This window comes from Polypterus senegalus, chromosome 10 (assembly GCF_016835505.1).
Source record: "Polypterus senegalus isolate Bchr_013 chromosome 10, ASM1683550v1, whole genome shotgun sequence".
Classification (NCBI taxonomy): Eukaryota; Metazoa; Chordata; class Cladistia; order Polypteriformes; family Polypteridae; genus Polypterus; species Polypterus senegalus.
The window spans coordinates 46909133-46981221 of NC_053163.1; the positions used below are offsets into that span (position 1 = coordinate 46909133).

Genomic DNA, 72089 nt, shown 5'->3' on the forward strand with positions numbered 1-72089 from the left:
CACTCCCAGATATTTATAGGTCTGCACCCTCTGCACACAGTCACCTCTGATGATCACAGGGTCCATGAGGGGCCTGGGCCTCCTAAAATCCACCACCAGCTCCTTGGTCTTGCTGGTGTTAAGGTGTAAGTGGTTTGAGTCGCACCATTTAACAAAGTCTTTGATTAGCTTCCTGTACTCCTCCTCCTGCCCACTCCTGATGCAGCCCACAATAGCAGTGTCATCAGCGAACTTTTGCACGTGGCAGGACTCCGAGTCATATTGGAAGTCTGATGTATATAGGCTGAACAGGACCGGAGAAAGTACAGTCCCCTGCGGTGTTCCTGTGTTGCTGACCACAATGTCAGACCTGCAGTTCCCAAGACGCACATATTGAGGTCTGTCTGTAAGATAGTCCACGATCCATGCCACCAGATGTGAGTCTACTCCCATCTCAGTCAGCTTTTCTCTAAGTAGCAGAGGTGGGATGGTGTTGAAGGCGCTAGAGAAGTCCAAAACATAATTCTTAAAGCACCACTGCCTCTGTCCAAGTGGGAGAGGGATCGGTGTAGCATATAAATGATAGCATCCTCAGCTCCCACCTTCTCCTGGTATGCAAACTGCAGAGGGTCGAGGGCGTGGCGGACCTGTGGCCTCAGGTGGTGAAGCAGCAGCCGCTCCATGGTCTTCATCAGATGTGACGTCAGAGCAACAGGCCGGAAGTCATTCAGCTCACTAGGACATGATACCTTTGGGACTTTGGGTGATACAAGATGTTTTCCAAAGCCTTGGGACTCTCCCCTGTTCCAGGCTCAGGTTGAAGATGCGCTGTAGAGGACTCCCCAGTTCCAACGCACAGGCCTTCAGCAGTCGTGGTGATACACCATCTGGACCCGCTGCTTTGCTGGCACGAAGTCTTCTCAGCTCTCTGCTCACATGGGCTGCTGTAATTGTGGGTGGGGATGTCTCACCTATGCTGGTATCAGCAGAAGGATGGTTGGAGGATGCAGTACTCCGAGGTGAGAGTGGGTTAGGGTGATCAAACCTATTAAAGAAGTTGTTCATTTGGTTTGCTCTCTCCATGTCTGTCTTGATGGTGGCACCCCGCTTCGAACTGCAACCAGTGATAATCTTCATCCCATCCCACACTTCCTTCATGCTGTTATTTTGCAGCTTCTGCTCCAGCTTTCTCCTGTACTGCTCTTTCGCCGCCCTGAGCTGGACTCGAGTTCCTTCTGCACGTGCTTGAGCTCATGCTGATCACCGCCTTTAAAAGCCCTTTTCTTCTGGTTCAAAAGGCCTTTGATGTCACTTGTAATCCATGGCTTGTTGTTAGCATAGCAGCATACTGTTCTTACTGGAACTACAATGTCCATACAGAAGTTGATGTAATCAGTTGTGCAGTCAACAGCCTCTTCAATGTTCTCACTATGTGACCCCAGCAGGATATCTCAGTCTGTAGTTCCAAAGCAGTCTCTCAGAGGCTGCTCTGCCTCAGGGGACCACTTCCTGAATGATCGTGTGGTTGTAGGTAGCGCCTTCACTCCTACGGGGTGGCGCTGTATGCGTCTTTAACGATTGCATACAGTAGGTCGATAGCCCTATTTCCCCAGGTGTTACAATCCACATACTGGGAGAAGGCAGGTAATGTTTTGTTCAGCGTCACATGGTTAAAGTCTCCAGAGATTAGCACAAGTGCCTCAGGGTGCTGCGTTTGTAACTTAGCAACTGTGGAATGGATGATGTCACTGTCTCCGCGTTCGCTTGAGGGGGGATGTAAACAATAACAACAATCACATGTCCAAACTCTCTGGGCAAGTAATAGGGACGCAGACTTATGACCAACAGTTCGATGTCCCTACAGCAAGTGGAGATTAATGCTGAACACTTTTGATCCAGATCCTGCTTTGGCAGATTCTGTGATAGGGGATTGAAAATCTGCATGACTTAAAAAAATTAAATTGTTTTTTGAAGCTACAAAAAGAAATTAAACATGTTATTTGTGCATGTGATAATACATGAATTAATTTTTGTTTTCTTCCTGAACAAATTATAAAATTACGAGTATTCTAGTATGACATACAGTTTGAAGATAAACTACACACACACATTTATATACACATAATCAAAGTATTTAACATTTGCACCAACAATTTTTAGTAATAATTTATATCTTAACCTTGTATTTTATCATTGAATATTAAACACATAACAGATAAGCCCTTATACACATTCTCTAATACAATTTTTGATGTGTTCTGTTGTGTAAATTGTGAGACATTTGAAGTTTAGATAAGATAAACACTTTTAGTTAAACTTAATAATACATTTGTTAAGTTTTAAGGGCTGCCTTTTGGGTTCACTTATGATTATACAACAAGACTTGACATTAGGTGTACACCCACAAACATACCCTTGCACAGTGGAGTATATGATATAAATTGCTTATGTTATGCAAAAACGAAGGGCTTTCACATACAAAAGTTAATCATTTTGAAGCTAAAAATTATATCTTGAATAAGACACATTTATCTTTCATATATAGTTTAAAGGAGCCTGCTCAAATCTAGTGTTAGGGCTTCATTGATTTTTTAAAATTATTTTAGTGATGTTGAAGGTTTCATTACAATGAATAGACTAGAGAGTTGTAGGACTTACAATACTATATCGTATTCCTAGCAAATGAACCACTCCCATGTGGTCTGTATAATTACCTCAAATAAATAAAAACTATAGGTATTTAAATACACATAGTTTATGAACCATCTACTCTTTTAATTCACACTCACTATTAACAAAGCTATAGGAGAAATGTAATTTGAACTTTAGAAAAGTTAGAGGTGAATGTCATCTGCAAATGAGTGAATGTGAATGCTGTGTTTTCTACGGATAGGTCCTAGATGAAGTATGTAAAGTGAAAACAGTAAAGGATTGAGCACTTTGCTCTGCGGAGCACCATGTTTGACTTAAGAATATAATGACAGAGTACTGTCAGAACATTTCAGTATGAACTGAAGTCAGTTTGGTAAATATGAAAATGAAGGTGCCCAAAGGTGTCAAAGGATGTGCTTAAACCTAACAGCATAATTACTGTGGAATTTTCTTCACCTAAAGATATTTACAATATCATTCAAAACAAAAGTTAGTGCTATTTTGTACTGTGATGGGTGCAAAAGGCAGACTGTAACATACTCTATTATGATTACACATCTTTGAGTCTAGTTCTGATTTTTTCCACAAAACAATTGGTCTGATAACTACTACCTAAGTGCATTAGGAACTGTGCTACTTAATAATGATTTGTTTATAATAGGTGCTGCCAGCACAGTGCTTGAGCTTTTCATTAGTTTAGCTGAGGTTGGGACTTAAGTTCAGGTGGTAAACTTAATTTTAATCTTTTTTAAAAAGATAATTTTGTGTTCAAGTATCAAGTTGACATTACTATGGCGGTGTGCAGAAGGAGTGATATGGTTTAGATTCAATCTACTGGTAGTGTGAAGGACACGTTTGTTGGACCAGTGAGAAATACAAGAATACTAGAAAATATCCAAAAGTTTGAGACAAGTAGACATTCAGGACAATGTCAGCGAGTAGCATTAAACATTTTAAAGCTATCATATAAAATTCAAATTATGCATACATTTTTTGGAATAATTTAGCTGCTTTTCTACTTAGTTTATTAAATTGTTATATGAAACATGGTATATGTTGTTCCCTGTGGTGGGCTGGCACCCTGCCTGGGGTTTGTTTCCTGCCTTGCGCCCAGTGTTGGCTGGGATTAGCTCCAGCAGACCCCCGTGACCCTGTAGTTAGGATATAGCTGGTTGGATAATGGATAGATGAATGGATGGGATATGTTAAACTATTTGCAAACTCATTTAGAAAAATGTATTGTTAATAGCAGAGCTCATATAAAAAAAAAAGTTTTGTTTTTCTTTTAAATAATGTTGCAGTAGCGCTGTTACCAATTTCTTTTGCTACTTCAATGACGTTTAATTTAAAACCAGCTTCATATTTTCTTCTGATCGAATGCTATATCGTAGATAAGGGATGCTCTTACAATAAAGGTGTATGAGGGTGTGAGATGTAAAAAGCACAAATCAGTGCAAACGTTGCATTGGAATAGTTTGGGTATTATCGTGTGGTCAATAGGCACAATACATAGGGAAAAAAAAGGCAGTGTGCTCCGTAGTTCTCTCTCAGGTGGGCGTTAGCATATCATAATTTCTTGGACCAATAGGGTGAGTTATCCACATTCGACTCATACAATCGACATTATAAAATACCAGAAATGATACGGTAAAATCAAGTCTCGACTTAACTGCGATAAGAGAAGTTATCTTTGTTTAAAAAAACTTTAAATAAAAAACACATTGCTTGTTTTTTGACTACTTAATTCCTTACTCAGTGCCAAGAATTTCGTGAGTAAGTTAGGAGATCATCCATCCAGCTATATCCTAACTACAGGGACATGACGGTCTGCTGGAGCCAATCCCAGCCAACTAAGGGGGCAAAGCAGGAAATAAACCCTGGGCAGGGCGCGCACACACACACACACACACACCAAGCACACACAAGAAACAATTTAGGATCACCAATGCACCTAACCTTCATGTCTTTGGACTGTGGGAGGAAACCGGAGCACCTGCAGACACGGGGAGAACATGCAAACTCCACGCAGAGTAGACCCAGGAAGCAAACCCGGGTTTCCTAACTGCAAGGCAGCAGAACTACCCACTGCGCCACCGTGCTGCCCTGTTAGGTGATCATCCTTTCAAAAATCACACCCCAACAATTTTTGAGATTTTACAATAGAATATGCTAGAAAGGGAACAAAATTGTTTACTGTATTTTATTACAGTATATGGCCATTATTTACCTATTTGTTTCCTTATGATAATAATCTTTTTGGGTCCCAATATGGTATCAGTTTTCTTACTTGAATCCTCAAATTAACACTGGAATTACCAGAGCCTACGAAAAAAATTGTAGATCTGTCCCACCTTAAATCGCTTTGCACCTCTCCGTCAGTGTCTTTTGTGCTGTAAATGTGTGGATAAGCAGCAAGCAGCCTGCTATCACATCCCCCCACCCCGCACAGTTTTCTCAGCTCAAGTTTGTTTAGCTGCGTGCCAGTTGCTTAGAGTTGTATAGAATGAGAGGTCAAGCAAAATGACACCTTTTATAAATACTATAACGTTATTTGGAACAAATGCATTTCATCTGTGTTCCGTGTCTACAACGATCTATGTAAACACATCGTTAAAACAGAAACGTTTTTCATGTTTTAGTAATAATTGACAAAATGTAGACATGAAGTGTATAATGTGTGAAGCCTGAAGTCCAAATGTCAAAGAAACTCTTTCACAAAACGTACAAATATAACAGAACAAGTGTGCTTCTATTCAAAAATAACTGCAGAAAAAGAACCCGCGTTAGGGTGCGGCATTGACACGCATTTGCTATGACTGCTTCGGTGGCAGGTGATAGGACATTTGCTGTGAACTGCTAGAAGAGGCTGCTGTTAAAAAGATACCACAGGTTCCTCTTTCGGCAAGCACCGTCACTCGGCGAATTGAGGATATAGCAGAGGACATTGAGACACAGTTGTTGGAGAGGATTAATAAGTCACCTTGGTATGCAATTCAGGTTGATGAGTCTACTGATATTAACAACAAGGCAATACTACTTGTTTATGTGCGATATATACAGTATACTGTATATCAGGAGGATGTGCATGAGTACATGTTATGTGCACTGTCACTGTCAAGCACCACCACTGGTGCAGAGCTATTCAGATCTTTAAATGATTACATATCAGGAAAGCTGAATTGGTCCTTTTGTGTCAGCATATGCGTGGACAGAGCTGCTGCCATGACTGGACATATTTCTGGTTTAATTGCTCGGGTTAAGGAGGTTGCACATAATTGTGAGTCTACGCACTGTATTATTCATAGGGAAATGTTGGCTTGTCAAAAAATGTTACCTGAACTTAACAGCATACTGAACGATGTCATTAAAGTCATTAACTACATCAAAGCAAATGCCCTAAACTTGTGTCTGTTCGAGCAGCTTTGTGATGAGATGGATGCAGAGCACAAACGCCTTCTCTTACACACAGAAGTAAGATGGCTATCTAAAGGGAGATCATTGGCCAGAGTTAAGAGAGCCAATGAGGAGATTTCTTTCAGAAAAACAGCCACAGCTGGCAGAACATTTCAGTGACATGAACTGGGTCGCAAAACTCACTTACTTGTGAGATATATTCAATCTGCTTAATGAACTGAATCTATCACTTCAGGGGAAAATGACAACTGTCTTCAAGTTGGCAGACAAAGTAGCTGCATTAAAAGCCAAACTTGAATTGTGGGGAGGCCGAGTGAACAGAAAGATATCTGACATGTTTCAAACATTAGCAGGGGTTTTGGAAGAAACTGAGACCTATTCAAAATTATCACAGCTCATGCACAACCACCTGTCTCTGCTTTTAAAAGAGTTCGAGCGGTACTTTCCAACCACAAAAGACCCCTGAACTTCAAAAGAATGGATATGTGACCCATTTGTGAACAAATCAGATGAATTGACCCTGTCCGTGCAAGAAGAAAGTCAACTGCTAGAGATTGCAAATGACAGTGGCCTTAAAAGCATGTTTCAAACAACAACTGCCGGCATTCTGGATTAAGATCAAGGCAGAATTTCCAGAGATCGCCAAAAAAGCACTGAATGCCTTGCTTCCGTTTCCAACAACCTATCTTTGTGAAGCGGGATTTTCTGAAGTGACAGCGACCAAAACCAAATTACGGAGTAGACTAGACATAAGTAACACACTTCGGGTAACATTGTCTCCCATTACCCTCAGATGGGACCAGCTCATAAGAGGGAAACAAACTCAGGGCTCCCACTAATTCTGTGGGATGGTGAGTTGTATTTTTATGCACTTTGTTTTTAGTTGTTTCAATACCAGTCCGTGAAAATATTGTTTTACATGAAACTGGTTCATGGCGCAAAAAAGGTTGGGGACCGCTGCACAACAGCACACACTTCAATGTGTTTTGTTACACATATATCATCCATCCCCCCGGTTTGGTCCAGTCCGCGGAACTGTGTATGAAATGAAACCAGTCCATGGTCACGACAAGTTTGGGGACCACTGATTTAATGTATTTAAATATTTTAAGTTCTTTCTGTGCCTAAGTATCTATTTTCAAATATTTTTTCTCTAGTGCATAGTTGAAAGGAGTTGAATACCACCTGAATACAAGTACAAGATATAAAAATGTAACTGCACTATGGTAAATGTATTGACAATTTTTGGATTATAAGAGATAGATCTGCACAAACCATTACTCTGAAGGAAACACATGTTCTGAAATATGTACATGTTAGATGGTTGTAATCAGGATAAAAAAAAATTCCTACACTTCTTTCAATACATTGCTTTGGGCTTTTGAGTGCAAGTGCAGATATATTCAAAAGTGTTTACAGTAATGGACTGTACTGATTGGTCTCTTGTATGGTGCTGGTTCACTTCCTTGTGATGGTATGCAGGTTAGGCTCTAGTTTCTTAAGGGAATTAGGAGATGTTACAGCACACCATTACAAAATGGAATAAATATTGTAGAATATGTAAATGAAAATATTGTTTTGTTACTCTGTATTCACAGAGCTGAAGTATTATTGGTACTGGTACCCGTATTTAACTGTCAATCCACATCTGTAAAACTGTTAAATGTGTGAGTAATTTTTAAAAAGGAACAGTATGTCACATTGCATTTTATTCTTTATATCCAATATAACCTCAAACCTTAAAGCTTTCTGTTGACTTCCTTCTAGCTCCAATTTGTCTGCACTGCTACAATGCTTTTTTGGCTGAGATATCATACAGAACGGGAAATTTCACAGTCACTGTTAATTATGTCATTTTCCAACGAGCCTGCCTTGAAAACGTAAGTGAGTTTGTGATTGTTTTGGCTCTAGGTAATTGTGTTTACAGGTTATTGTCCATTTCAGTGATTTTTACACTTAGAATGTTATGCCCAAAAATATCATATGTCAGAAAATATAAAAATTAAATGCAGTGCTGTTGTGAAAGTGAGGTATACAGAGATTATTAGGAAACATTTCAATTTTTGTATTCTGTTTGACATAGGACTTTCCAAGTGCTGCCCGCATCCAGCCATTTACAGTTCCATTATGCACATTGGTAAGGAGGTGCTGTAATTAACATGCTCAGGTTTGTAGAAAAGTTTATCTTCAGGGTGCTGAGCCTCTGCCCCATGATGCTTGATTTTGTAAGGTTTGTTTAAAAAAAAAAGGTGAAGTTACAGTTGGTGCTGCTTTGAATTTAAGCTTTGATTTTCCATATTAATGGAAGGCTAAACACTGCTATATACTTTTCCAATTAGAGTTTCAATTATTCTAATGTAAAAACAGACATTAATAAAGAAGCACATGCAGTAGTGACTACTTATATGCTTGGCCTCCTGGCCTCCTCCTCATTTTGCTGTCTGTTTTCTCAGACAGACAGATGCCACCTATTGCTCCGATTTCATCCAGAGAGGCCTTGTTTTCTTTGCTAGAAGTAGAAATTGATAAATGCCAAAACAAAAAAAAAAGAGGAGAATTCACCAAGGTGATAGAAGAATAAAGAACCCATCTTGTTTACTTGAAGAACTTCAACTCCTGTATCACCCTCTATTCTATCATGATATAAGATCACCTAACATGAAAGCTACCAAATAATAACATCTTAGGTTATTTTCTATATGGCAGATTGGAAGAAATGTTAAAACCATTCATACAACTGTTACCTGTAACCTCTTACCTGTCTCACTGTCCATGCTTGACCCTGTGTAATTAATCCAAGGGACCTCAAAGGCAGTTGCTTCTTTGACTAAGGCTGTCTTTACTTTCACTACTTTATGTCAACCTGGTTTAACACTAAAACACGCCTTCATAATTGCATACTTGTGTGCCCTTAAGGGGCTGCAGTTAGACAACGAATGAACAATCAAAACCTCTTGGTGACACTAGTAGCAGTTGCCACCAACACTTAAAACTGATACTTATTTGCACCAAAACTAATAGTAAATATAAAGCTATAAAGTATTATATTCCTTGGGTGGGTTAAGTTTTCATTCAGTTTAATTAGCAACAGCAAGATGCAGATGAAACTTTCATAGATGGTTCAGTTCTGTGGTCCCAAATTATATATCTATAATAGAAATATGAAAGGAAAAAGAGGGAGCTCTTCAAAATGTCTAGCAGTTGAGAGAGAGCTTCATTAACTGTACTTTTTAGTTTTTAAAAGTAATAGCAGATAAAGGCTCTTTGCAAGTATCCATTTTTACCAGGCAGTAACTGAATTCTTTGCAAAAAAAGTGTCAGAAAAATAGCAACTGAGAGGAAACTCAATGAAAGTCTCCATAGCAAAGAGAACTCTTGAAAAAAGATGTAATAAAATGGTAGACACTCTCTCCCTTCTTTCTTGCCCAAAATTAACACAAATAAAATACATGCCTTACTTGTTTTAACACTAGAATTCCTGAAGTAAGTAAACTCGTAATCCTGGCCAACCTTAAATCCCTCTGCACCTCTCCATCAGTGTCTTTTGTTTTGTAAATGCGTCAATCAGCATAAGCAGAAAGCAGCCTGCTGCCCCATCTCAAGTGTCTGCTTTACAGGTGCCGGTCATAAAATTAGAATATCATGAAAAAGCTGATTTATTTCAGTAATTCCATTCAAAAAGTGAAACTTGTATATTAGATTCATTCATTACACACAGACTTATGTATTTCAAATGTTTATTTCTTTTAATTTTCATACTTTTAACTGACAACTAATGAAAGTCCCAAATTCAGTATCTCAGAAAATTGGAATATTGTGAAAAGGTTCAATATTGAAGACACCTGGGGCCTCATGTATAACGCCGTGCGTAGAACTCGCACTATAACATGGCGTAAGCACAAAAGCCGAAATGTGCTTACGCACAGAAAAATCCAGATGCAGGAATCTGTGCGTACTCCAACTTCCATGTTCTTCCGCTACATAAATCCCGATCAGCGTGAAAACTAACGCTCGTGCACGCGCATTATTTAACGCCCCAAATCCTCCCAGAATTACGCCTATTTGAATATGCAAATCAATATAAATCGCCCTTAAGCGCAGCCTTCTGTGAAAAGACAGTGGGAAAAGCACGGGGAAAATATAAGAATTTCAGCGAATACCAAGTGGAGGCAAAGGAAAAACATACTATTTGTTCAAATAAACCGTGGTATAATCAACAAAATGAAGTTGATTGAGTGACATAGCGTGTTGGAGAAACTTGAAAGCTCACATTCACAAAATCGCACAGTGCCGGAAATAAAAAAGAAGTCACATATCAAAGTTGCCGTGAAAAGAAGAGTTGTAAGCCCACTGTCTGAGTGTCATATGAAAGTTTATTAGGGTACAGAGAAAAAAGGCACACAGTGGGGAAAAAGCACGAAATGTCAACTTTAATCTCGAATTTTCCACTTTAATCACGTAGTTTATTTTGTCAATTAGTAGAACATTATAAACTTCATCTTAAAATCGTTTAATTAACCAGTTTCTCAAAATTACATCGTAATTAAAGTAGCACGTTAAATGCTTTGTTTTGTATTTGATCTTCTACTGTATGTGATCTATGTGTGTGAATCACTACTTGCTTCTTAAACTGGCTCTCTTCCTCCAACTGGACACAGAGTCCATTACATTTGTGATATTACAGCTCTCTGAATAACTAAAATACTGAGATGTATACGTGATGTCATTTTCATGATGATAGGAGCTAAAGCACATTATTAAACATGTGTTTCATGAGCCTCGTGCTCATGACAAGCATTTATCTTTTGTCGAAATTTGTCGCTGCGCTTTTAGCTGTGTTGTTATTTTCTCTTTCTGTTTTATATTCAATATATATTGGCGTAGCGCCCAAGAGTCCTTGCTTTTCTTTCCCCAAGTAACCGATCGCCATACAATCAGCTCTGTAATAGCGTTAAGCCATCTGTAAGCTTAGCCGATTCTTCAAAACGCTTAAAGAACATTGAAATATCTTCGTAGTACATGTTTAATTATTCTATCCTTCACGACACTCCCAGTGAAGAATATAGATTATTTAAATGAAGTTAAAGTTTTATGTGTATAATTTAACAAACATATTTTGCTGCATTTCACCTTAAAAATGATATCGTCATCATATGTAAATACGCTTTATAAAGTGGCTCAGGTTGTGAGATATTATAACTGTAGTGCAAGTTTACAGTGGGGTGATTGTACTTATAAGTACAAACTGTTCTACAAGGAGCAATTGATTGAGTGCATTTAAAGTTCTTGGGATTAAACTGTTTTGAACCGCGAGGTCCGTACAGGAAAGGCTTTAAAACATTTTGCAGTGGCTGAGACAGCGTGTCCTTAAAGCTGTATACCGATAATTCTCTTTCCGATCAGCTGCTGCTGTGATTCACACTCAGATACAGTGATATAAATATTCCGAGTCGTGCAGTGAGAGAAATATGGAAAAAGATGATCCGCTGTGGCAACTCCTAACGGGAGGAGCTAAAAGAAGAAGAAGAAGAAGAAGAAAAAGAAGTGAGAGTAACAACGCTAAAGCAGTTATGGTATTTGGAATACTATGGCTGTTCCCTGGACCATTATATTGTTACGAGTTAATTACAATCAGATGCATTACACTAATAAACAATATGCGGCTAGTTTCTGTGTATTTATAAAGCCACGTCATGAAAATAATGAGTAATCACACAAGAACAGTACCATTGCTTTGACGCTGGGTGCCGCCAGTTTGCAAAACCGCGGAGAACTTGCGTACGACAAGGCATGAGGTACCATGGAAAAGTGCGTGGCTTTACGCCAAGTGTAGGTTTTATACATCGCGATTTGAACGTGGAAAAGTTCTTACGCAACATTTCTGTGCGTACACACCGTTTATACATGAGGCCCCTGGTGCCACACTCTAATCAGCTAATTAACTCAAAACACCTGCAAAAGCCTTTAAATGGTCTCTCAGTCTAGTTCTGTAGGGTACACAATCATGGGGAAGACTGCTGAATTGACAGTTGTCCAAAAGATGACCATTGACACCCTGCACGAGGAGGGCAAGGCACAAAAGGTCATTGCTAAAGAGGCTGACTGTTCACAGAGCTCTGTGTCCAAGCACATTAATAGAGAAGCAAAGGAAAGGACAAGATGTGGTAGAAAAAAAGTGTACAAGCAATAGGGATAACCGCACCCTGGAGAGGATTGTGAAACAAAACCCATTCAAAACTGTGGGGGAGATTCACAAAGAGTGGACTGCAGCTGGAGTCAGTGCTTCAAGAACCACCATGCACAGATGTATGCAAGAAATGGGTTTCAGCTGTCACATTCCTTGTGTCAAGCCACTCTTGAACAAGAGACAGCATCAGAAGCGTCTTGCCTGGGCTAAAGACAAAAAGGACTGGACTGCTGCTGAGTGGTCCAAAGTTATGTTCTCTGATGAAAGTAAATTTTGTATTTCCTTTGGAAATCAAGGTCCCAGAATCTGGAGGAAGAGTGGAGAGGCACAGAATCCACGTTGATTGAGGTCCAGTGTAAAGTTTCCACAGTCAGTGATGGCTTGGGGTGCCATGTTCAGGTGCTGGTGTTTGTCCATTGTTTTCTGAGGTTCAAGGTCAACGCAGCCGTCTACCAGGAAGTTTTAGAGCACTTCATGCTTCCTGCTGCTGACAAACTTTATGGAGATGCAGATTTCATTTTCCAACAGGACCTGGCACCTGCACAAAGTGCCAAAACTACCAGTACCTGGTTTAAGGACCATGGTATCCTTGTTTTTGATTGGCCAGCAAACTCGCCTGACCTTAACCCCATAGAAAATCTATGGGGTATTGTGAAAAGGAAGATGCAATACACCAGACCCAACAATTCAGAAGCGCTAAAGGCCACTATCAGAGCAACATGGGCTCTCATAACACCTGAGCAGTGCCACAGACTGATCGACTCCATGCCACGCCGCATTGCTGCAGTAATCCAAGCCAAAGGAGCACCAACTAAATATTGAGTGCTGCACATGCTCATACTTTTCATGTTCATACCTTTCAGTTGGCCAGCATTTCTAAAAATCCTTTTTTTGCATTGGTCTTAATTTATATTCTAATTTTCGAGATACTGAATTTGGGACTTTCATTAGTTGTCAGTTATAATCATCAAAATTAAAAGAAATAAACATTTGAAATACATCAGTCTGTGTGTAATGAATGAATCTAATATACAAGTTTCACTTTTTGAATAGAATTACTCAAATAAATCAACTTTGTCATAACATTCTAATTTTATGACAGGCACCTGTAGGTATGTGTTCAGCATTTCTTGCATTTCTCGCATTTCTCGCATTTCCTTTCATCTTACATTTACCCAGATCTTTGTAGACAGTGAACACACATGAAATGCATGTATTACGAATAACGATATACTGTATTATTTACCCTATACATCTCCAGATCTCACACACAGATAAGGAGTCCTGGATTGAGTTCGGAGAACTTTTTGCCTGAGCTGAGCTCTATCAAGGTGGGAGATGGGACAGCAGGCTGCTTTCTGCTTGTGTTGATCGACGCATTTACAAAACAAAAGCCGCTGATGGAGAGGTGCAAAGGGATTTAAGGATGGGTCGGGATTAAGAGTTTTTTCGTAGGCTTCAAGAATTCTAGTGTTAATCTCTGTTAATGGAGTGCTCAGGTATTTTACAGTTTCTCAAAACACACAAAAATGATACTAAATCATTATCAATAAGCTCAAGCTTGTTTTCTATGTGAGTTAAAAATTACACAATCTATGCCCTGCTTCACCTTTTAGCTTTCCTAGAATACACTCCCTTCCTCTTCAGCTTGTTTAGACTTTCAGGATAAGGCATGTTGTCTCTGATCAGTCAGCCAAATACTGTATGTTAAAGTATCTTCTAAACATCCACAGTCAAACAGACCAGATAGTAAATATATATTGAAATAACTGACACAAATGCATTATTACCATTAGCAATTGATATAAACACATTTGTTTTTTTTTTTTTTTTTTTTAGCAAAAAGGAATTGTATTTTTAAACAGTTTGAGACAAACCACTATTCATAGTACACAAGTGTGGGCATTCAGGCCAGAGAGTAAGAAGAGCCATGGTGGATTGAAGGCTAAACATATGATTTTATCCTTAGAAAGTAGGAAGACAGCAAGATAAGGCCACTGCTGTTTTTTATTTATTTATTTATTTATTTATGGGAGGAAACTGGAGTAGTTGGAGGAAACCCACTCAGCCACTGAGAGAACATACAAACACTATCTGGGATGTGAACCTCTGTCTCCTGCAAGGCAGCATTATTTTCAGTGCTGTATCATGCTACTCGTGATTCATTTATAGCAGGTCAAAATCTAAAGAACATTTGTGTTGACAATAACCACCACCTATGCGTAAGAGGCAATGTCCTCTTAAGGGCTATCATATAACTCTATTTGTAGTCAGAAGATTTGTTATGGTATGTGACAAGAGTGAAGGGTTAATTAAATATGCATGATTCAAATAAAAATGCAGAAGTGTCATTTTGTAAGTACAATAAGAAAGCAGTGCACTGTCCAATTTCACAGCTTGCATAATGCGAGTTTTTAGTTACCTTTCACAACAAATTCAATTAGGAAGAACAGAGAATGAATTAGAAGTTTTGCTTTGTTACAATAAACCAATGAAATCATTTCCTTATTATGTGAATTTATTTCTGAATTTTTTTTTTTTTTTTAATTTGCTGTGTATTCCAAGGTCTTCATTTATCCTTAAATATAAGCAACTTGCTAAAGCAAATAAAGCCTAAGGAAATTGTGCAAAAAGGCTTGAGGGCAGAGACAGGCCCAGCAGCTAATAGCACCAGTAGGGAATGAATGAAATAGATTTTCATCAAGTTTACCAGAACTTTTGATCCACTCACAATCCCTTCATGCAATTTTCAAAATGTATACCTTATAGCTGAGATTATATAATATCAAAGTTTGAGTCCTAGCTGTTTTCATATTAGGTTTGTGACCCTTGATACTACTTTATTCAAGATGTATTTCAGAACAGATCGCCAGGGGTTCCAGGTTTTTTTTTTTTTACTCTGTATACCTCATTTCAAACGACAGATAGATTTTCATTTATTACTTTCATATTTACAGCAATAAAAGTGAAAATGTGCCACAGTCAAAAACATGTGTAAAGTTAAACAGTACAAATAAATTCTTTCCCCTGGGTAATGACAATACCTATATTTAAAAAAAAATAAAAACAGCATTTATTTGTGTACTCTTTTTATTAAGTAACTAACATGAATGGAAAAAATTAATAGCATATTGATATGCACCTACATTTTATGTAATACCTTTCATAGCGAACTTTATTGCTAAGCAGTAAATTCATTTTAAAAAGAAAATGAATGAAACAATGCTTTACAAGTAGATGATAGCAGCTAAAGACCAGTCTGGGTATTTCTGCAGAACAGCATTAATTTTTGCCACATGCAGTATCAGTGACTCCTGCACTTAGGGACTGAATGCTATTAAATGCCTGGCATATACTGTATACATACTTGTACATATATATGTATTAAAAAAGTGACATAGTTTAAGCTATGGGGACTCCTGCATTACAAAATCAAGTGACAAGATCTGAACAAATGTCATAAGCATCCATTTTGCTTATCCAGGGCAGGGTCATGGTACAGCTGTATATAGCCTATACCAGCAAACATTGGATGGATGCAGAAAGGAGGAACAAGCCATGGAACGGACACCAGTACATCAAAAGGCAAATACATCCACACACACTCACAAACTATTGGTCCAGTTTAGCAATGGCAATCCACCAAAGTTTAGTTAGGTTGAAGTTGTATTGTGATACAGTACAGATGTTTTAACACAGGGAGGAAGGCTGTCATTCCTGCATCATAGCCACATTCTACATGTTCTCCCCCTGTATTTGTGGATTGATTGCCATTACAGTCTGAGAATTTAATAACTCAGAAATATTTTGCTCAGTTCTTTTATTACCATATCAGCAGTAAGAGTGACTATTCATGCATTAAAATAACAATAATAAATAATAACAAAAATAAATAAATAATAATAACAACAACAATAAGAATAGGTTTGTGGTGCTTCAGTCTGTTGTATTGCAGGCTCCCTGCCAATCATCACTTTTTGAGTTTTGTTTTTTTTGATAATACATCTGCAAGACAAGCCATTAAAAGGATGCTTGGCTCTTTCAAAAGAATCTAAGCCATTTATTAATTATACAATGCAGTGTTCAGATGTATTGTTATTGCCATAACTCGGCCCACAATGGCCTCTGAAAGCAAAGATCAGCAAGCATACCCTTACCTCAAGAAAACAGTACCAATAATCTGTGATAAAAAAATATATACAGTATATTTCTAGTTTCCTTCAATTGTTACAACATTCGGAAGGCATGTTTTCTTAAACTGAAACCTTTGCTGCTTCAGAATGGTAGTATTTGGTAAGCTTTAAGGCTTTTTTAGTCATCTATGGATCTGAGTACTCTTCAGTCCCAGTATAAGTGGCAAATTAATATATACCATGACTGTGAAGAAATAAGTTTAACTTGAAAAATGCCAAACTTATCCTTTGATGTGGCTCTATGCACTGAAACAGATTAATCTTAACTTTCCTAAATTGCTTATACTGTGAAGTTTATGTGGCCAGGAAATACCTAGTCCAGAGAGCTACCCTGTCATTTTCGTAAGTTTTATTTTTTTTTTACCATAACCTAACAGGGTTTATTAACAACATATCGAGTAATAAAATATATACCGGTTACCTCATCATCACCATTATAGCACCCATATGTATTATTTAACTCTGCAAGAAAAAAAATCCATATGTTAGAGCTCAGTTGGACAATTTATTTTCAAACAGTTAAGATTCAAATATGGCCTAATAATCAAATTATCGATAAAATGAGGCTATTTTCATCATTATATTACTTACTCTTCACTAGTTTCACTAAGTGATATCCAATTTAAAAACAAGTTTGATAAACCATTAATATGCAATCCTAATTCTATGTGCTATATCTATATAAACTCTACATTTCTAATATTTCTATAATGCGAACATGAAAAGCACAACATACAGTGGATTTAGAAAGTATTCAGACCCTTTCATGTCTTTCATAATTTGCTGTCTTGCAGCCTTGAGCTAAAATCATTTAAAATCATTTTTACACCCACATCAAGCAACACTCAATATTCCAGAATGACAAAGAAAAAAACTTAGTTTTAGCACTTTTGACTTTGGGAATGACACAACAAGCTTCACTTATCTAAATCTGGAGATGTTCTACCTTTTTCTCTGAAGATCCTCACAAGTTCTGTCAGGCTGGATGGAGATCATCAGTGGGCAGCTATTTTCAGGTCTCCCAAGAGAAGATTGAAAGGGTTTGAGTCCATGTTTCACTGGGCAACTCAAGCATATTCCCAGAGTTGTCCCTAAGCTTCTCCTGTGTTGTCTTTGCTTTACACTTAGGGTCATTGTCCTGTTGGGCGGTGAACCTTCAGCCCAGTCCTTCTCCCACTATTACTCACTTTAAGTGGGCAGCAAACTTTAGAGAAAAAGTCGTGGTTGTTCCAAATTTCTTCCATGTCTTCTTAGAAACCTTGAATGCTGAAGAAGCTTTATGTGGCCTTTCCCAGATCTGCACCTCGACACAATCATGATTGTAAGATCTGCAGGAAATTCTTTTGACCTCATGACTAGGTTTTTGGTTTCATTCACATTGTCAGCTGTAGGATCATATTTATACAGGTGTGTGTCTTTACTAACATGTCCAGTCAATTGAATTGACCATAGGTGGACACCAAACAAGGTGTAGAATCAACTGAATGATGATCAATAGGATGGGATGAACCCCAGCTGGATTTCAAGTGTCACTGCAAAGGTTCTGAATACTTTTGCAAAGATTTCTAAAAAATATTTTCACTCTGTTGTTCTAGGGTATTGAGTGTTGCTTGATGTGGGAAAAAAAATATATGATTTTAACAAAAGGCTGCAATATAAGACAATGTGAACAAAATAAAGGGGTCTGAATAATTTCTGAAACTACTTTATATATTAAAAGAACGTAATTGTTAGGAGTATTGTTTTTAATATAACTGTCAGAAACATAAATAAAATGTCTTGATGTTTCATGGTTTTCAACTAATTGTATTAATTACAAATAAAAAGACAGAAACTCACTTAATAAAACTTCTGAAAAGTAAACAGCCTACAAGTTCTATAACTAAAATAAATATAGGCAGCTTGCAATCATAATTTATTTTATTGTGAGTTAAAATTACTTAAATGCCAGAAATCTATTGGCATTAGGTATTTATAAATCAGCACCAATTTAACATTCAAAGAATTTATGTTGCAGAGAAAGCTTTGTATTGAAGTGTCACTTTGCTTCTTTTCTTTATATTCTGCCACCCCAATAGCTTTATAGGTTGCTTTCTAACAATCAAAATTCCTCATCCAACACCAATCTACAGCACATTCTGCCTGACAGTGCTTTTATATCTCCTTGTAAACATTAAATGACCTAACATTCACAATTACCAACAATTTTCTAACCCACAATAAGATATTGTCTTCCATTGAATCCCATTCTTACTGTGCCTTTAACCTTCAGCATTTCAGTAAATTGAACAATTTTGCAGATCTTTCATCACCCTGCACCTTTACCATAATTGCCATATACGATTGCAGACTTTATCATATTCAATGATTTTCTCACTGCCGTTTTTGAAAAACCTTTTAAGCACCAACTCTTTAAGAGTTCATTTAAATAGTGTATGTTTCGAATGCACCAAAATTGAAATATCTGTCTTTAGCATATAGCAGAAGGTTTCAGTTGGATTCATGCCATTTTAGAGAAAGAATCTGTTGTCTTTTTGTCTTCCATTTGATGAATACAATATGCCAAACTCCACACACATTTGGCAGGTATTAATGATATCATTGATAATAGTGGACTTTATTTCAATAGAGTCTTTCATTAAAAAAAAATGTTAAAGCAGTTAGTGCAGCAAAACAAAAAAACTGAGAAAAACGGAACTTGAATTAAAGCAGAATGGGGTCAAAATAAATTGAAAGTTAAAATCATACAGAAAAATGGATTATATTTTTAAAATAAACACGTAGTTTAAGATAATATAAAGAAGATTGAGTAATTTTATTAAAATTACTGAATATGATATCTTTATTTTCCACAACATAACAAGGTGCTACAAAAAGCAATATTACTTTTCAACTATTTGTTTGTACAAGCCACCAAATATAAAAAGTTACATTACAGTCAATGATCTTGCTTTATACATCTCTTACAATGCAATTACTATTAAACATTTAATTTGTGAATCTCTAAATAATACTTTTTAGCATAGGAAGTACTGCTAAAAAGTGCTTCACAAATAACTCAACTAGTGTAGATGAACAGCTACATTGTTTCAAATATGAATAAAAATGAATGTGTTTTTTTAGAAAATATTCTTAGTGTCATAACTTTGCAGGTCTTGATGTGAGCACTATACATATTTACTTGTTGTCTATTATGTGGACACCTTACTCTTCTTTAAAAATATCTAAAATGCCCGGACATCTTCATATTGGGATGTGAAGAAGTACTTGATTGCACCTTACTTGACAGGTGAGCTTTGTATTAAGTGACTGCATCAATTATTTCTCATAATTACACAAACAGCACATAAAAGTTAAATTCACATTTGCTATATTGCAAGTAAAGAGACATTTTCTGGCACTTAGGTTATGAATCATGTTGTTTTTAAGAAGCTAATAAAAAGATGTTGGGAAGTGATGTTTAGTATTATGATTTTGTTTGTCACTTTGAACATTTTTACTTAGTTTTACCTAACAGTCAAAAAATGAAACATGCTGACCCAGCTCCATTTCAGTTCATAAGGGTTTCTTAGGGTTAATGCGATGTTTGTGACATCTGACCTTGAAGAAACATTTCACAGTTAGAAAATTTTAAAAAATAGCTTTATTCATGGACTCAAATGCAATCCCAGTATCATTTTCCATTTTTTGAGCATGCAACAGAAATTTACAGGAGTTCCAGATTTGTCACCTTTTCTTTTTTTTTTTTTGTTACTGAACTTTTTTTTACTAGTTTCTAATCTTATTTATGATTAGAATTAATCTGGCTTCTGGGAAGTCACTAATAGTAGCCACTAGAAAATGGGTATATGGATTTAAAAATTTTAAAGTGGCGAGGCTGAAATCACTCAGAATGACTGTTTCAAAATGAAAGAGAGAGACACAGAGAGACAGAGTGAGAGAGAGAGACAGAGAGAGAGAGAGAGAGCCAGAGAAAAAGAGAGACAGACGGAGAGACACAGGTTGGGAGTATGTGCTGATAGTGCATTGCCACACCCACCACACAATGAACCACCTGGTTTGGCTTTCAAATGAGAGAACAGGGAAATTTGTCACAATGGGATGATATCAAGATGAATGGAATTGATATTCACCGCATTACGGATTATACAAACTTTTATGTTGACACTATAGTAACCTTAGAGACAGTTTGTTGCTTTCCAAACAACAAACCCTGGATTACTAAGGAGCTGAAAGGTCTCCTGAATAAGATAAAGAGAGCATTCAAATCCAGTGACAAATAAACTCTGAACGATGCACAGCAGAGTGAAGGAAGGAATTGTACAAAGCTAAAACAGAAAACAAACTTACACTATATAGCATGAACGATGTCTCAAATGAACTGGGCAAAATTACTGGACTCAAGCAATCCTTGGCTCAGGTGCTAGAAGGGGATGTGGGCAAAGCTAACACCATGAACCACTTTTTTTTTTAATAGATTTTCCCTCCCACTGCCACCTTCTTCTAAAGGCTTCCTTACTATATCGACAGCTTCTGCCACATCTACTGGAATGTCTAGTGACAAGTCCACCTTTGACCATCAGGATGGGCTGTCCATAACTTAAGACCAAGTAAGGAACTGGGAAAGCTACACACAGGAAATGCTGCAGGACCAAATGGAGTCAGTACTTGTGTTCTTGAGGCCTGTGCTGACTAACTTTTGTGATGCCCTCTGTCACCTGATCATTTTGCCCCTAAGACTTCTGGAAAGTGCTGATACTGTGGAAAACATCCTTATTGCTCCTATTTCAAAGAAGGCAGGTGCCTCTTCATCTAATGATTACAGACCAGTGGCCTTTATTTCTCACATCATGAAGACCTTTGACAAACTGGTCCTGGATTAAGAGTTCTCTTGTGGTAGATCACCTGGACGTACTGCAGTTTGCCTATTGGACAAAGATTGGAAAGGAAGAGAAAGATCTATCTGCTCAACTAGGCATATTCTCCCTTGGACAAAGCTGGCAGCACTGTGAGGATTGTGTTTTTTTGATTTCTCTAGTGCCTTCAATAACATTCAGCCATCCCTGTCAAGGAGTAAGCTCAGAGGTGCATGAGCTTCTGGTGTCCTGACTGCAGTTTGTGAGACTCAAGGACTGTGTTTCTGATAAGGATGTGAGCAACACTGGAGCACCACAAGGAATAGTCCTTTCTCCTTTTCTCTTCATTCTGTACACTTCAAACTATAAATATAACACCAGGTCATGTCACTTACAGAACTTCTCCAATGATTTTGCACGTATTTGGTTAAAAGAGAGAATAGGAGTCAGGTGGAGAACTTTGTTTCTTGGTGTAAAGAGAATAGTCTGCACTTTAATATCAGCAAAACCAAGGAACTGGTTATAGACTTTCACTGCACCAAACAGCGTGTATGTCTGGTCACTGTTCAGGGAGTAGATGTAGAGGTGGTGCACTTCTACAACTACTTGGTGGTCCACATCAATGACAGGTTGGGCTGGTCTCGAAACACAGACAAACTATATAATAAGGGGCAGAGCAGGCACTTCTTACTTAGGGGACTGTGTTCCTTTAATGCAGCAAGTGGCATCCTACACATCTTCTATAACTCTGTGATTGCCCGCGCAATTTTCTATGCTGGGGTGTGCTGGACTGGTAACATCACTTCAAGAGAGGCTCATCGAATTAACAAGCTAATTAAAAGGTCATGCACTCTGGACACCATGGAGGTAATAGCAAAGGAGAAAAATAAAACAAAATTGAGTGCCATTATGAACAATGCTGCTCATCCTCTCTCTGAATAGCTAATACTGTGTACTTTCAACCAATGAATTATTCGGCAGGGGTGTGTCAAGGAATGCTACGGGGCTCCTTTAAACCTTCAGCAATGCACCTGTTTAATGCCACACTGTGACTCTGACAGCCAAGTCAGACGTTTTCCTTTCTTTATTTTCAGTCATTCTTGTGTGTGGTCAGATGATAGTGTGTATGTACATATATTTATTTATCTCTATATTTATGTATTTATTAATTTAAAGAGCTTCTGTTGAAAGCCACATTTCCCCCTTGGGACAAAAAAGCTCTATCTGTCTATTAAGAATTTTACAGTAGTACAATGTAATTACAGCATGGTACTCTGACCACACCTCTGAGAACAGGAAGGCCCTCATCAAAATCTCTCAGAGAAATATTGGCGCTCAGCTACCATCATTGGAAGATATCTTCACTACACGCTGCAGCAGAAAATCATATAACATCTGTATAGATCCAACCCACCCAGCCATAGCATTTTTACTCCTCTGTTCTCTGGAAGGTGCCTCAGAGCCCTGCATGCCCACACTACCAAGCTGAAGAACAACATTTACCCCAAAGAAATTGGTCTATTAAATGCACAGTGATCACTGCTCCTTCCTATCACAGGAACATCACTGATTGAACTGAACTTCTGCATCAACCACACAGTCACACACGTACATGACCGATGTAGAACTCATGACCATTATATTGACTGTAATCCTCACTGTGACATAATTTATTATTCATCTATTTACTGTATACTTACATGCTTACCTTTACTCTTTATATTTGAAACAGCTAATAGTAACTGTACTTCTCACAGTTTAATATTTACTTAATTTATTGTCTACTCCTATACACTTTTATCCAATGCATCTATAGGCTTGCTCCAAAATTTAAATTTTTTAATTTTTTTAATTATTTTTAATTATTTTTTTAGCTTTATTGGATCTAGGCTAAGTGACTTGTTTTTCTCGTCATACACATTTCATTGTATATTGACCCTGTGTTAACCTATATATGACAAATAAACCTAAACCAAACCAAACCACACAATTTCATTGTATTGTACAGTGACAATAAAGGTATCTTGCATCATGCATCTTACTTTCCAGAATATACCAAAATGAATTTATACATTTCTTGCAAAATGAATTAGTATTTAGAAATTAGGCTGAGAACATATGCACATTGTAAATGATTGATTGGATAGTTAAATCTAACAGAGACTATGTAATATTACTTGTGCCCATCAGATTTAATAGCTACAGTTTTGTACATTTTAGTGTACAGTGTAACATGAAGGCACTACATTGGCTTTTTTTCTATCATGTTTTGCGATGGAGTGCACTGCGAAACTGTTTTTTTCATCCATGCTTTAACTTTGTGTGTGTTGTATATGAAAACAATGCACTGTTCAGAAGCTGTCTGTCACTAGTTGCATTTACTACTGTAGATAATAAGAATTGCAGATTCCTCCATTTCACTACCACTCTAAGCTGATGTCATATTTTTACCTATGAAATGCTGGGGTTGAGGGATGCAACAACAAAAAAAAATAATAAAGCAAGTTTTATCTTCTCAACATAAAAGTGCCGTTAACTACTTTTAACTCCAGGGTGCAATGATCCAGCAGGGTGAATAAATGGCTTTCTTTAATGCCTACTAGATCATTCATGTCATGTTTGAGTGGCACAATTTACAGACCCAATGGCTACATAAAATCTTGATCAGAAACAAAACTGGGCTTATAACAAGGTAGTCTTATTCAACATATTAATTTTAAATACCTACAGATAAATCAGAATATAGAATCAAAGAAAACAGTACTCATAATCCACAGTGACAAAGTGTATATGTGCCATTGTCATTGCAGGCTACAACAGAAAACACTTTTGTCTGCAATGATCAGCAAGCTTACAGAACAGACAAAAGGCCATTGAGCATTAAATGGGTTGACATCTGTACAGACAAAAAGAATCAAGTTCCAGTGGCAGTGAAGCACACACCTGTATAGAAAGGATGGAGACAAAGCAGATTTCCACAGACACATGAATTCTTCAGCACCTCATTAAGTTAGCTTTATATGTTAGGATTAAAGAAACTACTGTTTTTACCGTTTCGTTAAATTCCATTCTTCTGCTATTTTTGAGAAAAAAGCATCTCAAATGCCCTGCTCCAGAGAGAGTCTCTGTCTATTTGCAACCAGTAAATACGTTCAGTAACAAAAAGAAAAATGGTGACAAATGTGGAACTCCTGATATTATTATACATTGATTCACTGAGACAAAGCCTTGCAGTTGTATACAATAAAAGACCATAAGGAATGATTATGCTTAGCTGATAGAGAACTGCAAGCTGGAAAAGTTAATTTATAAAATAATAAAAAAAATACCCAGTTTGGGACAGTGAGAAAATACACGTTTTTCACAATGGCAGTATGATGCCTGATGCTTTGGAGGCCACCGCAACTGCGGCATAAGGCTTCTCCTTCAGTCTCTTAAGAGAAGAAATCAGTGACATGAGGAAAAGGGCCATTTATAGAGTGTACTGTAGACTGGGATGAGCAGGCAGGATTCAAGTAATCGGAAAAAAGTAAAATGAAATATATTGCATTAATGTCCAAAATCAGGTAGAGCTATCAAAAGCGCTAAAATCAGGTAGAGCTATCAAAAGCGCTAAAGAGAGCAGAGTACAAGTAAACAGCCAAAATGCTTACACATACATTTTTGGAACCTCAAAGAGGTTTAGCAAGATCAAATGTGCACATTGCTAGACTAAAGACCTCTAGATACACTCACTCTGGGTTTCAGTGCCCTTCCTATCATGTGACTAAAACAAAAATAATCAAAATGAGGGACTAAGGGTGAAACCAAACCTACTTGTGACTAATTTGTAATTTTAAGACAAAGGTTCCTAAAAGCCTTGACACCTGCAAGACCTTCAAAGTAAATTAAAATAATTATGTTAGGCATTTTAGCATTTCATTCTACATACGTCTTAAAAAAAAACAGAGCATCAGAATATGCTGTCATACAATCTGCAAGAGTTAAATATAAAGTAAGAGTGTACAGTATTTGCACAAATAGATGAATTATTTCATGGTCTGTACCACACTTTACTCTTCAATAGCACAGGAATGCTGAACTGGTCTCAAATGGAAATATTAAACAAGTGTCACTTCGAGTTGCTACAGAGTGAAATGGAGTTGATATTAACCTGAATCTGTGCCCTGGTCGTGATAAGGAAGCAACTTGCAATGAAGGCATAGACAGTACAAGATGATCTACCACTGTTACAAATGCACTTGATAGTGGTGGGAGGAAAGTCATTATTACTGGATGAACAGGAAAACCGTTATCAGTTACAGAGAACACAAAAGAAAAATGAATGTTCACAATTCTAAAAGTTTTATACCATTTTGACTTAATTTGAAATATAGGAAAGTGATAGCACAGACAATGCTGACAGAAACTGCTTTTATTAAAAAAAAGGAAAAATACAAAATAGCATTTCCAAAGCAATTTTAGCATATTAGGTGCAAATTCTCAGCTAACTTACTTTGCAACTTTTTCACCATGACTTCTCTTCCATACTACAAAGATGATTCTAATATGTCTATACACAGCTCTATAGGTGAATGTGGATGTGGATGTGTGCTCAAGTGTGTCCTTTTCAGATTTGGTCTGTTTCTGTTCTTATACCAGTAGGGAAAGGACAGACTGCAATATCCAATATCCTGTAACACTCTATTGGAGTCAGTGGGTTCAAAAAGTGCTGAGATCATTTAATAATTCAATCATTTTTATGTGAAGTCATAAAAAGTAATCAAAAAACATAAGAGAATTAATTGATATGCCCTTAACATACAGCAAATAAGAGAATTAATATAACTGTTGCACATTTGAATAAATGGAAACATGCAGGATTTCACCACGCCTACAGAGTGAAAGCATTTTATTGCATGCTGCTTTAAAAATGATTTATGTAAATAGTTATTTATCATTTTAGCTCTTTGTGGAGCATAAAAATTTATATTCTCTGTTCTTTGTCACTTTGGCCAACTAGAATGTGCAGCAGTCAACTCACAGGACAAACACATAATGGATACTGATGTTAAACAATTATTATCTGTTTATTAAATAAGCATGATTTAAATCCATAGTCATGTTTCCTTTAAATAAGAATACTCCAAAGGATTGTTATGTTTCTCTAATGGGATAGTGTTGTTGTTATTGTCACTCAAAACTTGGCACATCAACCCACTTTAAGAAGTAACTAATGAACACTGAATAAATCATTTGCACATGGTATTCCTTCTGTATGGGAAAATGGCCTGCATGTTGTCACATACCAGTGTATATGTTCAATGCCACCATGATGTGCTTATGCTCATTTGCCGCAACATGAAATAACAACACAATAAACAAGATGAAATCATGATGTCAAAAAAAAACAAAAAAAAAAAAAACACCTACACACACACAACAAAATGAAAAAGTACACAGTAAAAAGGAGTTCAAGGGCATATTACTATGTTTAATAACACTGGTCTTGGAGTTTCTAATGAGTTTGCACTCAGTTTGTGTGAGGAACTTTCAGATTTGGGTATGACTGCTGATCCTAATGTGATGTGGGAGACCTTATGTGACAAGACTCTGAAGGTTGCTGAGGGTTGTGTTGGTATTACCGAAGGATGTGTTTCATCTCACAGGGGACCCTAAATATAATTGAGAGGAGTGCACAGCTCAATGGCAACTCTGGTCTGTACCGGGAACTGAGAAGGACGGCTGTGGGAGATCTGAGGGCAGATAAAGAGGAGTTTGTTAGAGGAATCTGTGAGCAAGTGACAAACCATTTGTAGGCTAGAGACCCGCGCCCTGCTTACAGAGGAATTGAAGCATTACGCACATTTGAATCTGTTCCTCAGAGAGTCGCAGTCAGGGCAGCTGATGGAATGGTCCTTACGGGTGACACTGCAGCTGTGACCCGCTGGGCTGGCTACTTTGAGCAGTTGTTCAAAGCCGATCCTCTGGCTAGGACGTTGGATATCTCTTAGTCCACGGTTCTTGAGGCTGATCCTCCAATTAGCTGTGAACCACCCAATCTCGCTGAGATTGCACAGATGATGAACCAGCTGAGGGGAGGAAAGGCTGCAGGGATCTGTGGTATCCGGGGTGAACTTCTCCAGGCTGGTGGTAATGCTGTCCTCCTGGCATTGCAAGCAATCTTTGTTTCCATTTGGGAGACTGCCATCATCCCAACTGACTGGAAAATGGGACTTGTTGTCCCTATCTGTAAAGGGAAGGGTGGTCGCCTGGATTGCAGCAACTACAGGGGAATAACACTGCTCTCGGTGTCGGCTAAGGTCCTTGCTAGGGTCATCCTCAATAGGATCCATGATCACTTGTTCAACTACCAGTGACCAGAACAGTCTGGTTTTACGCCTAAGAAGTCTACCATTGACCGCATCCTGGCATGGAGGGTTCCTATGGAGCGCAAACACGAATATTTTTTTGTTTGTTTGCGACCTTTGTCGATTTTCTCAAAGCGTTTGACTCAGTTAATCAAGCTGCCCTGTGGGATATACTGAGGATTTGCGAGATCCCCTCGAGGTTGCTGGATATCATGGCCGGCCTGTATGCTGGTACTGTGAATGCTGTGCAGAGTGGAGGCAGGACCACTGCATTTTTCCCAGTTGATCTGGGGTTCGTCAGGGGTGTGTTCTTGCTCCTGCTCTGTTCAATGCTTGTATAAAATGGGTGTTGGGCAAGGTCGTGGGGTCCAGTGGCTGTGGGGCATCTGTTTGTGAAGAAAGGTTCACGGATCTTGACTTTGCTGACGATGCTGTGATCTTTGCTGAGTCAACAGAGGCTCTAATCATAGTGCTCGAGAGACTGAGCAAGGAGTCTGAGTGTCTGAGCTTGTGAATGTCCTGGGAAAAAAAAATAAGATCCAGGCCTTTAATGACCTCTTGGGCACAGCAATCAGCAATGTGTCTGTTTACGGAGAGAGTGTTGACCTTGTTGAGAGATTTACTTACCTTGGCAGTGACATTCATGTCTCTGGTGACTCTTCCTATGAAGTCAGTAGACGGATTGGGAGAGCATGGGGGCGTCATGAGGTCTCTGCACCTGTGTGGTGCCCCCGATAGCTATGCAAAAGGACGAAGGTCTGAGTCTTTAGAGTCCTGGTGCTTCCTGTCTTGCTATATGGTTGTGAGACATGGACGCTATCCAGTGACCTGAGACGAAGACTGGACACCTTTGGTACTGTGTCTCTCCGGAAAATCCTTGGGTACCATTGGTTTGACTTTGTTTCGAATGAGCGGTTGCTCATGGAGTCCCAAATGAGGCTCATTACCTGCATTGTGAGGGAGCGTCAGTTACAGCACTACGGCCATGTGGTGCATTTCCAGGAGGGTGATCTGACCAAAGAGTCGCCCAGATAACACCTGGCTGAGGCAGATAGAGGGTCACTTCCGGAGGGTGGGACTGGACCGCGTGTCTGCCTGGGGGGTTGCAAACCGGGGTCCCAAGTTGTTTCATTGTGTAGTGGGTGCGGCAATGCACTGTACCAGTGTATGCTCCCCAACTTGACTTGACTTGACTTGTGACCATTCAGAGAGTGTTGTGCTCTTCGGGGCCATTTCCACCACAGGAACACTCTCTTTCAAACTGCTGTTTAATTTGGAGGAAGCACACTCTCTATTTGCTTTAAGGTTTCTCTGTGGGGTCAACTGCTTATTAAATGTTCATTTAAAACCACCTACTCACTTGTTCTTGTGTTCTTCCTCCATCCTGTGTCCAGCTCCATCCCAGCCAGTGCACCTGTTTTTCTACTGCTGAATCACACCAAGCAAGATGTCTTTGAGTTCTTTTAATATCAGGAATAAATCTAGAGCAAGACATGCAACAAGGAAGTTGTCTGGATTGCTTAGTGTTCAAATAGAAGCTCCAATACAGAATAAAGCCTTAATACTTGTTCCTCTGAAGGCCGTAATAATAAATAAATTAGGCATAAAACATTAAGGGGTTTTGGGCTGCTTGGTAACTTCCTGATAACTGTGGCTGCTCTTTAGTAAGTCGTTGCACAAAGTTGATGGCCTGTTGTCAGGCAATAGGCCATTTTACAAGGAATAATGCCCAGTATGCTGAAAGCTGTGTTGTGTGATGGTGAATGTGCTGATAGTCACGTACAATGCTGTATTACAGACCCAATCATATTAAATGCAAATACTCTGAAGTAAATTAAGTAAATGAAAGGAGAAGCGAGTCTTGACACAAGCTGCAGTATGAAAGGATCCCTCTTCAAAGAGTAATAAAGATTTCTGTGATGTAGCTTCCTCCTGCCTGGTTTCTGAGGTAGGTAAAAGTTCTGGGTCTCATCTTCCACATGGGCCAATGGAAATGAGTGTGAGTATATGAGTGTTGTAAGAAACATAAACATGGCAAAAAAAAGGCTTGAGGCCTTCACAATTGAGCATAAAGCAGACCAGGACATTTACTACCCAGCTCCAAAGAGGCTTATCACAGATCAGTTAGTCTCAAAAATCTATCTGCAGGCTTCAACGTGACTAAGCCCAATGTGGGGAAAACTGGTTTAACAGTTCAATATAAATCTAAACAGCCTCAAAATGCCTTATAAGGAGAAGAAACCATAAAAACTCCAGCATGTGGTCAAAAGGCAGCAAGGAATAATAATAAAAATTGATATTTTATAAAAGAGCAAAAGCTGGCCAGAAAAGGCCTACAAAAGAGAAATAAGGAGCTGCAAAAAAAGCAATCCTTGAGAAAACAAATCACAAACACAATCCAGAAAACAGAATCCAATAAACTGAGCAAAAAGATCAAAAAACAATATTTAGAAAGCTGCATACTTTAACTCTTTCCAGCAACTTCAGCTGCTAGAGCTCCTGTTTCTCTTGCTTAAATAGTTAGAGTGAGACTCTGGAGTGGTGATGTCAGAGTGGCCCCACCTCTTGGAGACCACCCACATAGAACTGGGAACACTTTAAAGGGCAGTACATAATAATAGACAAAATACATAAAATATGACTCATAATAACACAAACACAAAAAAATAAAATGCATACATTTAGACTTATGCATAACAATAAGGAATCTCTAGGATTGCAGGGCATTCAGTATGGAGTCTGTGCCAGAGTAAAGTGTAATCGCTGATGATCCTGTACTAAATAGTTTCTAAAAATAGGCATATACATAAATAGGCAGCCTAGGCACATACAGTATGGGAATCACATTGAATATAGAGGAAAATATACTTTCATCCTAAATTTCAAATCTTTTCTGTCAAACATGTATACTCTACCACTATCGTTCAATTTTAATACACAGTATCTAAATAAATATTAAGCTCTTAAATAAGAAGACATGACTAAAAAGGGGATAAGAAATAAACCAATCAATAAATGGAGTAATAGTCAAATTTCTTGTTTACTTTCAGCTTTATCTTCACTCACATAATTCAAAACCTTCAAATATGTAAAACATGCAGCAATAATATTTACTGTATGCAGAGTTTTACTGTATGTGTAATTAAATATGATACTATATGATAAATTATTTAATTGCTTTAATTGACACACACTAAGAATTACATTAATTCTAAAACTAAATTACCTTAGATGCTTCATATTTTATCTAACATACTGTGCGCGTTATCAACATTACAAAAAATAAGTCAAAATTTAAAATACAGAAGTTAGCAGAAGAAGTAAACAGTAAATACATACTAAAAAAGGTAAAATGAAACAAATGATATGCAAGAATTCAGTCCACAATGCATGTCTTTCAGAGTTAGAATTAATCAGGTTACACTGATTTATATTCAAAAGGTAAAATGGATACTGTCTGTTTTCCATGTTGTCTAAAATTTGACACAGTTCAGCTTTTTTCTCATGTCACATTATTTCTGGTTCATTACGCCTGATGCAAAGTTGAACAATTGAAAGTTTTAAATTAAAATGATAAGTCTCAGCAAAATCTAGTGGGAACAATGAGACTGTGTTTGACCTGACATAATAGATAGATGGAGAAGTTTTGGTTGACACAGATGCCCATCAAAGGGCCAAATCAAGTGCAACTAAGATTAAAATTGATGCATTGGTTGAGTTGTTGCAACTGAAAACGATCATCTTTATAACCCATAAAACAGAAAGATGAGGCAACAAAACATAAGAAATTAGATGTGAGGTGGGCATCAGCCATATAACACTCTTCAGCATTTTCTGCTCACAAGACGTCCAAAAAATCCAGAAAAAGTTAGTGACTGTCTTTGTGAAGGGTCTTTGTTCTTGTTTTGAACCAGTAACGTATGATTTTTTTATTCCAGTAGTCAAGGCATAACTTTTAAACTTCCAGAAATAAAACTTTGAACAATGTATCTTGTTTATAACCTTCATAAACGTAAATACCCTTTTATCTTCCTATTTTCCAGGGCTGGAGAAATTTAGGTATTCCCAGTGATCAGTTCCACAGCAGTCCAGATATCAATGAATGGTTTAAATATGTTGTCATTGTATGAGAACTCTAGTTTAGATTTTGCTTGTACAACTTTAATGCTTTCTCCTCTCATATAGAGGATTCAGAGTTATAATTTAGCATCGTATGGACTTATAACCACCAAACAGTGTTTGAAAACAGATACTGTAAATCCACCATTCTCCTTTCATATGGGAAAGCTGTAAACTATCATCTTTTCACTTTATATTTTAGTAAAACCTTATGCTTCTTTGCCTCATGTCCATGACATTCTTCTGACATTCAGTTGTATCTCCTTTTTACATTTGGCATATAGATTTCTTCAAACTGCAGTGGCTGCTTTATCTGCTTTTAGCAATGTAACTTGCCTGAATGATTTATTTATGTACAAATTTCACTTTGGTTGTTATTATAACCTGGTTCATCTCAATAACTTGGGAAGGGACAAAAAGGGACTATTTCATCATAGCTGTTCTCCAGCTCAAGGTTGCACACCTAGCAATCATTCCCTATTTCTTTCTTTCAGCTAATCATTTATCCATCTTTTGTGCTTCTGTTTTCAGCTTGCAGTCTTTCATGAGCACTAAATCAAATATAATCTTCAAATCAAGGCAAACATTTTTGCACACTTTCTGTTAGACCACCATATCCATTCTTTCTATAAATAAATCAGGTAAGTCTGACAGGAGCAATCTTCCCAAATGTAACAGTTTCACACAGCACTTGTCACGAGTCTTTCCCTTCTGTGACTGAAATGTCCCAGCCCTCCAGCACAATGGAAAAACAAATGACTTTACTTGCTGAGCTTAAAGATATACCAGTAGCCTAGGAGGCATTATTGATAATCCTAGACACTCAACTATTTAACATATAACTTCAAAGTGACTAACTAAATTGGTAAAATAAAAAATAAAAATAATGGTTTAAGAAACTAAATATATACCTAAAAGATAGAGAGTAATTTACTGTGGAAACTGAGGCATTTTTGAAGCAAGAGAAGGAAAGTTATAAATATTTGGAGAATAGAATATCATCACAGAATACATGTTAAATGGCTAATGCAAGATGAGCAGTTTTGGAGAGCAAGAGAATGGAAATTATTTTTCAAAACTGATTTATATGTTTCAATGTATGGAGAACCCTGCATTCCTGTGTGTAGGATACATCTTCTAGATGCTCAAGGACGCATCATCATGGATGTTCCTGGGGTCGTGGGATGCTTCAGGTCTTTCAGCCTCACCCAGGTCACCCAGCCGGGGTTGATAAAGTCCTGACTTGCATCCCAGCAACAGGAACCCATGAATCAGCCCTGCACTTTGCTTCTCCTGTAATTCCTAGTTGATTGAGGATTTTGCAGAATGAATGTTCTGCAAAACCTCTACAGCCAACCTCTATGGTCACGTAGCACCTTCCAGCCTCTGTCCTGGCACATCTCCACCAGTTTCTGGTATTTTGCCTGTTTTTTCTTGTTTGTTTCTTCCATACGTTCTTCCCAGGGCCCTGTGAGATCCAGCTTAATCAGGTGTTTTGTTGCCTCAGAGATGATAACCACGCCTGGCCTGAGTGATGTCATAACAATACATTGCAGAAACTTCAGCTGTTTATCCAGGTCAACATGTAGCTGCCACACAGGGGCCACAGAGAGAAGACCTGTCCTAATTTTTGGTTGTGGGCAGGTTTTCTCTCCAGTGATAGCAACCTGCCCCAAGGGCCTTTGCTGAGGAGATGTTCTAAGGATGAGGATCACAAAGGACAGAAAGGTGTCTTACATTTGACTCAGATGTGTAAGCTTGTTGGGCTAGGTAGAGCATTGTAAACAGCTTGCTCAAGGACCTGGACATGATAAAAGTCTTCCTGCATGATGTTAGTCCAGGTAATCCTGTGCTGCAGTCCATGATCCCTGTTATCTAAGCCCCACTGTCCTGCTCACCCACTCTTCCTCCATGTCTGCTCGAACCTCTTCCTGGATAACATACCGTCTCTCCTTGCACTGGGCCTTGCCAACCTGCATCTTTGGGAAGTATCCAACGCATGCTCTGCCAACTGTTATGCTGCCCTCCAGCATTTTGCATTAGGCATGATTCTGCCACCTCCACTGCTTTCTCTACCCTATTTTCACCCTGTCCTTACTTCAGTGCCTGCTGATGACACCTGGTCATTGGAGTCCCTACACTGTACAATTTCTTTTGTGTGCGCAGCCATAAACTCTTCTATGAGGCCACCAAATAGAAGCTGCAAGATGTTACTGGTCCCATATAAAGCTGTACTGCTGAGGCTGTGGTGGAAGCCCAGCCACATGCAGAGAAAACCATTGATCTACCTTTCCAGGGAATCAGCTGTTGTTAGTGGAACCACGTAAAATCTAAACTTTGAATCAGCCAGGCAGGTCTGACTTGTTGACCCTGGTGAGCCAGGCTTCGATGTCTCTGTTGACCCTCTGATCAGCGGATGTCTTTTAAACCTGAGTCAAAGAAAAAACTGTATTACGCAGGTTTGCTCATGTATGGATGGATGAGACCTAATTATTGTGTTACATTGAGCAGTAACCATAGACCTAAAAATGATCAATTAGTAAAAGTTGGATGGCAAAACTTTGGCACAATCACAAAACTAGTGCAAAAAGGTGATAGTTTTCTGACTCTTTCATAGAAGATATACAGTTAACATTATCAGCTTTCTAAGTTAATACAGTTTTTGAAACTTGAGTGATCTGAGCTATAATGTAATCTCAGATTTAAATCCATAACCAAAGTCCAGCAGTTGTGTTTTGAACTTGCAGTCCATTGACATTTCAGGAAGGAAGGCAACTGAATTAAAAAAATGCTAAAAAATACACAATACACAGGCAAAGCGAAAAAAAAAAAAAAAAAGAAATCTTAGAATCTAGGTTGATTGTTAAATAGTCTTTTATCATACTTCTTGGCCTTCCTCTTCTAAAGGCTTTGCAATATTGACCAATGCATTTTAAGAGAACACTAGGTTATTATGATGCAATCAATTGTTCATTAGATCTGTCTTTTTGTCTCCCTTTCAAGTGCAGCTTTCAATCTTTTACTTCTGTAAAGGAAGTCTTTTTAATCCCACATTCCAGTATCTTCTGAGTAAAATGGAAAGAGAATATATTTATGTGATTATGTACATCTTGACCTTGCCTGAATGTTCTACCTAATGATGAATTCATTTCTGTTGTCCTTATATGCTAGAACAGCACCACATACAAGAAGAAAGAACAGGAGCTGGTTTCTTCAAAGCCTGACAATGGTGAGAAGGTACTATCGATGAGATGAGCTTGCAAGATTCGTGTGTACAGTATACCTTCACACCACCTAAGGAGCTATTTCTCACTTGCTGCATGTACTGAGATCCCGGAGAAAACAAGAAAGATATAAATAAAGTGTCAACAAAGAGGGTGAAAAAAAGAGGTGCAAGGTGGAGAGTGAACTATACTCAACATAATATGAGTGGGAAATGGATGAGTTTTTAAAGCTGTTTGCTCCAAAGCTAACAAATCCTAAATGATAAAGGTGAAGGTAAATTAATTGTTCAGTTTGTTTCCTTATAGGCTCGTTTCTGCTGTTGCTTATCTAAGAGTGTATAAGCTCAGCATTAAAAAAAGCTACAGTAAGTACATAGTTTCATACATTTAACTTTATTTTATCAGGTGACAAAATAAAGAACATTTTCAAAATGATTTAAATGTACAATTAATTGATAAAACATAATCATGACGGAGCTATACAGCTTTAAGGCCCTAAATGTCAGTTTTTAGTAATTAAAGAAAAACAAATAAACTTATGCTTTTGTGTATAAGTTGTTTTTGAGATCTAGAATGTATCCCATTTGCATTTTGCCATTCATGTGTACTGTCAGAGGTCATTGTACCAGGGCATACCTGACACTCAAGTGGAACTTTGACCTCCTAGTAGTCTGTTTACAGAGGATGGGCCAACAATAAGGGAGAGATACAGAAAACAAATTTAAAGTGCGTATTTATTTACATTAGAAATAAAGAAAAGTGCCCAAATTGTAGTTTAATAAATATTCAATAAATAAACGTTCATAAAATTAGTGCATCACAAATAAACCAGTAAAAATCTATCAGCAGCATGTTTAACAATATCCTGTCTGTTGTTGGAGCATACTTTTGGACCTAGATCAGCAAACAGTGACTGCATCACTTGACTTGCCTCCTTCCCAATGATCAATGAATCAATGAATTGCTCACTCAACTAACCACTGACTACATCCTTGCATTGCATCCCCAAAGGCCTCGCAGACCACAGTTCTCTCCTACCTTCATTGCTCTGCTTCAGCATTCCTCATGCACTTTACTCCGAATTCGGCCTTGTCAACTGCTCTAAAACTGCTACCTCCAGACTGTTTGCAGGGAGCTCTCTCTGCCACATCCAATCGGTACCCTTTCAGATTGTTCTGGCACAGTCGTCTCTCCTGCCCCTTCATTCATATCGCAGGTATGACGCTTCATTCAAAACTGGGAACTTCTTGCTGCTTCAGATCATTTAGACCAGTCTTACAGTCTCTTGCTCTTCCCATGGTCGCCTGTAACTGTTCTTGCAAGTGGACATCCTTAACTAACCAAACAAAGTCATCTCCCTATTTTTCCCTCTGCCTTTGCACAGCTCACACTTATCCTAGGTGAAACAGGTACTCCATTAATTTGCACGTTTGCTCCTAATGAGGAAAGGCATTTAGTTTGGAACTCTCATGCGATTACTAAATTGATATTCCCTCATTAGGGTCGCACCCACTTGTCTTTCCTGCTTACCTGCACTGTTTTTCCTTTGTCTGCACTTCCTTCATTCTGGCACAGACAGTCAAAAAATATTTTTTTGGACTCACCTAAAACTCTTTCTTCAACTAGTTCCACAAAAATGACTTAAATAAATGAGATTTGGTAATTTAGGGTAAATACAACTAAAATGTCTTAAGTTAAACTAACATAAAGTAATCAAGTAACAATTACATTAGTAATTTGTGGGTTGCTTTTGAGCAAAAATCTTACATTCTAATAAAGTTATTCTTAGATTTCATATTTATTCAGCCAAACTAAAGTTTAAATCTTTCTTACTAAAGATTGTCAATAGTACTTTTCCTTTTGAAGAATTATCAGCCACTAAAAGAGCACATGTATTATTCTAAAATTATGGATAAATAATTATCAATTCTGTAGTTTCTGACTTTAGTAGAGCAATTAATAATGACGTTGAAGGCACATCTTCTACAACAGAACCCAGGATATACTCTTGAAGACAGTTTACTAACAGTTTACTAACAGGATATCTAGGACATGCCAGAGGTGTTTATATGTCTCAAGTTGCCAAGGACTGCGGTGGGCTGGTGCCCTACCCAGGGTTTGTTTCCTGTCTTGTGCCCTGCGTTGGCTGGGATTGGCTCCAGCAGACCCCTGTGACCCTGTTGTTATATATAGCAGGTTGGATAATGGATGGATGGATGGAAGTTGCCAAGGAGCATTTTGAGAATTACCCAGAAGGAACAATAAACTGTGTAGGTGTTATGATCCACACACACAAAAATGACAAAAAAAAGATGTGAGGCCTTCAAAATAGGGCAGAAAAGCATGTCAGATTCCCTCTCAACTTTCTGAGAAAAGCCTCACTCCCATGTGGGCTGATTGCCTATTTCAACAGCTGGCTTCATCCTACAGCAGACCAAATGGGCTTTAGCTTTAAAAGTTAAATATATATATAAAAAGATAAAAAAAAGGATTTCCACAACTGAAAAAAGAGTTGGGGACCATCCCCGTATAATGTACACAGGACAAAGAAAACGAATAAGCAAAAATATGGTGATCAAAAATACTTTCACAGTACATCAAAACGGCTTTTACAAAATAGTGTCTTTTATACAAAACAAAGATGGCGGGCAGAAATGAGTTGGCAGGAAATGACGTTGAAGCTGACAGACGGATGCAATGTCATCAAAAGTGAAAGGAAGTGATATATGGGTGGAAGTGATGTCATAGGTTGGAGCTGGAAGTGATGTCATCAGATGATGCCGGAAGTGACGTTCCGGCGACCCCTTGGAACCTGGAAGTAAGGTAGGTTTAATTTTCTTCCTTTTGTATGAAGAAATAGAGAGAGAGAAGCATTAATACTGCAGATTGGCCCTCTGTCTCTCGATATTTCACTCACCTCCTGGCTTATTGACTGCCTGTGTAACAATATATATACAGTGGAGCCTCGGTTCACGTACAACTCAGTTCATGACTGAAAAGCTCGCCAAACTTTTGCCTCGGTTCACAACCACACACTCGGTATACGAACAAGCCAGTTTCCCTTGCCTGCCTGAGCTGAGCTGAGAGAGAGAGAGAGAGAGAGAGAGTGAGCGAGCCACGTGCCTGCTGGGGAGGGGGAGGAGGAGATTGCTGCACTGTGTGAGCTTGCACTTACTGGCTTCAGATAGGCAGGCAAACCATCCCCCCAATTCCACGTGCCTGCTGGGGAGAGGGAGGAGGAGATTGCTGCACGTGTTTGCCTGCCTATCTGCAGGCTGTACGTGCAAGCGCACCATCCCCCCACCACAGGCAGGCTGAGAGAGAAAGAGAGAGAGAGAGAGAAAGCAAGCGAGCCGCGTGGCTGCAAGAGCTCTGTTCATTGTTCTCCTTCCATTGGCTTCTAAGCAAATGAAGAGTGGTGAGAAGAAAGTTTTGAAGAAAATTGAAATCGAAGTAAAGAAAGAAATTACAAGAGGTGGAAAAACTGTTTACCAGTTTACTCATTTACCAATCTGAGAACCCTCGTGCTTTCAAGCAGCACAACGTAAACAAAGCCAGACTGCCAGTAATGTGGGGGGCAAACATGAAGGGATGGGTCACAAGAACTTTGTTTTTGGAATGGCTGCATGAGGCTTTCACTCCCACCAGCTAAACAGCTAAAAGCACCAGAAACCCATGAAATCACAAGAGAGAAAACACCTGAAGGAGAACACTTCATGCCAGAACTCGACTCATGCAAGGTTAGTTTTCTTGGTGGTTTTTGTATTACAGATTTTTCAAAAGTTAATTTTTGAGTTCGTAGCATGAATTGTTGCAATGTTACTTTTCTCTTTTTTCAAATGTTCGCTTTTTTCCCTGTGCTTAAAACTCATGAAAGTGTTTACAGATGGAGTTTTTCATAGCGCGATTAGTTGCAATGTTAATTTTCTCTTTTTTCAAATGTTCCTTTTTTTCTGCTGTGCTTAAAACTCATTTTAAAAAAAAAGTGTTTACAGCGATCTGGCTGTAAGGCTATTAGCATGAACTCCTGCAATGTTTTTTGGTGGCTTGTGGTTGGTTTTTAAAGTTCAGATTTGCTCTAATGTTCCTTTTTTTCCGCTGTGCTTAAAACTCATTTTAAAAAAAGTGTTTACAGCGATCGGGCTTTAAGGTTAATAGCGTGATCTCCTGTAGTCTTACTTTTTTGGTTGCTTGTGGTTGGTTTTTGCATGCACTTCGGATTTGTTCTAATGTTCCTTTTTTCCGCTGTGCTTAAAACTCATTTTAAAAAAAATGCTGCACATGGTGCTGACAGGAGGGGTTTGCTACAGAGAGATTAGAGCGCGAGCGAGCAAGCGCAGAGGGAGAGAGAGCACGTGCTACAGAGAGATTAGAGAGCGCGAGCGAGCAAGCGAGAGAGAGAGAGAGAGAGCGCGGGCAGCTGACAGGGAAGGGATGGGGGGGAGGATAGGGGGTGGGTGGTGTGTGTGTGTGTGTGAGTGTGTGCATGCGCTACAGAGAGAGAGAGAGAGAGAGAGAGAGAGAGAGCGTGAGCCAGCCTGCTCCTGTAACTGAGGGAGGGAGGGAGGGGCTTTGGTGGTGTGGGGTGTGTGTGCTACAGAGAGAGAGCGCGAGCGAGCCAGCTCGTGTAGCAAAGCAGGGAGCCTGGGTGTTTTGTGTCAGTGTTATTCAATGCTTTTACATTAGTTTACTATTACACTGTGCATTCTATGGTGTAATTAACTATATTTGTGCTTAATCTTTACATATATTTACATATTTGCATACAGTTTGGACGGTCTGGAGCGGATTAATTGTATTTACATACAATCCTATGGGTGAAACTGCTTCGGTTCACGACCAACTCGGTTTACGACCAAAGTTCTGGAACGAATTATGGTCGTGAACCGAGGTTCCACTGTATATATAAATTCTCATAAATTAATCAAAATTCCTTCACAAGGAAGAGGATTACCGTAAACCTGTCCAGTAGAGAGATGGACCTCAAAAGAATCTTTATAAAAAGAGATTCATTAACACAAATAAGAAAATATAATAAAATATTTAAAAGAGCAAAACAAAGAGACTCAAGGAGTTGACAGCAAGGCATTTTGAAAGCAGAAATTAGTCCAATAGACTAAACCAATAAACAGATGCAAAAAGATCAAAATAACCAGCAAAGAATACCGAGACAGCACTGCTAACCAAACTCACCTCCTAAGTATATTCTGTGAACCACAAGAGACTGCATATCCCATAAGTCTTTTTAGAACTGGAAGCAGACCTTCAGTGGAGATAGAAAGGCGGCTTGCCTCTTGGTAAACCACACACAAAACACAGGGATCATAAAGAAGTTTAAAATAACAGTACATAAATACTTTTAAATATAACAAAGACAATAATACATTAAACATACCAATAAACTGATATGTGAACAGATATATACAGTGGAACCTCGGTTCACGACCATAATTCGTTCCAGAACTTTGGTCGTAAACCGAGTTGGTCGTGAACCGAAGCAGTTTCCCCCATAGGATTGTATGTAAATACAATTAATCCGTTCCAGACCGTACAAATTGTATGTAAATATGTAAAAATATGTAAAGATTAAGCACAAATATAGTTAATTACACCATAGAATCCACAGTGTAATAGTAAACTAATGTAAAAACATTGAATAACACTGACACAAAACACCCAGGCTCCCTGATCAGCTACAGGAGCTGGCTCGCTCACGCGCTCTCTCTGTGTAGCGAGCGCACAAACACACACACACACACACACACACACACACACCTATCCGTCCCCCCAATCCCTTCCCTGTCAGCTGCCCGCTCTCTAATCTCTCTGTAGCACGTGCTCGCAGCATTTTTTAAAATGACTTTTAAGCACAGCAGAAAAAAATTCAAGCGCTTGCAAAACCAACTCACAAGCAAACAAAAAGTGAGATTGCAGGAGATCACGCTATTAAACCTAAAGCCTGATCGCTGTAAACAATGTTTTTAAAATGACTTTTAAGCACAGCTGAAAAAAAAATCTGAAGCGCTTGCAAAAACCAACTCACAAGCTAACAAAAAGTGAGATTGCAGGAGATCACGCTATTAAACCTAAAGCCTGATCGCTGTAAACAATGTTTTTAAAATGACTTTTAAGCACAGCAGAAAAAAACATCGCACAAATCCGAACTTCATTTAAAAACCAACTCGCAAGCAACCAAAAAGTAACATTGCAACAAATCACACGATGAAGTCCTCCATGTAAACAATTTTTAATGAGTTTTAAGCACAAGGAAAAAGCGAACATTTGAAAAGAGAAATGTAACATCGCACCTAATCGCTATGAAAAACTCCATCTGTAAACCTTTCATGAGTTTTAAGCACAAGGAAAAAGCGAACATTTGAAAAAAGAGAAAAATAACATTGCAACAAATCGCATTATGAACTAAAAAAATTACTTTTGAAAAATCCGTAATACAAAACCACCAAGAAAACTAACCTTGCATGAAACGAGTTCTGGCATGAAGTGTTTTCCTTCAGGTGTTTTCTCTCTTGTGATTTCTTGGGTTTCTGGTGCTTTTAGCTGTTTAGCTGGTGGGAGTGAAAGCCTCATGCAGCCATTCCAAAAAGAACGTTCTTGTGACCCTCCACATTAGTGGCAGTCTGGCTTTGTTTACATTATGCTGCTTGAAAGCACGAGGGTTCTCCGATTGGTAAATGAGTAAACTGGTAAACAGTTTTTCCACCTCTTGTAATTTCTTTCTTTACTTCGATTTCAATTTTCTTCAAAACTTTCTCCTGACCACTCTCCACTTTGCTTAGAAGCCATAGTTAACTGCAAAAGCACACGAAATACTGTAGAGCACAAAGAGAGTGCACGTCTTATTGAAAACAATAAACAAGGAGCGGCTTTGCTTAAATGAAAAAGCATGGCAGCTCTCTTTCTCTCTCAGGCTGCCTGTGGGGAGGGGGATGTTTTCGCTTGCACTACAGCCTACAGATAGGCAGGCAAACACGTGCAGCAATCTCCTCCTCCCCCTTCCCAGCAGGCACGTGCTAGCTCGCCCTTTCTCTCTCTCTCTCTCTCTCTCAACTGAGGACGCAAGGGAAACTGGCTTGTTCAGCAAACACGTGCAGCAATCTCCTCCTCCACCTCCCTAGCAGGCACGTGCTCGCTCGCCCTTTCTCTCTCTCTCTTTCAGCTCAGCTTGCAGGCAGGCAAGGGAACCTGGCTTGTTCGTATACCGAGTGTGTGGTTGTGAACCGAGGCAAAAGTTTGGCGATCTTTTTGGTCGTGAACCGAATTGTACGTGAACCGGGAAGTTCGTGAACCGAGGTTCCACTGTATTAACATATGTAACCATACTAAATAGTTCAAAATAAAAAATAAATGAAAAATAAAAAAATAAAAGGAACATAAATAATAAGTCAGGGAAGGAACACTGACCAAAAAATAACAGGCGGTAGTTGGGAAATTTTGGTATGAACTAGTCAAGTCTTTTACCACTTTGATTTCACTCTGAAACATGAATGAGGAGTAAAGATGAACCAAAAGAAGGGCTAAACTAAGGGTGATTGACAAGTATCAATCAGAAGGCAAACAAAAAAAAAATGATACCTAAGTAGACCCGGATTAACATTATGTTACTATTATTTATAAGTATTAGGTGCAGTGGCAGCTACATTTTTTAACTTGCTGATGCAACTAAAATACGCTACTTTTCACACTGCCTCATACTTCTCATTCTTCTCTGCCAATGAGCATTTATACAACACATCCCAAAGGAGTTCTGGCACAGAGTTGCCTCTAAACACCAGCCAGTCCCTCTTCAGAATCATGATTATATGATTTTAACCACTATTTAATCTAGTCTAGTAACTAAATATGTAGTAGGTTTATAAAACAGTTTCTTCTTCTTCTTTCGGCTCTGTCACACCCAGCAGCTGCATGTCCTTTCACACCACATCCATAAACCTTCACTTTGGCCTTCCTCTTTTCCTCTTACCTGGCAGCTCTATCCTTAACATCCTTCTCCCAATATACTCAGCATCTCTCCTCTGCATATGGCCAAACCAACACAACCTCGCCTCTCTGACTTTGTCTCCCAACTCTCTAATGTACTCATTCCTAATCCTATCCATCCTCATCACACCCAATACAAATCTTAGTATCTTCAACTCTGCTATCTCCAGCTCCTACTTTCTCGTCAGTGCCACTATCTCTAACCCATATAAAATACCTGGTCTCACTATTGTCCTGTAGACCTTCCTTTTCAATATTGCTGATACCCATCTGTCACAAATCACTCCTGACACTCTTCTCCACTCATTCCACCCTGCCTGCACTCTCTTTTTCACCTCTCTTCCAAACACCCCGTTACTCTGTATTGTTGATCCCAAGTATTTAAACTAACCCGCTTTTGCCAACTCTACTCCTTGCATCCTCACCATTCTACTGAACCCCCTCTCATATACACACATGTATTCTCTCTTGTTCCTAGTGAACTTCATTCCTCTACTCTCCAGAGCATATCTCCACATCTCCAGGGTCTCCCCAACCTGTTTCCTAGTCTCACTACAGATCACAGTGTCATCACCAAACATCACAGTCCACGGTGACTTCTGTCTAATCTCATCTGTCAACCTGTCCATCACCATTGCAAATAAGAAAGGGCTCAGAGCCGATCCCTAATGTAATCCCACCACCACATTGAATGTATCCGTCATTCCTACCACAGACCTCACCACAGTCACACTTCCCTCTTACATATCCTGTACAAGTCTTACGTACTTCTCTGCCACTCCCAACTTCCTCATGTAATGTAACTCCGTCTGGCCTTCTCTATACTTCTCCATCAACATTTTCATAGCAAACATCACATCTGTGGTGTTCTTTCTTAGCATGAAACCATACTGCTGCTCACTGCTTATCACCTTACTTCTTAACCTAGCTTCCACTACTCTTTCCCATAACTTCATGCTGTGGCTCATCAATTTAAAATGTAAAATAATAATCTATACTAATAAAAGGCAAAGCCCTCACTGACTCACTCATTCACTGACTCACTCACTCATCACTAATTCTCCAACTTCCCGTGTAGGTAGAAGGCTGAAATTTGGCAGGCTTATTCCTTACAGCTTACTTACAAAAGTTAAGCAGGTTTCATTTCGAAATTCTACACGTAACGGTCATAACGGTAGACAACGTCCACCATGTTAAACTTTCTTATTTATGGCTCCATCTTCACGAAATTTGGTAGGCGGCTTCCCTGCACTAACCGAAACCGATGTACGTACTTATTTCGATGGTATGACGCCACTGTCGACCGCCATATTGAACTTTCCAACGTCACTAATTTTCCAACTTCCCGTGTAGGTAGAAGGCTGACCCCATCTTCATGAAATTTGGTAGGCGGCTTCCCTGCACTAACCGAAACCGATGTACGTACTTATTTCGATGGTATGACGCCACTGTCGGCCGCCATATTGAACTTTTCAACGGTCTTTGTTACTTATGGGCCCATCTTCAAGAAATTTGGTACGCGGGTTCCCAACGCTAACTGAATCCTACTTACGTACATATACACGTCCATAGCTTGCAGCTCAGTCACCATGTGAGGCGGCATTGGGTCCCCCATCCCAACGCCTCCCATGTTGTTGGCTGCCTGCCTATATAAGGCCGTCCGTCGCTCCAGTCTCTACATTCCCTTCCTTGCTTCGCCACGGGATTCACGTCTCCCTGCTGATAACTACAGCCTTTTTATTTAATCCACGGCTTCTCCGCTGTTTTATTGTTCATTTATTACAATTATAGTTATTGTTTAGGTATTTTAGACTTACTTACTTTACATTGTTCAGGTACCCATTTCCTTTATCATTCCAACCGTACCCTCATTAACATGTCTATCGAGGTGATCACCATCGATCAAAAAACTGTCACTTACCGAGTGGTTTCCAAGCCCAAAGATGGCACCTGCCTTTTCCATTCTCTTTGTTACATATTGCACGGCCATATCAGGCTCACTCTTGATATCAGGAGGAACATTGTGTCTTATGTATTGAATGACTGGGACAGGTTCAAGGTGTGGAGTGATGATGGTACAGGAGATAATTATTCTACACAGGAGCACTATAAGAGTGAAATGCTTAAGCCCTTCACCTATGCATCTGCATGTGAGTTGATGGCTGCCGCTGAATTGTTCGGTTGTCGCTTTCAAGTGTACCGAAATTGCCAAATAATTTACACCTTTCGACAACCGCCAATGCCTCTTAAACATCTTAGATTGACAGGTGATGATTTCAGTAGTGGACACTTTGATGTTTATGAATATTTAAACTCTCAAATGCTTGATGTGAAGTTATCAATGAAACCGGTTGACAACGCTTGACAGATGCCGAATGTCTGTTCAACACAAGTCCTACAAATACTGTCGTAATTGAAACAAACCATGAAACTCAAACCGATTATGACAGCAGCAATCCAAGCTGTGAGATCTGAAACAAGATTACTGTTCACATGGCCAACTATATGTTGCATGCTCAAGAGTAAGCTCAGCGCACAGCTTGGTCATATTACAACCGGATGGCCAAACTCACAATGTGGTATACAAAGAGATCCTTAACAAATAATTATTGGTATATTTTCCCTCAGTTTAAAAAGGTTTCATTTTCTTCCTAATAAAAATTTTAAGGCAGTACTTCACCGCTGCGAAGCGAGGGTATTTTGCTAGTAAAATAAATATTCTTCTGTAGCAATAACAAAGTATAACATAAATTATTCTGTGGCAATTATACAAGAATGTCCAGTAACATTTACACTCTCCTTTTTAAAAGTATATATGAGCTGAGCACTCAAAAATGAAACTGCATCAGCCAGCAACAAATACAATCAACTCAAGATCAATGGAACTGTGCCCTATGCAATTCTGCAACCATCAACTATGGAGAATTAACAATTCTTTTGCAGAAATATAAGCATACTGTATCTGCTTTTTCAGGAAGGATACGTGATCTTTCTGGACTTATGGTCTCTCCAGCTGTGGAGAACACTCTCTCAGACGGGGTGGAGGATGCCTGCACCCTCCTGTGAAAGGAAAAGCTACCGGTAGATTGCAGCGAGAATTGCCAGCATCTGAGCCAGCCACACTCTGTCTGTCTCTCTCGTCATGGTCATCTAAATGCAATGCACAGTAATAGCAGGTTTTGCAATAAGGCAAATCGCGCTAACATAATATGCAATGTTAGTTGATTAGTTACCTGCCGTATTAATGGGAGAGGACATGCAAACGTTACCACTGCTGCTGGGTTGAGATTCACTAGTCCGGAGGGATCAAAAACACGACATTCATTTAAAGTTATCACGTGTTTTGTGAGGAAATGCTTTTGCATATTCGTAGTGTTTCCTCCCTTTGATGAAATATCTACTTTGCAAGTATTGTAAGTTGCCCTGTTGTCATCCTTTTTTGTAAAGTATAACCAAAATTTTGAGCATTTGTGCCGCTTAGGTGCCATGTTTCCTGCTGGGTAAATGACGCTACGCAACGTGGTGATTTCATTCGAGGCGACTGGAATCGATAGGGGAATAGTTTGCAAAAATGGCAAACAATTCCAAGGAATTGAAACAGTGGGAACCGGTTCTCAAAAAGAACCGGTTTTCGATTAACATCCCTAGTAGTGGGGGTGGTCGTTGTTAACTCGGAGCTCAGCCGATCCGGTATGGAGTAGGTTTATAAAACAGCAAAAAGTGAAAATAACATTAAAAAAGGGATATTAAAATTTATTTTTTGTAAAATCAATCAGGTAGTGAAAGCAGTATTTGCGCAAATAATAGCCTAACTGAAGTGAAGCAGTTTGTCCATTAAAGTTCTTTGCCCTCTTTAGTTTGTAGTCTTTACAGATTCCAACTACAAACCCCTTTGCTTTACTTCTCTTATCTTTATGTATAAGCAGAGCCTGTCTTTGGCAGGCTCAGCAGTTTTACGCTATAGGCTACCACACTGCTGTCCTCCATCATCTTCAATTGCCTCTGAGTTTTCCCTAATAATTGGCACAAGATAATGTAGAAAACCTAACCAAATAAACAGTATCAATTCAGACAGGCAACAGCATAGCAGGTGGCCCTCCTACAAGATCAAACATTTTTAAAGCTTAGGCTCTGACACTGTACTTTTTGCTTACAAAAATTAGAAAAGCAAATTAAAGCTGCAGTAAGATACAGCTTGGTGACAGACCCCAGCAGGATGCAAACTGAGGTCTCCAGCAATAGAATCAGAGACCATCACCTTTCTGCCATATAAGCAACTATAACAGAACACCTGCAGTTATGTACTTATTTACAGGGACGCAGGAATGCATTTATGAATCTGCAGTCACTGATGAGTTAGCCTCCTGTATTTCCATTAGAAAGCAAAATTAAAAAGTGATTGCTTTCTTAAAAAAATCTGTTATTACAAACCAACTGCTGATTGACTCAAAGAAATGTTCCTGCTGGCTTATGTTTGAGTAATTCATTTAAATGCTTGTGGTCTTTTCAAAATCCAAAGATATTTTAAAAAACTGCAAGGGGCAGAGCTGTTGCCTGGCATTAAACGGCAGTTTCTTTTTTCTTTTTTTTTTCTTCAGTTATTGCTTAGCTGCTGCTGGTTTCTGTATACAGTATATATATTTTTTTCACTTGTCATAAACCTTCCACTGGAAAGAGAGCACTAGGCTCTGTATGGCAAAACTGAGCAGAAACGCAGTATATCTACAGTACACTACAGCATTTTTTAAACTTCTATTTATTGTTTGGCTCAGTGTGGAGCATACGAATGGCACTAAGCCTTAAGGGAAGCTGTGATAAATGGACCTTAAAATAGAAGTGCATTTGTAATGTTTCTTTTGAACTTTCTGTCTCTCATGTGCTTCTTTCAAGTTGTAACAATTTATATTAAAACTCAGGAAGATGTTGCTTTACAGTTTTTTTTCCAAGCATGTGTAGCAGAATAATCCTAATATTAACTCTTTAAAATCATAAACAGAAGCATGCATACTTTAGTAAATTGTTTATTGCACTTATGTCTGTCACTCTTGTACAGTATCCTGAGAGCTTTCTTAAGGTTGTCCCAGAAACCTTATTATAATGGAGTCACCCTTTCCTAATGAAATAACAACTAACATTAGATGGTCTCAGTCCTCTGATATACTTGGATCTTTGGTTTATTTGTAAGTTGGTGCAGACAGCAAGCCAAGACCCTTGACATTTTTTACATGTTTGAATAAAAAGATTATTTAAGGCATGTTTTATGCTAACACATCTAAAGTCCAGTTCATGGTTGAATCACTCAGATAAGGTGGGAAGATGTATATTGAATCCAAGGTCAATCACTGCACCTTCACATTATTAAGTATGCATGCTCACTGCTAGTGAGAAAAGAAGCCAGTCTACTGTCACAATCTCACCAGTGCTTTCTTCATTGTTTTTCCCCAATCATTGCACACAACTGTCACAACTCAAACACAGTATGTTCTTTTTGTACAAAGAAATTGCTTGAAGGCACAATATACATTTCAGCATAAATATTTCAAGTTTCCAATACCTGCCATTAAATATTTATAGCAGGTTTAGGTTAAATGTGAAATGGTGAAAAAAAGTGCAAGAATGCTTCTTAAATTCTTTCTGTTATTAATATTGCTGATATTCAGAAGGCACAATTCATTAAGTGTTGATCAGTTTTGGCTTTTCATAAATTTCAAAGGATAATCGATACAACAGGGGGATAAGTATGTATTTAAAATAAATGATTTTCACCTTCTGTGTATAATCCCACTATATGAACTGTGTGTGTGCACCCCCTGGTAGTTAATATTTCAGCTCCACCCCTGGGTGTTGCTACTTTAGCTTCTCTGTTCAGAAGAGCTCTGTGTTCAACACCATAGGTGCTGTATATAATAATAATAATAATAATAATAGTAATAATAATAATGTATTTATATAATATATTTAATATACAGGGTGTCCATAAAGTCCATGTGCAATTTAAAATAGTTGTAACTTTGTAAGTATATGTGGTAGAAAGAATGTATAAAAAGGATTAGAAAGAAAAAACACTTACATTTTTTATTGTTCTTGTTAATTTTCAACATGTCCACCATCATTACTAATACAAAGGGTAATACGATTCTGTAGTTCTCAGAATACATCTTCAAGCTGATTTTCAGTAATACCAGCAATCACCAGCAATCCTAGCTTGCAAGTCTTCTATAGATCGAGGTTTGGTTGAATAAGGATTAGTTTTCACATGTCCCCATAAAAAGAAATCCAGTGGAGTCAAATCTGGCAAACGTGGAGGCCAAGAAAATGATCCACCTCTTCCAATCCATCTGTTAGGGAATTTCTCATGTAGAAATTGTCTGACATGCAAAGCAAAGTGACAAGAAGCACCATCTTTTTGAAACACTGTATTCTCTATGAGTCCCAATTGTTCAAGTTGAGGAATAAAGTAATTTTGCAGCATTTCTAAATAGCTATCACCATTAGCAACACGCCCTTCAAAAAAGAATGGCTCTATGATTCGATTTTTTCCCAAAGCACACCACAAATTAACTTTGGGAGAATCTCTTTCATGTTCAACAGACTTGTGTGGATTTTAAGTTCCCCAAATACGGCAATTATGCCTGTTGACCTTGCCCCTAATGTGGAATGTTGCTTCATCGGAGAACATTAAATTACTCAAAAATGCATCATCGTTGGTAAGTTTTTCGTTGAACTGGTGACAGAAAGTTAGTCATGCATGATAATCCTCTTCTAACAACATTTGATGCACTCAAATTTTGCATTCTTTCATGTGAAGTCTTGTCCGCAGAATGTAAAGACAAAAAACTAGATACATCAAGCTTCCTAATCTTTTTTACGAATTCTTCCTATCACATATACTTACAAAGTTACAACTATTTTGAATTGCACACGGACTTTATGGCTTAAGAGGTTTATGGATGTGGTGAGAGAGTACATGCAGGTGATGGGTATAACAAATCAAGATGCAGAGGATCTATCTATCTATCTATCTATCTATCTATCTATCTATCTATCTATCTATCTATCTATCTATCTATCTATCTATTTCCTGTTTCCTCTGTGAGAACCAGAGCACATCCTACTATTATCAAGTATGAGGCAGGATCCAATGCTGATTTGGGTGTCACTTTATTTCAGGGCACACGCATGAATCCACAAACATCTCCACACTTGCTCACTCATACAGGGACAATTTATTGTCACCAGTTAACCTAATGCACACATCTTTTGATCTATTCTTTTTCTTTATCTTTTTCTATGTGATGTCAGTGTCTTTGACCAACCTTCCACATACAGCTTAGGTCTTCACCTCCTCCCCAGTCATATCCTTTTCCTGCAAGTCGTCCTTTAATCTATTCACCCATCTCCTCTTTGGCCTCCGTTCTCCCCCCCGTACTTCCATTCCTGCCACTCTTTTGCTCACATTTCCATTGTTTCTCATCATGACTGCTTTTGTTGTACCTTTTGTTGTCTCATTTATTCTTCTGTGCTTCTTTGTAACTCCACACATCCTACAATGTAGGATGACAGGTAATGTGAGGCAAGAAATGTTGAACACATAACTAAAACAGAATTTTTTCCATGTTAAAAATTAATAGAATGTTTATATGAAATGTATAATGTGTGAAGACTGAAGTTCAAATATCAAATACTTACACAAAAGGTATAATAAAAGTGTACCTTTATTCAAGAATGTAACTGAACAAAAATAAATTCTTCAGTGTACATGTTGCTGCCAATATACAAAAACTGAAGTCCAGATACCAATTAAATGGCTGGTGCAGAGGTAAGAATGGCTGTTTCTGAATCAAGAGGTTGTACATTTGATCCTGGGTCTTTCCTGCACCTTCTGTTTTGAGTAGTGAGCTTCTGTTGTTATTACTGTTATAAAACATACATTTGCTTTGAGTCTCTAATAGCCGGTGTAAAGTTTTGCTACTTGTAAAAACATATCACTGAAAGGATATAAGCAGACACAAAAGCGCTGGTGAATCATGTCTTCTTGGTGTCTTTCTGTGACTTGATTTTTTTAAAATTAATTTCTTTCTTCAATAAAAGCACACTTGTTTCGTTATACCTTTGTGAAATTGTTTATTTTATATTCCAGTAACCACTTGAATGATATCAAATCTGTCTCTGTCTCCCTGGTGCACGCACTTACATCCATGCATAAAAACGTCATTATTTTAAAACACTATGCCATTTGAATATGAGTTGTCATTTGAACATGTTTTTTTTTTGTCTTGCCTGTACTCCGCAGTATGGTGTATGGTACTGGGAATGCAGACAGACTTCTTTTTGGGCACATACACCGTCAGCATGGCACTGCCAGATCTAAACACTAGTGTAGAAAATTGCATGTGTACTGAAGTGACTTGACCTCCAGGTGGAAGTTCCCATCCCACTTTATGCTGCCAAGCAGAATTATGTTGCAGTGCAGCAGTTTATTATGCTGCATAATAGTCTGACAGCAGTCATGGGACACTGTATCTTTGATTGCCAGTACAACAAGTAGTTCTGAGCAGGCATCAATCACAGCACCAACTGTAGTCATCGCTGCTCTTGTGAAAAGAATGGAAATAAATGCCATCAACTCAGAGAGGGTGAGACAAGTTTGTTGTACCATGTGAATGTCACTGACAGAATAAAACTGAATAATTAAAAAAGAGTTAACTTTTACAAGCAGCCAAAATTTACACCAGGTGTTACAGAATCAAATGTATGTTTTTATTATATCATAGTAATAATAATAGCAGCTCACTATTCAAAATGGAAACTGCGGGGAAGACCTGGACTCGAACCCAAAACCTCTTTATTTAAAGCTAGCCACTCTTACCACTACACCACCCATGCAACTGATCAAATGGCTTTGGTTTTTACATATTGACAGCAACATGTAAATTGAATAATTTATTTTTCTGTGATTATATTCTTAAATAAAGGTGCACTTGTTTTATTATATCTTTTATGAAAGTATATTAGATTTGAACTTCAGACTTCACACATTATAAATTTTAAGTCAAAATTTTATTAGTGTTAACTATAATATGGAGAACATTTTTGTTTTAGTTATGTGTTCAACGTTTCTTGCCTCGTATTTCCTGTCATCCTACATTTACCCAGATCGTTGTAGACACATAACACACATGAAATTCATGTATACCAAATAACACTATATTATTTACCCTCTAAAACTCCAGGCACCTCACACCCAAATAAATAGACTTGAGCTGGGAGAACTTTGTGTATGACAAAAGCTGCATCGGTTGGTGGGGTGGTAAATGGTAAAATGGTACAGCAGGCTGCTTGCTGCTTGTGCTGATCGACACATTTGCAAAACAAAGACACCAATGGAGAGGTGCAAAGGAATTTATGATGGCCCAGCATTACAACATTTTTGTAGGCTTCAGGGATTCTAGTGTTAATGTTAGGTGTATACCATCTGTTTGAACGAGAAATGCAATGCATGTTATTGCTAAAAATGTTTTTGATGCAACATCTGAGGTTGTGGGTTCAAATCCTGATACTTGACACTTTGTAGCCATGAAGCAAATCACTTCACTAGGTCCGTGCTCAACTTAAAATAAAATAAAAATTTAGCCACCTACTGTATATCTGAATTCTGAAATTCAACTTGGGTAAGAGTATCAACAAAATAAGTAAATACAAGACAGGTACTTGTTTTATTAAGATGGCATTTATTTTGTTTACTAGCATCATAGGGGATGGCATCTCAGTTTTGTTGTACTGTTGTGCAAAGACAATAAAGTCTTTATTGTTATTATTATCATCATTATTATTACAAAAAGCAGTTCAGTTCTTGGAAAGCTATGGTATTGGAAAGAATCATTAATAAAGATACTGTGGCTACAGTACATATGAGTACAATGGACCTGCTTAACATTTTGGTGATTAAATCATCTCACCGCTTTAGTCATACTGATGCCTACATTTCTATTTTAGCTACTATCTTTCTTTTTGAAGTTCAAGAATACAAGATTTTCTATCTTACTGGGGCCATAAGAAGTAAGAAATATCTTAAGTGCTAAATCTAACATTGGTAATGGAACATTTTAAGTGGCCACTTAGAATAATTGATATAACAGAGGAAATCAATTGCTATCCTAATATAAAGCATGCAGCTTTACAGTGTGTTCCTAGAATATCTCATTAACACCCTAATACAGTATTTTACCTTAACAGTGTGCTCAGCAGATATTTAGAACTATGTAAAAAGACTTGTCATGACTATAATGTTAAAAGGAATTAAAGTTCATTTTAATGTGTTTTCAGTATTTTACAGCTAAGTTGTTGGCCATACCAGTTTTTTCACGGTCTTTAACTGGAGAAGAGGAAACCTTCCTTGAAACAATCACAATTATGTCAAGTACCAAAACAAGGCATTTTCTCCATCAAAATGCAACTGAATATTAGACACTCAAACCTAATTAATCTAGTTAAGGTTTATCTGCAGCAACAACAGACATAAGTTATCAACCCTGGATGTGGGACAAGCCCCTCTAATGTACATCTCACATTCTGACTCACACAAGGCCAAATTGGAATCACTAATTATTATAACATGTACAGTAATTCATTAAATGTGGGTGAGAAACCTGAGTGATCATTAAAACATGCACACAACATGTAGAGAACCTGCAAGCTCCCAGCTTTGACAATTGCCAGAGGTGTGACTCAAGCCCAGAATGTAGGAGGCATCAAGCAGGGATGATTACGACTGGACCACCATGCCTCCCTGCTAAAAACTACATATAACAAATTACAATTAGGCCTCACAGATCAAGATAATGCATTCAACTCCTGGTCTGGGCTCTGTCTGTTTGAAGTCTGTATGCTCTCTCTGAGTCTTTGTGTTCTGGTCCCAATCTCCACATTAGTCTGGTATGAATTTGTGTGCACATGAGTGTGCCTTGTGAACTAGTGACCTGTTTTGGTTCCTGGAATAGGTTCATTCATGACCTAGATTTAGTATTTTTGGTAGAAGTAGTGGCCTGTTCAGGCTTGGTTCTGACCATTGGATGCCTGGACTAGATTAAGCAGGTTTGGTAATAAATGGTTGGAGTATGATATTTGTTTTAATTATTCATTCATATTCGATTCATGCAGAATCGAGTGGCACATGAGCCAAAAGCAGCCTGCACAAGGAAGATGAAAACAAAAACAAAAATATAGTTTCTTGCATTATCTATCTATCTATCTATCTATCACAAATATTAAACTTCTACAAAATATTTCATTTTTTATTATGTGATAACTAACATCACAGATAAAAACATGTTTTGCTTCTGTCTTTGGAATTAAACAGCTCAGTAATAGCTCTACAACATTTTAGTCTATTTTAGTCATATATAATGCTGGGTACTTAATATTTTTCATGTTGAGCTTTCTAAATCATAAATCTGGTAGCAAGGTATGCAGTAACAATGAAAGCATTCAGGAACCTGGTAAACTTAAATTTAATAAAGATTTCTCCATGATTTTATTTTAAATACATAAATAAGTAAATTGCACATGCACACCCAAAGGATCAAGTATATCCTAATAAAGCACAATCACATTTGATTTTAAATGTAGGCTGCTTGCAGCCTATTCTTGCAGTGCCCTCACTTGATGTCCCTATATTGTCCTATTGTCTCCACTGTCTCCTTTCAATTTTCCTTCAATTCCAGGTCTTCCCAAATTTCTGTTAATCCCATTTAAGGCCTTACTGCATGGCAGATTAGTTACTCCTACCTGAACATTTGGACAGATTTTCATGGGCACTTTGCAGCTTCTGCACTTCTATTTATATGGTTATGTGACTTCCAGATCTGACAACATTCTTGTGTTATTTCATGAATATAATAGATAAATATATTCAAGTGTTTACATTTTTATTCATGCATCATAGTTACCGAAAAGTGTAGCTTGTGAATTCACTTCTTTTATTCTTGACCCCATTCAAAGTTATATTAGTTTGGTAATAGCCGTCATGAAACAGATTGACCTCTAATTAATAATTAAAGATAGAGTTGTGTAATTCAAAGCTAGAATCTTGTTTTATTTATTGACTACTCTATTTAATCTAGAGTACTGTATGAAATAGCATAAATGTTGGAATGCAGGATTGAAGGAATTAATATTACACTGATCCCGGTTCATTTTTCAGTCTTGTATGGTAAAGAGTAGTGTAGTGTTATAATTATTGTCTTCAAACATTTTGCAAACTGAGCAGGTACTAATCATTCTTTCAACAAATTTATGTTTATTTTTTCATCATTATTCATTAAATTAATCTATTAAATATAGTTTTTCCCAATAAATATAACGCAGCTTATCCTAAAGTAAATCTGAAAGGCCAACTGATTTTGTTTAGTCTTTCAAAACAGCTTTGCCATCACACAATTATTAATTTTTAAAATTTACTGCATACAGTATTTGTTATGTTATTACAGTGATTTATATTAATATATGTGTAACAATGCATTGCTAAATTACTGTACATTTTTTAATTTACACAATAAACTACATTTTATTTTTTTCAGTGGCTAATTAAAATTAAACCATTCCCTTAGCATTATATTGAGATTTAAACATCTGAAAATGTTTTTATTTTTAAATTGGTTTACTACTGCAAAATCCAAAGTAGTCATGGCCCATTTGTTATGGTCATATTGCAGGACCATAGCACATTTGAAGATGGTTCATAGCATATTCCATTACAAGTGATGTTGGACTGAAAATAAATTGATCTGATAAAATTGAATATTTTGCTGAGCATCATTAATTCACAATGCTTCACTGTTTTTTATTGGAGATGTAGCTCAGTGAGGAATCTCTTGCATACCTTTGGAAATCAAACCAGAATCCAAAGAACTGAGAAAACCACATTCTTTAGTAGCTTTCTCATCAGTGTAAAATTTAACTTATCTAATGGTGTATTGTAGATGCTCACAGGCCATTTCCAGCTACTCTTTCACTTGCAGAAGCAAAGCTACCCCTAAAAGAACTCCAAAACTCAAATGCAATTCCAACATAACCTGTAATGCAGTAGGTGCTCAAACAATATTTCTATAGTTAACATTTTTTTTTATTTATTCATGGTAACAGTTAAATCTGACAAAGTTACAATATAATTTGATAAAGCATATTTTATTAAAGCATTTTTACATTTATAGACCAAATGCATTGTAGAAATAAAAATGAAAAATAAAGTATAAAGCAACTGCATTTATTTTAAATTAACTATTTATATATTTTTGTATTTTTTTTTTAATTTTGTAGCTGAAATCTAAATAATTTAGAAATTTGGTGCGTCAGTCTACAGTGATGTTTGATAATTATTATATAAAAAATCACAAATGTTATGGTGTATTCTCATTGTAAGGAAGAGAGGTGTGATTTAGTATTAAGACAAGTTCATGATCTTTGGGATGAGAGAGTACAAATCCATTAATTTGCTCTTTACATCATATAGTGCATATTACTAGATTAGAATGGAGAGAACTTTATTTGTCCCCAGGGGGAATTTTGGCTTTTTACAGAAGCTCTTTCAATAAATAAACACAAAAATGGGTAGTTAAATAAATACCCACGCTATGGTCTGAATAGACACCAGAACGACTAAAAAGGCAAAAAAAATAAAAAAGAAAGGAAAGTTCTGACTCGGCTGTCACAGTCACAGTGAGGCATTATGCAGATGTATTGCTGTTGGAAAAAGGAGCCCCATTTTTGCTGAAAGATTTGTTGCCTGAAAGTCCTCAGTGTTGGCGTGTCAGTGAGAGGATGTGCACCATTGTTCATAATCTCACTTAGTTTTGTTTTAATTCTCTTCTTTCTACTTCCTACAGGGGGTCAAGAGTGTGTCCCATAACTAAGCTTGCCATTTTAGTTAACTTGTTGTTTAGGTAGACCTCTACTGAACTGATGAAACCAGCCCAGCACACCACAGTTTAGAAAATTGCACTGGCCATCACAAAACTGTAGAAGATGTGAAGGACGTCACTTCCCATATTAAAGGAACACAGTTCCACTTTAAGAGGAAATTTTTAGAAAAATGTTGGTATAAGTAGAAGTGAGCCTTGAGTTTGTACTATGCCATTAAGTGAAACACAAAACCTTTCCTGCTAAAACATCATATACAGAGTGTGCTGTTATATATACTTTATAAAATATTTGTTGTGTTATTTCCTCACTCCCTCAGTGAAACTCCCACTGCTGGTTTCAAGCCGACTGTCTATATGTGAGCTGCCCTTGGAGTTTAATTAGGACTGCACACGTGTCACATCATAATGCAGATGTCCTAAGGTAGACAGAAGAGGAAAACAATTCCTTAATGTTCATTTCCCATATGAGTACAGATCATCATGGTCTCACATTCCTGTGACTTTTTTGGTTTTAAGAAACAGAGGTCAGTAGAGTTTCTGTAGTAATAACTGGTGTTTCCTATCACAGAGACTTGGATTCCTTATAAACAGGGGAATATGAGCAGGGGTTAGAATATTGTGAGACAGGTCAGTTTTACCGATAGATGTGTTGCTAACGATAGCAGTCTTGTTCAGTGTATTGTTGACATGTATGTTGCGCTGTGTATGCTGTATCAGAAAGGCATCTTATAACTCTGCCTCCTCCATTTTTAATTTGCATTCAGGAATGATTAACAAACTTGAAAGTTATTTCTTAGAGGCAGAGCTGAACTCACATTATTCCTCAACCTGTACCTGGACCAGCTCAACATTTGTACCCCAGCCCTTAGTGCTGCGTCTGATAAGGGCATTGCTATTTAAGATAAAGCAACATCTCCCAAACATCTCCCCAAGTTAAATCAGATTAGGATGACCAGTAATTAATCTCATGTTCAAGATTGTATGCGTTTCGAAAATGCAGATGACCAACTATCATAAGTGGAGTACTGTGCTATCAGAAGAGACAACGCTTTGATTTAAAATCTTGCTTACTTTGTGCATGTGTGCGCATTATTCTTCATTTGTCAAAAATTTTTGGCTGTGCATCTCAAACAGTGAAGCAAAGCCATCTCCAAGGGAGAATTTTTAAATAAGTGCAATGCTGAAGGTGGCTGTAACACATTATAAGCAAGAAATGTTAAAGGAGGAATCCAGCAGACTTTTCATAAAAGAAGAAAATCCAGTTATGTTCAGGTACAGAGTCTTACTCTGGAACCCAAAATCCAGGGGGTAACTCCAGTAGAAAGAAGGAGCATCTATCAGACTAAAGACCACAATGAGTATCACTTTATCACTTTAAAGTTCATGGAGAAGTAAAACAGGCACTATTAGGATTTTGTGAGATGGCAGACAATGTGCTGAGGCAAGTCATCTAATTAAACAAGAAGTTACAGAACAGCAAGAGCTGACTTCTGATTAATGGAAACCTGCAGTCACCGTGGAGCACATCTTTACATTTGACATTTGTCGTGCCATTTGCAGAGACAATGCTATTATTTTCCTTTAAAACCAATTTTTATGTTTATTTGAAAGTGCTTTACTTGATGCATCTTTCGGGCTATTTTAAAAAATGTGATTAATCACAATTAATCATAGGGAAACCCCATTATCAACTAGTTAATTGTTTTTAATGGCTTGACAGCACTAAAATATTTATCTCACAGGACACACACATCCATGCTCAGCCCTTTCTCAGTTTGTCGTCATTAATTCATTTAATGGTATGTGTTACGACTACAGGAGGGAAACTCATACAAACAAAGGGAAAAATATGTGAACATCATAAAGTAGTCACCGAGTTATTAATGGGTCTGAGTTTTTTGAAAACCTTTGATCTTGTTGACGTCCTTCAGGAATTTAAATACCTCTGTCTACCCTCTCTTTGTTATTTTCTGAGCCTGTGCAGATTCATTTTCTCCTGTCTCTGCTTGTAATTTAGCTCCCTTCCCTACGTCTGAAATCAGCAGTGTTGCTTTTCAAACTACCGAAGGGCGTCAGCATCTTAATGTGTGATGCTGCCAGTGCATTCTTAAAACTTGATATAACTTCTTCTGATTAATATTTTGTGTGCCTTATGAAGAGTCGGTAACCTCTCAAATACTCAAGTTCTCAAATAATAATAAGATGAAGAATAAGAATAATACATTTAATTTATATAGCACCCTTACTCACTCCTGCCTTGCATCTGATGCTGCTGGGATTGTTTCCAGCCCTGGCAATTCTGAATTGGACTTCCAAATGATTTGATGATTCACTACTGACATGCTACTCTCACTATCTATCTGGGTATTGTATTGACTCTTCTCATTTGGTAAGCTATTAATGCCTCTCGTTTTGTCTTGTGTGAAAATCACATTTTTTTACACTATATTTTTAAAAATGAACTAAACAGAATCCTGTGAGCTACTTTGTACTAAACTGTGCTTCATTATTTTGAAAAAGTTTAATCAGTTCTTAATGCATGTAAAAAAAATATATAATTTTCTAGAGAACCACAGATTTGAAAAAAAATATGTTCAATATGATTTTATCCATTCATTTTGCATTTTTGAAAACTCGCTCTACAAACGAAAGAATCAATAGTAACAGATGTTGTTTGCTTAAGTCTGAAATCATTCCAGAAAACTGCTTGTCAAACATTTTCCCTACTGTCTCTGACCACAGTTTCATAAATTTTAGAAGTGCAGCATCAATATTACCAGATGGTTTTTTTTTCTTTTTTATATATCTCAGGGCATTTCAAAACTGCTTCTGTCTGCAAATTCCTCAAAGCCATAGAACCACCTACTGCATGACAGGCATTGTTTCTGTAAAATTACAAACAAGTTGTCATTTTCTTTTTGTTTGTTACAGAAACATGCTGTCTTAATCTGATGCCACTGGGGACTGGTAATTAAAAAAATAATAAAACAAAGGCCGCTTTAATTAATTTGTGATGGACAATTGCATGAATCAATGAGTGCCACTTGTGTTTTGCCTATATTTAAGCATATCTCAAGACTGAAATGAGCTGTCAGATCAGTGCTGGAATGCAAAGTATTTGCTGCTCGATTAGTATGTTTAAGACAACTCGTATAACCTTTTTCAAAAAATACGTGCCATGATCAAAAAAAAAAATAAAATGAAACATATGCAATACTTAATTATTTTTGGATGCTTTATTAATTTGGTTAAAGCTTTATTGACCAGAAGTGCATAGTCCATTATACTTTGCATATTTCTTAACAGTGCTAATGTTTATATAATTTGTCCCAGTAATTTGAATATTTTCTTCCCTTTGGAAATTGTGTTATTGGGTTGTTTATATACATATATGCTCTTTAGAAATACTTTAATTAATGTTTTCAACTAATAAAATGTTCAGATTTTAGATCTGTTTGGCTACTTTTAAGTCAATTTTTGCTTCTGTTTGTGTATAGGAAATTATGTAAATGAAAACTTTTTGGTTTTACTGGTTTTATATTTTTTTTGATTCTCAAAGAAAATTGTCATTGGTTTCAGTGAAGCCTCAGTATGGGGTCTGTTTTGAACTAAATAATGTTTACATTATACTTGTGTGCATTTTTGGGATTCAAACGAAATTTTGCTTTCAGTTCATTTTAAATGATGCCTTTGAAGTACATTACAAATAAGCTTTTTTTGTCAGATTATGATTTACAGACATTTAAACCCAATTACAGAGAAGGGTGCCTTGTGTTATCAACAAATCAGTATTATTCTAATAAAAGAATGAAATGTCATTGCATATAACCAAGCCATTTTATAATGAATATATTGATATTACGGGATTATGGGAGTAAAGAAAATAGCCAGAGGAACTTATACAAGCTCTCAGAAAACTTAGAAACTCCTAAGAGATATCTAGAGATGAACCTTGGATTCAAGTTCTATGAGCCTGCAACTTGTAAACTAATTCTATATACTTGAGTTAAAAAGATCAGATTGTGTGCCTTTCTTATTTTGGCATTTCATTTTAAATATAGCTGTTACTGTGTGAAGCCAGTTTTTGTCAAACACATATTCCCTCAGGAACTTACTTTATATGATTCACTCTGAACTCTTAAACCTGGAATGTCCTGAGCTCTCTTCTCTTGTTCCCTTACTTAAGCAGTGCATAATTAAAAATAAACTCCATACCAACACATTACAACATATCCCATTTATTACAAAATTCTCTCTAAACCCCCTTAGTAAAAGGTTGTGTCAGTGTATCTGTGTATGGGTCAGTTTACTATATCTCTGCTCTCCAACTGATGACACATCACAAACATTAGCACTGCTTTTATGAATCCCATACCAAATGGCATATAAAAGAGAAAACCAGATGGACACACTACACTGCAAACATTAACACAGAATACATCCAACACAGGGCGACTGCCAAAGGACAAGTGTCTGTATGTTTTTGTATCTGTGTGTCTGCCCAGTACTGCAATTTGATACAGGATTCGTAAAAGCAGTGCTAATGTTCATGATGTGCCATCTGTTGGAATGGAAAATACAATGTAATTTATTACTACAAATGTTTGTGATGTGCCATCTGTAGCAATGACAACCACAATACATTTTATTACTACAAATGTTTGTGATACATCATCTGTTTGTAATGACAGATGCAATGGATTTTATTACTACATGCATTAAAAAAGACATTCCAACAGATGGTACACCGCATATGATAATGCTGTGGTCTGTGTTGATTTATTAGATTTCATCCATCTTAAATGGGTAGCACTGCTAGTACTTTATAAAGCTGTTATTACTTTAACCAATACCAAGATATGTTCCGTAAGCCTTCTGATCATTTCAGGATCACCTAGAATGATACTCATTAAGGTTCATGTTTAAAGTCTCTTTTGTTCATTTTTATTATTTTATGTTGATTATGTGTATCATTCTTTTATTTTTGGTTTTGTCTATGTACTGTATATACACTACCTGTGTTATGTTTCATGTTTTTTGTGGGTGGTCTCTCTAGAGTCAGGGCCATCAGGAACTATCCTCCACCCTATAATTATGGAGGGTTCTCCATAGTTTCTGGCAGTTCATTGTGAATATGCCAGGAAGTTGGTGAGTGCACTTGTGTGAATTATTAAATCTCTGATTTTTCAACTTTCTGCTCTGTTTTTTTGTCCTTGCTTTTGGAATCTGTATCGGAACTGGATTGATTTGGATTCCCTTCACATTAAAGGCAATTGCCTTTGCCTTTGCGTTCCATGGAGCTTCATTGTGAGTGGAATATGTTTGTGGGAAGAATAAATATTTTCTTTTGTAAGGATTTGGTGCTTGCCATTATTACTAGGGCTTTATGGTGATAGTCCCTGCTAGTGTGCATTACTGAAAGCATTTTGGAACTCTTAAGTTTTTGTGACTCTTAATCCATGACACTCAGCATGAGCAGAAGTTCAGAAAAAACTGCTTTGCCAGTCCTGCCCTTAAACTTTCACACAGCATTAACACCATCCATCGTTATTTTCTGACAGAGAGACTTATAAAATATTTTAATTTTGGACCTCATCCACAGGGTCCCTTGTAAGGGAGCTTGGGAGGTGTTCTTTCACCTCGTTTGTACATTCTTCACACTGTTACAGCTTTACCTTAATATTCGCTGATGACTCAGTGATTAGAAGCCTACAAAATAAGAATGAAAGCACTTAATGTTAAAAAAACTAAGACACTAATAATCGAATTTGGAAGAAACACCATTCACTCACAAGAAAAACTCATTAAAGACCAAGTAGTGGAGGCTGTTGACAGTCATCAGTATCTGGAGACAATCAAAACTGATTTTTAGGAAACAACAGAAAACATTTGGAAAAAGAAGGAGCAGTGTCTCTACTGCTTAAAGAAGCTGAATCTTTTAGTGTGAGTCCTACCATTATGTCATTCTTTTATGCATCTTGTATTGAGCTTCTCTTTACTTACGATCTGCTGGCCTGGTCTAGAAATCTTAATATCAGCAAACAAAAACAGAATAAAGCATTTTGTAAAATGGATCAGTAATATAAGAAGGTCTCCACAGTTCGATCTCACACAGCTGTTTAATCAGCAAGTGTTACGGGAAGCAGAGTGTATTCTGTAGGGCAGGATTCACCCACTACATTCTCAATTTTAGGTCACAAGTTTCAGCTCCAATGATAAATAACAATCAGTTTAAATACTCTTTCATTCCAATAAGTTCAATTTTAATAACATTTACAGGCTTAAATCATATAGCGAATAGAATTTGCAACAATCATTGGTCAAGTCTAAATATTTGTTGATATTTTTTATGTATAATATGTTTGATTTAATGAATCACCATATGTATTATGCTCACTGTTATATTTTATTTAATTTATATTTTATTTAGTTATATTTGAACTATGTTTATGTTTCGATGGCTGTGTTCTTTGGTAATTTTTTAATATTATGTCTGGTCTCTGTAAAATCTGCAGACAAAATAAATTTCCCACTTCGAACAAAAAAATTGAATTGAATCTAATTAGATCTGGACCAATTACAGCTGTAAGCAGTTAGGCCTTCCTATGTATCATGAAGGCAACACAATGTGTCTATGTTTTAACAAATTAAAGTTGTCAGTCAAAACTTACTTCTTTTCGGGGAATGGGGTTTAAGATGTCACACTGAGGCTCCCTAACCTTACCCATGGAGCAAGATGTACCAGAGTCATTGCCCAGTTCTCTAACATGTTGAAAATAACATTATTGTCCAAGTAAAGTGTGCATCTGTTACCTTGGGATTACTTCTGACAGTTCACCAAATTTTCTGACCTCTCTTCTGATGCCTGTCTCTGCATCACTCTTGGAGTGAATACTATTTTACAAAAGTTTATATAGAATGTCACACACGTGCGAATAGGAGGCAGCTAAAGGGCCTGAGTAATTGTAATGAAACATCTGACCAGGGGGTGGCGGAGTGCGCTGACTGTCTTTCTCAGTTCCAAGTTCTACAGACCTTTCCCGGGAAATCCTGCAAGGTTCCGGCGCCTCAGAAGACGTCACTTCCGAAGCCGGCCCCTTTGCTGACCTCACTTCCGAAGCTGGCCCCTTTGCTGACATCCCTTCCGAAGCTGCCCCCTTTGCTGACGTCACCTCCGAAGTCGGCCCCTTGGCTGACATCACTTCCAAAGCCGGCCTCTTGGCTGACGTCACTTCCATTTCCGGCCATTTTGATGACATCAGTTCCTCTCCTGGCCTTTAAAACCTACATCTTGGGCTACCATAGCCAGTTCTAGTTTGGACTCTGTGAAATGAACTTGAGATTTATGATACAACAAACCCTTTTGCAGCTGGGAAAAACAATATATTGGTGGCTGCCCCAAACCTTTATGATGTCTTTGGCGTATAATTATTACAAGAAGTATTCCCTCATTTCTGTGTGGCAATATAAGGTTAAAATTTTAAGATATCTGGAAATGCATTTTAGATATCTCAAACTGAATTAAAGCATTTAATATAACTTAAAATTCACTGTTGTTTGAGATATCTAAAATACATTTTTAGATATGTAAAATTCATTTCATGATATCTTATAATTGGTCTCTTCTCCATTTCAGATATCTTTCAATATATTTCTAGATATCTCAATTTGTATTTCAAGATATCTAAAATACATTTTAAGATATCTTTAAAAAGACACTTAATTATTTCAAGATATCTCAAAAGCAGTTTCAGATATCTATAATACAATTTAAGATATCTGAAATACATTTCCAGATATCTCAAAACAGCTTACTGTCCATTTTCAGATATCCCAAATAAATTCTTAAATATCTCAAAATCACTTTTCAAAATCACATCATTTAAAGATATCTCAAATATATTTTAAGATATCTTATAATAAGTGGGGAGTCCCATTCAAAGAATAGACATTTTTACAGGAAATGATTTTGAGATAACTTGAAATGCATTTGAGATACCTTAAATGCATGTTAGGTCAATTTAAGATATCTGAAAATTCATTTAAAGATATCTTGAAGTGCAGGCATGGTTATTTCGAGATATTTGAAAATATATTTGAGATGTCTTGAAATCCATTTGAGATATCTCAAAATGTATTGCAGATAGCTTAAACTGTAAAGAAAATTATTTTAAGATATCTCAAAGCGGATATCAGATATCTTAAAAAGTAAATTACATTTTAAGACATCTGAAATACATTTTGAGATATCTCTAAATGTTAATTCGGCTTGCATACCTATTGCTTCCCTAAATTTAGTAATCCAGATATTGAGGTTCTGGATCAGCTGACATCTCTCCACTAGTGATCTTCCACAAATACTGAGGTGTTCAGAAGCATATATTAAGTTGTCATGCCCCTAGCCCCATAAAAGATGCAGCTATTTGGCTAATCATTCCCAACACATTTATTTGTGTCGTTTAGGTGTGTCCTTCAAGCAATCCATTCAACTGAGTTGTTTTACCAGCACGTAGTGTTCAGTTGACACCTCAGAAGCTCTCTTTGCTTATATGTTAATAAGTTCATATTAATAATGTATGCCCTCAGTGCAAATGATACAGCTATAAAGTTAGCTATTGACTTCATGGTACTCTGGTGTCAGTAACACATATGGGTAAATTTCTGCTCAAACATGGCACTTCTTATGGTTATGGGAATATCTCATTAGCAACCTGGTGCCTCTCTTTTGGGCAACTCCTGAGTTGGGGAGATGGAGGAAAACAACACGTTATTGAGATGTCTGGTTCATGGTAACTCCAATTTCTTCTATCCGGTAACTCCTACCTCCTATATGAACTTCAGGTCCTTGTCCTGGGAATTGAAACAAGGCCTTCCTCTTATGATTGTAGTGTACTCCATACAAGACTGGTGTCAATGAACTCTCCAGAGTAAACAAAACACAAAGCTTTCACAAGGCACCTGAACATTTCTTAAATTGGCTGTGAATTCTACTGGAAGTCAATGTAATGAATTGAGCACTGAAGTAATATGGTCACACTTGCTCATTCACATTAAGATTGTTGGTGCAGAATTTTGAATTAACTACAATATGTAAAAAGAAATATTTGATCAGCTTGAGACTAAAGCACTGAAGCAGTCAATTCTACTTCAAAAGAATGTCAAAACTAGTGTTTCTCTTTTGTACATCTGGCATAGTAAGCAGCCATATTAATTTTTCTATATCTCTAAGAAGGAGAAAAATGAGCATCTGAAAACTAAACCATACATCCCACTAACATGCCTTCCAATGAGGAAGCAGAGCCTGGGGACTCTGAGGTGGGCTCTTCACCAAATTCCTTGGTGGCAGGGCCCCGGGGGTGGATGAGATACGCCCGGCGTTCCTTAAGCCCGTTTCCAGTGAGAGTTGGACTCCGCAAGGGCTGCCCTTTGTCACCGATTTTGTTCATAACTTTTATGGACAGAATTTCTTGGCGCAGCCAGGGTGTTGAAGGGGTCCGGTTTGGTGGACTCAGGATTGGGTCACTGCTTTTTCCAGATGATGTTGTCCTGTTTGCTTCATCAGGCCGTGATCTTCAGCTCTCTCTGGAGCGGTTCGCAGCTGAGTGTGAAGCGGCTGGGATGAGAACCAGTACCTCCAAATCCGAGACCATGGTCCTCAGCCGGAAAAGGGTGGTGTGCCCTCTTAGGGTTGGGGGCGAGATCCTGCCCCAAGTGGAGGAGTTTAAGTATCTCGAGGTCTTGTTCACGAGTGAGGGAAGAATGGATCGTGAGATTGACAGGCGGATCGGTGCGGCATCTGCAGTGATGCGGGCTCTGCATCAGTCTGTCGTGGTGAAAAAAGAGCTGAGCCATAAGGCGAAGCTCTCAATTTACCAGTCGATCTACGCTCCTACCCTCACCTATGGTCATGAGCTATGGGTAGTGACCGAAAGAACGAGATCGCGAATACAAGCGGCTGAAATGAGTTTCCTCCGCAGGGTGTCTGGGCTTTCCCTTAAAGATAGGGTGAGAAGCTTAGTCATCCGGGAGGGGCTCAGAGTAGAGCCGCTGCTCCTCCGCATCGAGAGGAGTCAGATGAGGTGGCTCGGTCATCTGATCAGGATGCCTCCTGGATGCCTCCCTGGTGAGGTGTTCCGGGCATGTCCAACCGGGAGGAGGCCTTGGGGAAGACCCAGGACACGCTGGAAGGACTATGTCTCCCGGCTGGCCTGGGAACGCATTGGGATTCTCCCGGAAGAGCTGGAAGAAGTGGCCGGGGAGAGGGAAGTCTGGGCTTCTTTGCTTAAGCTGCTACCCCAGCAACCCGACCTCGGATAGTCGGAAGAGGATGGATGGATGGATAGTGCTCATGCATTCACCGTTTTACCTCATTGAAGCCGTTAATTAATGATATGATAGCACAAAAACACTACAGCTGAGGGATTTTTAGTTTTATGTAAACCTAAAAAAGGGGTGGCATAGTGGTTATTATTGAAGCCTTACAACACCACAATAAATTATTCAAATTCCACATAGAAAGGAGCTATCTATGTGGACTATGGAGGTTAGTTTGACTGGAATCTATAAACTGACAATGTGTGATTAGTTGTGCCCTGTGATGGCATCCCATCAATGGATGTTTCCTATCCTGCTGCAAAAATGTTTATCCCTGGAAATTTTGTACGAGAACAAGTAAGCTCAGCTACCCTTGGATTTATGTGCAAGCGATGGTCAAGAGCATGGTAACAAGAAAGCTAAGTCTGGATTGGATGAGAAACAAGATCAATTAAAGTAGAACCTTAATTTAAGTTAATTTACCTTAATTCAACTTTATGCAAACTGGCAGTGTGGTGCTATTCATCTCACACATCACGAGAGGTGCTCCTTCTATAAATTAGTTGTTTTTCTCAAAAGTAGTGAATTTATGTGTCTGTTCAGATTTCACATACAATAACTTGCATTTTACTTTCTTGTTAGTGATTTATGTGTGTTTGAAGTGGCTGCTATGCTGACCTTTAATGCACCATGGCTCCTCAAATGCAAGTCCTTATCTACTACTGGTGCTGAAACAAAGAAACAGCACTCTGTGTTAACCTTAAAGGAAAATGTGGCTGCCTTGGTCTTACTAAAAGAAAATTTCTTCAGTAGTCTGCAAGTATAGCCACTACGAGTCTGTCATTCATTCTTAAAAAAACACAGAGAAGGAAATCTGTGAAGCTTAGTTACTCAATGCCCCTGTGAAGTGACCAGTCAAATAAGAGAGTTTAGTCAAGACTGAGATGGTTTTAAACCTGTGGAAGACACAAATCATAAGCAAGTGCCTGTGAAAGGAAACGTCTTGCAAGAGAAGGTGCCTAGCCTTTACACTAAGCTCAAGACAAGAATTACTGAGGAGGAAGCAGCTCCTGAGAAGGAGATCAAATCCAGCCAAGGATGGCTTACTAGTTTCAGCAACTACTTCTTGTAGTTACTGGTAAATTTATTTCTGTTCAGAAAGCAACATTTGTAAAAAATGTAGGGGCTATTGTTGACACAATATTATCTAAGCAATGTTCAGAATAATTAAAAAGACAAAATGTTAGGTTACATTATAAAACCTCTTAAATATGAGGCACGTTCAAAAACTTTCCACACTTTCTTTGCACTCTATTTATTAAGAACTTCAAAAACAAATTAAATACACTTTTCTACATAGTCACCTTCAATTGCGATCAATTTTCCCAGCGTCGTACCAACTTTTTAATGCCCAATTAGTACTCCTCCCACCTTTACCATTTCCAACGAAAATATAAAAGTGCAGAAACTTTTTGAACATCCCTCGTATAAATCAAAAGATGCTATGCCTAGTTTATATAATGCATTAGTGAGATATCTTTAAAGTATTGTGTGCAGTTCTAAAAAACCTACTACAAGAAAATACATACTTGAAGCTGTGCATAGGAGAGCAACCAATTGCATCCCAGGACTTGAGGAAATGTCAAACTCTGAAAGACTCCAGATTTAAATCTTTTTAGTCCTGAGCAGAGTGTACTACATGGGGACCGAATCCAGATCTTCAAAACTTTCAAAGGCATTGATAAAGTAGATCCACCTGAATTCTTTCAACTTAAGTGTGATTCACATACTTGAAGACAGTTTAGGACTAAAGCCAGGAAGCATTTCTTTACTCAAAGAGTGGTAGGAAACTGGAACAAACTACTGACACATATAGCTGAAACAGAAACCTTGACAGCCTTTAAGGAGTATCTTGATAAGAAATTAGGACAACTTAGCTATCAGCAAAACAAACAAGCTTGATGGACTAAATTTTCTCCTCTCATTTGTCAAATCTGTCGTGTTCTTATGTTCTTACCTAAGAACACTCGTTTACTTATTCTGTAAAAAGACAAGCCTGACAGTGGGTCTACTTGAAAATAATTTTATAGTTTGCTAAGAAACTGTTGAATTCTTGTGTTTTTTTAATAATTTCACTGTCACATTCTAGATGTTATAATCAATGCATTTATGCACTAGTAAAATTTGTAAAATTACATTTAATGGACTAAATGAGATGAAATCATTGCATGACTAATTAAGCAATACATTCAATACATTGACTAGATTATACTCTAAACTGTCAGTGAAATCATGTGAGATCATAATAAGATCACATTTTCATTCTGTTGTCATTTTAATAAATACAATGTAAAAAAAAAAAGTGTTTTTAAAGTTGGATAAATCATACAGATGATTGTGTTTCTAAATCTTTAGGACTGCATTCAGGCTGGGGTCTTCATTAGCATGGGCCTGCCTCACAAGAGATTCTCAAGTAAGAGAAATGCTTGCCACCTGTTATAAAAACTAGTTCTTTACCTCATTCAGTTCTGTCAACATAAAGCATATACGACTGTCTTTGACTAAGAATGGTGAATTTGAGCTATGGAGAGTGCTGTAGTAACTTAATCTCCAAAACTTTGATGGTACAGTGACAGTGCAACCAGCTACAAAGGCAGGGAAACACAATTAGTTAGTGTTGTTTGTAGCAATAGCAACTATAAACATATTTAATAGTAATTTTTTACCCAATCCACAGGTTTCCAAAAACACTCATGTTACTTGATTCAGTTGGAGAATCTTTTTAGAGCCTGTAAAGTGCATAGAAAAATGTCATAAAATATCTTTGGATTGAACCACTTCCTTATTAAGCTTTGAAAACGATTTAGTTTCAGGTGGAGCTACCTTTTCTGAAAAGTTTAGGAGATGAAAAATTTATAAGAGTATTATATTTTTCTCAAACACAAACACATCAAATGCATTTCCAATACATCTTCTTTGTTCTCTGCAGAACTAGGCTATTCTAAGGTTGTTACCTGAACCCTGATGTGTTTATACTGTATGACCATCATTGTTTATATAAGATTTTATAGCCTGCATATCAAGTCACACCTTGTTACAGATGATGGGTCTGAGAGGGGAATCGGAGAAAAGTCTGAGTACTGGAGTGTTACTGTACCTGGTTTTCCAGCAGGTGGGCAGCAGTATGCCATAATGTAATAAAGTATGGATTATTAATGTTACAGGAGAATTAAGGAAAAATCATTCTCACCTGTACAACAAGCTGCTGAAGCCACAAATTAGGAAGGGCACACAAAAAGTGAATCTTTAGTTCCATTTTCTCTCAATCTTCAAATGCAAAGGTCACTGTTTGCCTCAACTTTGCTGTTTTAAAGATGTATCATACTTAAGACAAGATGTGATGGCTATGATATTGGACATTAAACCTCAGTTTCTTCCTGCGACTCACTTTGCAGTCCCTGAGTAAGTCACTTAAACTGCCAGTGATCCAAATACAAAACATATCTGTGAAAAGTTGTAAAGTATCCTGATCTTTTAAGTCACTTTCTATAAAAGATGTCAGCCAAATGTTTATTAATCACCTGCAGCTTGGGTTTTATATTAAAGTGTACTCAAGGTCTAAATCACTTCTTAAATATGTTCAGGATTGCTGATTGATTTGTTTTAAATAGCAGTATTTAGCTAAGAACACTTAAGCTAATTTTGTTTAATAAATTACTCACATGCTGGGGGTGTTATCATTTACATTATTTTTCTTATTGATGTCTGACATTTTTTCATTTATTTATTTGTTTTTTGTTTACTCATTGTTTGTCCAGAGTACAGGTATATTCTTACATAAATATCTTATGCTTTGTTACCTGTGTGTTAAATTCCAGGTGCCTTAGAATGTCCATAGGAAGTCCTTCTCCTGTTTTGTTAAGTCCAAGGACATGTCATCTCTAAATTGGACTACAATGTGGGTGTACCATATGCTGGCCGATTCTTGATTGTTACTTTATAAGGTTTGACTTACTATGATTTAAACCCAAGAAAGAAGTGAATTTGATACATTTAATTATTTTACAACTTTTATTGAATATTTTGCTTATAAAAATAAAAATATTTAATGGCAAAAAATAGTACTATTTTCTTATTAAAATGTTCCCAAACAACCAAGAGAGCAAAACAGTATGTGCAAGAAAGGGGATTTTTAAGGTTAACTTTTATGAAGCAATATACTCTCTTGTAGCTATAGTCAGATATTATAAATAAGGCAAGACTTAATTCATTCAATATTTAAAATTGAGCAAAAAGAACAGATAAATTAAAGATGGGGTAAGCATGGGGTTACAGAACAGTGGCTAGCATGGCTTTGATTTCTGGCTAAGTAAGCATCTGTATGCAGTCTTCACAGTCTCCTCATGTCTGTGTGGATTTTCTCCAGGTATTGCAGCTCTGTGGCACATCTCAAAGATATGGCAGGTTAATTAGTGACTCAAAACTGGCCCTTTATCAGTCAGTGAGTGTGGTTGTGTATCGGCGGCATTGCACCCAATTAAATAAAAGGCTCAAGCTCCCTACAAATTGGAAAGTGAGGGGATAGAGTTGTATTAAGGGTGATATTCGCAGATTTATATTCTTTGAGTTTCTTTCGAATTGCACCATTAGTTTGATTCCAGGATTCAAAGAAAATTGTTACATCAAAATTAATTGAAAATTGAATATAATGAGTTCTCTAATTAAAGGGATGAACAAGACTATCCATACTTTTATTGTCTATTGCTTTAAAGCTTCACACACTTCTTGAGAGCTATGTTTATAGCTAACTGGGGCAGCGCTAATCCAACATGGGAAGCAATGTTGATGCAAATACTCTCTTATATCTTATGGTTAGTTTGAACT

At 37.7% G+C, this 72089-nt stretch overlaps 1 long non-coding RNA gene across 2 annotated transcripts; it reads left to right on the forward strand.

The window, feature by feature from the left end:
• Positions 1 to 7816: 7816 nt before the first annotated feature.
• LOC120536226 lies at positions 7817 to 35466 on the forward strand. Of its 2 annotated transcripts, none has more exons than XR_005635070.1 (3): positions 7817 to 7925; positions 8129 to 8182; positions 34922 to 35466. It is a non-coding gene; the product is annotated as an uncharacterized LOC120536226 (long non-coding RNA). The 2 variants fall into 2 exon arrangements; XR_005635071.1 differs by having other exon boundaries at positions 34927 to 35466.
• Positions 35467 to 72089: the final 36623 nt, after the last annotated feature.